Raw genomic sequence first — 60,948 nt, 5'->3', positions numbered from 1 at the left:
AATTAATTTGAAAATATTCAAAAGAACAATACGTAGACTCAATAACATGAAACTTAACTTTGAATAGAGTGGAATGGAGGAATAAAATTTATCTACCCATTCAGAACCTTTTGGATAAAGCTTTGTTGTTAGTGGTGTTGTTATTCCGATGATTTTTTAGTGTCCCTTTCCTACTACCAAAAAGAATTGAAGAAGTTTAAGTACTAGAGATTCTATTACCACACTAATTTTCATTTTGTGCATTGAAATAGGGAAATTTCAAGTTCGGTACACTGCTCATTTTTATTCTCAAAACATGTATTTCTTGTGAATTTGTCTATGAATTCATTGATAAAAAACCTATCAATTTTATCATATCAACGATCTCATTGATAATTTATCAACAGATTCGTTAATTATAAAAATAACAAATTCATCGAAAAAACATGTTTTGAGAATTAAATGGAATAGTGTAATAAAATCGGAATTTTGTCATAAATTGCACGTATTTGAGAAAATCTAATGATATGCATGCAGTTGATGGGGGCAAAGGCACAAGATTACAGATCTTTGTCTTTGCGTATCCCGAAGAAAATCAATGATTTTGTGCCTTGCTACGTCAACGGTGTACAGACGGCGTATGGTTTACGGCGTGCATTCATCACGAGTCTTTGGAAAATAAGGACACATCGTGGGTTGTCGTTAGTAAAAGTTGTTGTGGCAATAGAAGCTATCTTTCATTAAACGAAGGGAAAGTCCAGTAAACAGTTATTTTTTCAAAAAGGGTTGAATATGTTCAACGCTTGGTAAGTCGTTGCTTGGCCTTGTCCTTATTATCTGACACTGACAGGGACCAGCAACACAATCTGCAATGAAGAATGGGGGTTATTTTATAATAATTTTAGAAATATGGGTTTTATCTGTCATTTTCATAAATAAAAGGGACAAGTTCGTAACTCAAACCTAATAAAGAGGCCATGGGATTTTCGATTTGCGGGCAAAGACACTCTTTTGTAATTTATCGCACACTGTTCAGTTGCGAAGTACTCTTTTTTTTTTCTCTCTCTCTCTCTCTCTATGTTCTTCTGATCCCTTGAAAAGGTTATAAACAGTAGAGTAGAGTTCTTCGTCTCTTTCGCATTTTCTCTCTTTAAAGCTGGTTCTCTACAGATATGGTTAGGGTTTCGGCTTCTCTCAGCGAAACTTTCTTCATTTTCAGATTTTCTGTAGCTCTCTGATGCGAACTATAATAGGCTCTCTTCGTTGAGAGAGATAGAGAGCCATCATTACAAGTGAAAAACTGGAATTTTCGCGATCTTTTTCTTATGAAATTTGGTGTGATTGTATCAAAACGAGGATCTTAGGAGTTTTTCTCTGCCAATCGAAGCTCGAATCGTAGAAATCGAGGTAGGAACGAGAGTGGAGGATTGAAATAGGTTTTCCTGAGGTTTTTGTGGCTAATTGGAGTTGAAATTTCTGGATTTTAGTTGTAGTTTTGATAAACAAAGGATTTGCATGCGAAATCAGTAAGAAGCTTTGGAAAAAAACGTGTTTTCTCCATTAAAAAGCTCTTTTTGGAGCAGTTCAATTTTTTCTGTCGCAAAGAAGCCTCTCTCTCTACTTGGCAGAAACTTGTTCGATCTTTTTTACTGAATAAGGTCGAGGTGTTAATCTTCAAAAGGTGTTTTTAACGCCTGTTTTTCCCTTATCTTACAAAAAACGGAGTTTACGAGAGAGAATCTATGGGCGAAACAACCAGATAGAAAGTAGTTCATAATTTCTACTTCTGTCTCTTTCTTCTCCTCGTCAGAAGATTCCGAGTTTGTGTGTCAGAAATGGCGATGGCCGTCGCACCACACAGAGAGAGCAGCAGCGGAAGCATCAACAAGCATCTGTTAGACAGTGGGAAGTATGTTAGATACACGGCCGAGCAGGTCGAAGCTCTCGAACGCGTCTACGCAGAGTGTCCGAAGCCGAGTTCGATGCGTCGGCAGCAACTCGTCCGCGAGTGTCCAACTCTATCCAACATTGAACCCAAGCAGATCAAAGTCTGGTTTCAAAATCGCAGGTAGGAGTTTTCTTTCTTTCTTTTTTTCTAAATGGGCGATTTTTTTTTTTTTTTTTTTGGGGGGGGGGGGGGGGGTGGTTTGAGTGTTTTATTCACTGAGGAGCTCCGGATTCGTGTTCTTAGGGAAAAAATGTTTTTTCCCCCTTTGAATCGATCTGTTTTAGCTTCTTTGAAGAACCAACATAAGATTGAAATTTTTTATTTTATTTTCATGAGAATCAGTTTTTTTTTTTTTTTTTTCTCTTAAAAAATGAGAGATATTTCAGAGAAAAATAGAAACTATAACGAGAGCTCCTTCATACTTTTGGGCAAAATATCACTCTTGAAAATCAGAAGCGAATCCCAGTTCGAATCTGCTTTTACAGAAAACGAAATATAACTTGTTTTGGGATTCGGTTTGTTTTTTCCCCCTTCGATTCAGGCCTACTTAATGTCAGAAAGAAATCTGGGTTGGAAGATATGATGGTTGTTTTATTTTTCTTACAGATGCCGCGAGAAGCAGAGGAAAGAGGCTTCTCGACTTCAGACTGTAAACAGGAAGCTGACTGCAATGAACAAGCTGTTAATGGAAGAAAACGATCGTCTTCAAAAACAGGTGTCGCAGCTAGTTTACGACAATGGGTACATGCGGCAGCAATTGCAAAACGTAAATTGATTTCCTTCTTCATCAACAATTCCCTTCGTTTTTTCCTTTTTAATCTAGTAATTTTCTTCTTTTTAAAGTTCATTTACATCATTTACAAGGCCATTAAAGGTCTGGGTGGGAAGCTGTCGATGCATTTAAGAGGAATTTATGGGTTGATCCTTGCTGGGATTTGTTATATATTATAATTAGTGGTATTTAGTGCACACTTTTCAGCATCAGAGTGCCATCCTGTAGTTTGGTTTCTTGTGGAAAAAAAAAAGACATGATTTTTATGTTTTGCCCATCTTCACTCCTATATTTGTACTACATCCTTGAAAAAATTTATCCAAAGAGATTTAGAAATTATGAATAATTTTCAATTTGGGAGAAATTAGAATTTCACACCTTTACCTATTATGGGATTAAGGAACTAGATTGTCATGTTGGGTTTTCAAATTTATTGACAATTTGTTGCTGGTCTATTTTGTATGGACGATCCTCTCTTTCATTATAGTAGTTTATACTTTCTGTTAGGCTGTGGCTTCCTTTTCTAATAAATTTTTAATTCTTCTTTTGTAGGCTTCTGCAGCAACTACTGACGCAAGCTGTGAGTCCGTGGTTACCACTCCTCAGCATCCTCTAAGAGATGCAAATAATCCTGCTGGGTAATTTTCATACCATGAAACAAATCTTTTGAATGATAACATTCTCTATATTGCTTTTTTTTTTTTTTTTTTTCTGATATTTGTTTTGTTTACGTCTTTGACAGACTCCTCTCAATCGCAGAGGAAACCTTGGCAGAGTTCCTTTCTAAGGCTACAGGAACTGCTGTCGATTGGGTCCAGATGCCTGGGATGAAGGTTTTTTTGTCGTCACTCACTTCCTTCTTTTATTTCAATAACCATTTAATTTTTTTAATCCTCATAAATATATGTAAAAAATTGTTATATTTTGGTTTTACTTTTCTATTGTGTAATTTACCCCGCTTTGTAATTTAAGCTTTCTAATTGTTCGATTTTGTGATCAGCCTGGTCCAGATTCGGTTGGGATTGTTGCCATTTCACACAGTTGTAGTGGAGTAGCAGCACGAGCTTGCGGTCTAGTAAGTTTAGAACCTACAAAGGTAAGCTTTGGTATTTATCAAACTGAATCGATTTGTTCTTGATGGAGTTGAAAATATGCATTTGAGTATTGTTAATCGTCCATATATTAACATCAGTTTTCTAGAGCAAGGTTTAAAATATTGTATCAAATGAATGTTTCTTTAAACAACAAAACCGATACCATATTGGCATAATCCGATACATTCCCGAATCATTCAATGTTTTGTATTAGTCTTGGCTGATATATTCCAATATTTTGAACCATGTTCCAGTATTAATGTGCTTTTCCTAAGGGTTAACTGAAATCAGCTTAAACGAATTTCTTTCAATTTGAAAATTCCAAGGTTGTCTCCATCAATTCATTGTCGTTGTTTTGGTTTACTCTAGATAACTAGTACTTAATTGTCTTGACAGATTGCGGAGATCCTCAAAGATCGTCCATCTTGGTTCCGAGATTGCCGGAGCCTTCAAGTCTTTACTGTCTTTCCTGCTGGAAATGGAGGGACGATTGAACTGATATACATGCAGGTGAGTAAGAGAAGCTAATAATATTACTCGTTTTTCCGAGTTTTTTTGACTTACCATAGTACCATTTTAGAATCTTTGCGTTTTCATTCCCATCCACATGAATCACCTGACCCAATTTTACTTTCAGATGTATGCTCCAACGACACTAGCTCCTGCTCGTGACTTTTGGACTTTGAGATACACTACAACTTTAGAAGATGGCAGTCTTGTGGTATGTAATTATTTCTTGACTTATACTCTGCTGATTAGATGGGATCCATTAGCTGGTTCTTCAAGGAGGTCTTATATGCCAAAACAGACCAAATCGGGATTTTTCTGTTCATGCAAATATTTTTTTTTCCTAAAATGGTCTCATTGTTCCATTGGAGTTTTTTTATACCAAAACTGGTGCATGGTTCTATTGGGGTTTCTGAATGTTAACTTGGTATTCTACACCAATTCTAATCATTAACTTGTTTTTTACTTGTATCTCAAGGTCTGTGAGAGATCACTGTCTAGTTCCGGTGCAGGCCCGAATGCGTCTGCTGCTTCCCAATTCATAAGGGCTGAGGTACTGCCCAGTGGTTATTTAATTCGGCCGTGTGAGGGAGGGGGGTCAATCATTCACATTGTCGACCACTTGGATCTTGAGGTTTGACTTCTGCGGCTAGCTTTCTAAATCCACTTTCATTAATCAGCTACTGACCTCTCCCATTCTTTATTCAGGCATGGAGTGTGCCTGAGGTGTTGCGGCCACTTTATCAATCATCCAAAGTTGTAGCTCAGAAAATGACAATTGCGGTAAGCAGTGAAATTATTATGGTGTTGTGAACCTGGGAAATGTACTAGATTATGCTTCTGTCGTGAACTTGTACAATGGTTCCAAGGTTCAACATCCTCAAATGTACCCTTATCCGTACTATGCATGTGGCCACCAACTAATTGTTCTTTTTACACCCAAAGCACCAAAAAAAATTTAACTAAAAGGGAACTGACTAAATATTTTCTTCAAAGGCACTGTGCCACATCAGACAAATTGCTCAGGAGACGAGTGGTGAAGTGGTCTATAGTTTGGGTAGGCAGCCGGCTGTTCTGCGAACTTTTAGTCAAAGATTGAGCAGGTGATCTCCATAATTCATTTTGTTGTTCCTTCTCAATTACTCTTACGAATATTTACATAATACACACAAAAATATATACATTGACCGATCAAAAAATAAAAATAAATAAATATATATATATACATTTCTGCATGTGTATGTATGATATGTGTGTATGCTATGGATCTTATAAGTTTATCTTCATTTTTTTTTTTTTTGGTTAATTGTTATAGGGGATTCAATGCTGCAATCAATGGATTCAACGATGACGGATGGTCATTGATGAACTGTGATGGTGCTGAAGATGTAATCATTGCTGTTAACTCAAAGAACATGGGCGCCAGTGCCAATCCGAATAATGCACTCCCGTTGCCTGGAGGTGTCCTTTGTGTGAAGGCATCCATGCTACTCCAAGTGAGTAAACCTATCATTATAATGACCGAACTCTTTCATTGGTGAGAATGTACCATTTTTAATTGTGTTTATTGGATTACCTACTCTTTCAATGTTTCCTTGGACTATTGAATCTCTGAATAAATATGACTGAATAGAATATGAAAAGCCGTTTTCAGAAATATTTTAATGTGCTCAGAACCCAGCCAAATCACCCACTTCGGCTTGTATGTGCAATCATTTTTCAACTATATGAGTGGTTAATTTTTTGTAACCAGTTTAGTTATAATTGGTGAATGTCGCCTTGACTTGCCAATTCTGTACTCCAATGTAACAGTGACACGAACACACGTGGCAGTATCTATCACAGGTTTGTGATGTCTGATGCGATACCTTAAGGCACTGAATCTTTGTTCAGCCAACATTTTTGGACATTAATATAACTTCTCTTCTTGATTGTCACAGTCAAACCAGCATTGTGGATAACATTCTAGTGGGTCAACTTATTCTGAATGGGTTCCTGGAAATAAGTTCAAATTCTACTTTTCATAATGTTGTTGAAATTTATGTTCAATTTTCCAAGTCAAACTGGAATATCTAGTATGCAATTCTAGGTGACATCTTGTTAGTAATCACGAATTTCATATTGAATTTAAGTAAGTATGATCTGCTAGGTTATGAACTTACCATGGTGTTTTTTCCTGTCATCAGAATGTTCCTCCTGCATTGCTGGTGCGGTTCCTGAGGGAGCACCGGTCTGAATGGGCTGATTACAACGTGGATGCCTATTCTGCTGCATCGGTGAAAGCTGGCTCTTATGCCTTCCCAGGATTGAGGCCCACCAGGTTCTCTGGGAGCCAAATCATCATGCCACTTGGTCACACGGTGGAACACGAAGAGGTCTGCTAATGCTCCCTCTTTCTCTCTCTCTCTCTCTCTCCAGTCTACATGCATATTGATGGATGATAAGAATATTCTTCAATGGAAATATTGAGAATATTACCAGTCAAAAAGAATGGAGAATATCTAGGCTTACTAAACCATAGATGTTTCTATGGTACCAAAAGTTTTAAGAATTCTTCAATTCATTTTCATGGACGAAGAGCCCCCTCCTCCCCCTCCCCCAACCCCAACACATAATGTGCTTGAGAAAATCTTTGGAGTATCACTTTCACCATCAATTGATAGAAGATGTGATTAATGTTTTTTTCCAAAATTCTTCCATAAAAGGGCCTTTCTGTTCCTATTTTTGAAAAGAAAGACAGTTCTTTTTGTTTAGTTAGCGGGAAGTTTCAACAGATCTGAGAGGATAAAGGCTGTTAATGTTTTCATGTATTCATATTTGTCCTATATATTTATCCAGTTTGCACTTAATCTTCTTATTTCTTGTTGGTGAATATTCCAGCTTCTTGAAGTAATTCGACTCGAAGGCCACGCTCTAACTCAAGACGAGGCTGTTCTATCCAGGGATATTCATCTCTTGCAGGTTTCTCTTCAAAATCTCAGTGAATCTGTTATATTTATTAGCTTGAAAGTTTAAAAAAAGTTTTTTTGTTTTTACTGAAGACTTGGATCATTTGTCTTGCAATCATGACTCCGACTCATAAATCATGTACTTGGTTGAGTCATATGCTTGTGACTTGGTTATTTAAATTTTTTTTTTTAAATAGAGAAAATGTTATAAGGAGAGAAAAAAATGTATGAAAAATCTTAGCCACTATTTAATCTTTGCAGTTAGAAACAGACACCCGATATTGATTTCTTATACTTCTAATTGGTTTGATGTTGCAGATTTGTAGTGGAGTTGATGAAAATGCAGTGGGAGCCTGCTCCGAACTTGTTTTTGCTCCTATCGATGAAATGTTCCCAGATGATGCTCCACTGCTACCCTCTGGGTTTCGGATCATACCACTGGATTCAAAAACAGTTGAGTTTAAAACGTCTCAATCCACATTTTTCTTTCTCGTTGTTATGATTTCTTATTTCTTGAAGACAATCATTTCCCAATAATCTAAGACACGTGCGTTGACATAAGGTCCTCTAACTAGAGTTGGCAAAATAGAATCTGTCTTGCCTTCTCTATATTTAGGAGTTTGACTTGACTGAGCCAGCGATTCCTTTATTTAGTAGAAGTTTTTTACGAAGTTGGCCTTGGACTTTATAAAAGACCAGCATCATGACTGATTGTATAAAATGGCAATCTGGGCTTGGTCCAGCTAAACCAAGCAATTCAGCGTACTCAAGTCTCCTGTATGGGAAAATTGGCATTCTGATGACGGACCAGTTCTTAATGAGTAACAGACCTCATTAGCTTGGCTAATACCTGAAAAGGTATTTGGGTCCTGTCTGTATCCTTGCTGAATGACATTTCAAATGTTGAAAACTGCCATCCTAATGATAAACATATCTTTCGGGTAGCGGTTCTTTGAGGAAAAAAGAAGTTACTTTTATTCTTTTGTCCATATGACATGGGTTGTATTATAGAAGTCCTCCAACATTAACTATATAGCTGCTTCAAGTTTAATGAGTCGAAATGTAAATTTTGATTCTTTTGTCAACAAATTTGATTGGTTGATTTTGTAAACTGACAGACGGATCAATCCCTTTCCTTTATAAACACTTAAGACAGTTAACACCTTATCTGCTATTTTATCCATTTTAGACCTTCAGAATTTTTTAGCAAAGAGATTATGCAAATATTTTTGCCTCCAAAACTAATGCTTGTTTTTTACAGTGTGAAACATCCGCACATCGGACATTGGATCTAGCGTCCAGCCTTGAAGTCGGCCCAACCACAATTCGGGCTGCTGGAGACACATCTCCAAATAACTATAACATGCGCTCGGTGTTGACCATTGCCTTCCAATTTCCGTTCGAGCCCCATCTTCAGGACAGTGTTGCTTCCATGGCTCGACAGTATGTCCGCAGTGTAATTTCCTCCGTGCAGAGGGTTGCCATGGCCATATCTCCGTCTGGACTTGGCCCTCACGCAGGGCCAAAGCTCTCTGCAGGTTCTCCTGAAGCTCTTACGCTCGCTCACTGGATCTGCCAAAGCTATAGGCAAGTTGTACAAACCAGCCTAGTTGGCCTTGCTCACAATCCTCTCTTGCTACTAAAATTGACTTTTTTTTTCCGTTCCCCTATTTGTTCTCAGTTACCACATAGGGGCAGAATTGCTGAGATCTGATGGAGAAGGAGGTGACACGATGTTGAAAGAGCTCTGGCACCATCCAGATGCAATATTATGCTGCTCTTTGAAGGTCTGGTTTCTGCAAAACCTAACTGATTCTTATTAAAGAATTATTTAGCTAAACTCCTAGATCAGTGAGAGATAATATTGCGTTTTTGTTGATTTGCAGTCGTTACCAGTTTTTACATTTGCCAACCAAGCTGGACTAGACATGCTGGAGACCACTCTAGTGGCTCTACAGGACATTACACTAGACAAGATATTCGATGAATCCGGGAGGAAGTCATTGTGCTCCGACTTTGCCAAGATAATGCAACAGGTAATCTTATCAAGTAAAATGCTGAATCAACTTCCTTTGACATTGCGCAAAAATCCATTGACTTATCTCAAGGAAAAAAATCAATGATTTTTTGCACACTGCCATGTCAGCAGAGTGTTGTACACAATGTTTCTCCACGCCACGGATAATTGCTGGGTCATTTTTCTTTCCTGAATACAAATAACAATTGTTTTTGTTTGCAGGGATTTGCTTATCTACCAGCTGGAATTTGTGTGTCAACAATGGGGCGCCACATATCATTCGAACAGGCCGTTGCTTGGAAAGTCCTCGCAGAAGAGAGCACACTTCACTGCCTTGCCTTTACTTTCATCAACTGGTCTTTTGTGTAGTTATTAATTATCATTCCCAACCCCAAACAGAAAAATAGAAAGAAAAAAAAAGTTTTTCATTAAAATATTCATGTTTTCATATTGTTAATTTAGTTATAAAAATTAAAATGGGTTCAAATCTTTATTAGAAGAAAGTTGAGAGTTGGTATGTCAATGCGGCCTTGAAATTTTTTATTTTATTTCATTTCTACACAAGAAAGAGAAAAGAAAAGAAAAGAAAACAGGTGTTCAGTTCAGTGAGGACTTCAAGGTAGTACACTACTTTATACACGCTAGCGTATTCTGAAGGCAAAGAGATTTAGGTGGTGTTTACTTATGAAGGAAAGCTTACAAGAAGACAGTAGTGGCAAAGAGTGTCTGTACCTACATTACGTAATCTTCCTTGGAAGTAGCTTCCATTTATCAGTCTGTTTTGTTGTGTTCTTTGGTCAAACATTTCCCCTGACATACATACTGATACTTGTTGTAAATGGGAAGTGGATTGTACGGACAGTCGATCCTATATGCCTGACGCGCATGCAGGGGTGGATATGAAATTATGAATGGGTTGGGATCTTAACTTCTTTAACCTGAAACATTTTTTGACCAATTTTTCCTCTTCGAAATATCAGAAAAGAGGGGAGGGGGGGAATGGTGAGAACATATACGGATGGCTATGGTTTTACAAATGCTCCAATAATAGACCTTTATGGTGTGGAAAGTTAAAGTTTAGGAGGATCCAAACATATCCCCACCCTTCCGGATCTATGCTGGCCCTTTTTAGAACAATTTACTCATGTATCTTTTAGAATAATTTATAATTATATTATCAATGTTTTTATAGATGATATATTATTATTATTTTTTTTCCCACATAAGATAAAACACATTGTAGTTTTATGTGTATATGGATCCTGATCTTATATATATATATATATATTAAGAACCAAAAATGATGGGTACCCGCGGTTTTTGGTGATCCTAATTCCGGTTCCGCTAGTTTTAAAATCAAAATTGGAACCAAAAAAATTATTATGGTTCTAGTTCTAAAAATATTTGAAATTGAATCAAAACCAACCCATTGACACCCCTAATTTTGATAGTAGATTCTTTTTTTTTTTTTTTTAACTTTTTTGATAACCGGGTATCCTTGTAGACAGTGGACTGGATCCATATTTAGACTATACCCAATTCAGAGATTATGGTCTTGTCCAATGACTAGTCTCGAGGCACGTGTAATGCCCGCACATTCACACGTACCAGGTAAGTGAGGGTGTACTCTCGCGGGTGTCAGGGTGCCTCCTAAAGAATTAATGCTCACATTGGATATCAAACTCACGACCTACGGGCATTAACTGCCTTTCTCTTAGTATTTTTTATTTTTTTCATCATTTTGTCAGCACGAGCTTCAAAATTGATCCATGGATGCATTCCACATTCGTAATGAAACATATTCAAACCTAATACCTAGAAACGGCCGTTGTAGATGGTTTTGGAATTATTATTCACCATACGTGGGTAGGACCATAATTAACAATTCTTCGAATCATTCATGAATTACAGGCAAATTTTTTGAATAATATAAAAATCAATTAAATCTTTCATGCAATTCAACTCCGGAAAATTAACAAATTTTAATTCTTCATTGAATAATTTATGATTTATTTATTTTTCAATTAAATAATTCAAAAACAAACATTGTGCAAAGAAGGGTAAAAAAACACTAGACATGGTAATATTTTTTTTTACTCCCCCCACACTTAGAAGATTCACAATTAGACAATTATGAACCATCATCCAAGCCCAAGATGGAAAAGGTCAATTTTCCCCTCTTTTTTTTTTTTTTTTCTCTCTTGTTATGAAAGATTAATGCTAGAGTAACCTCAGTGAGGGACATCTTGATGGGGTGGCGTGCATGTCCGTAGATGTATTTTTGTTGAGATACACAAAAAATGCATCTATAGGCATACACACGTCATCACGTCTAGATGTCCCTGATGGGTCATTCCAACGCGTCTTAGAAATACCCCTCCACATTTTAATCAATATTAGAGATACTCATTTGTTTTCAAACTGATGACATGACTCTTTGACTTAGGTATTTTCTCATAGATTAACATAAAATGACCTAAATACCCTTCTATTAAAATCTGGGCTCATAGCTCGTGGTTACAATGCCCTTCTCTTCAAAACAAACTCTGGAGTTCTTCGTTTTCCTCTGCAACTTTGTACTGTTTCCTTCCCCATAAAATAAGAATCAGAAACAAAAAAATAATAATAATAATCCATGGGGGGTGTGAGTGGGAGAAGACCAATATTTATTGCGTTGGTGTTGTTTATGATTTTTGGATTCTCTGTCTACTTCAGACTATGGTCCATCGATTCTGACTTCTCTTCTGAAGAACGTGATCTCATCAGGTACCTCTCTCTAAAAATTCATTTTTTTTCTTGAATCCATAAAAAACTAATCAATAAAAAATCAATCTTGATTCCATCTACTCTTCCAATCTTGCAGAAGACAATTCGATCTTGCTAATAAAGAAGCTATGGATGAATCTGCAGAGTGGAGACTGAAATATGATGAAGAGTTAGAGAGAACTACTAAGTGTGTCAAGGAACTCAGTCAGGTTTCCTTTCTTGTCTTCCTTTTCTATTGTTAATTACTTATATTGTATTTCGGATTTCTTGTTTCTTTAGTTATAAAATTTTAGTTTCGATTCTAAAATTGGGTTTCCTTTATTCCTTTACAATTGCCCTACTTTACTGCCATAATTTAGAATACATGGGAATTGTTCTTGATTCTGCAAATTTTTTTAAGGTATTTCATTTGCTTCTCTTTGATGAAAAGTTTCTAGATTTGAAAATGGTTGTTGGTATGAATATGATCATTGGGTTGTACCCCATTGACGAAGAGGTCGCCCACTTATTTGAAAATCTGGGCTTCTAAGATGTTTTTAATTCAGCCACAAAACACTTGTGTACCAATACAAAGGGCACTCTAATTAAAAGATACCATGTCAGAGAATTTTTGTTTTTTTTTATATATTGCGGGTATCCCCACCCTTTGGGCGGGACTAATCCCAGTCACACGCACCGCCCCCTTGGAAAGTCATACGTGCAACAGGTTGAGTCACGGGTCAGCTGACCCAGGAGGGTGGCCCCAATGAATTCATAGCTTTGTGGGGTTTCGAACACTTGACCTACCCTTCCCGAGGAGCTTATCAAGGCTCAGCTTGCCACTAGTCCAACCCCTTGGGGTTTCCATGTCAGAGACATTTACACGGCTATAACAGGAAAAAAATCAAATGTAATTGTCATTTTTCTGGTAATATTTTCGTAAATATTTGTAGGGGTAGGGTGTATTTGGTTGAAATGATGTTTCTACGACAACGCCTTATCCCAAAGATTTGGGTGCAACGATAATTCTGCATGAATTGATTCAGCTGACATAAAGGTGAAAAACACTCGTTGCAATATAATGAGGTAAAAAAAATTGTAATTATTTGCTTTTTGGAGAACAAATAATCCACATCACATAATCTAATACCAAACAACAATATCCATTACATATGTTAGAATTAATGCATTCAGAGTTACTATTGCAGCATAACGTGCTTTTGCACTTCTATATATATATATTTCTGTTAATCTAGATATTTACCCTACATCTATATTTTTAATGAGGGGAAGGGATAACCAGAAACAAGAGGAGGTGAGCAGACCTACCAACTATAGGAGGAAAGATTGAAGGGAAAATAAAATTGAAATAGTCAAAGCTTTCTCTCGCACTCCTTACAAACCAACTCCCATCTGAACAGAATTTTTTTGAAGAAGACACTTTTAAACCCTTGAACAGTTGAATGTCTTAAACCCAAATAAAATAAATCTAGCGATTCAATTAATAACTTTCTGGATAGTTTGTTCCTTCTTGTCAAACACATGACTGGAAAATTCCAAAGTTCAGGACGTTACTGCCTATGTGCCACGCATACATCACAAGTATGTAGCCCAGCTTCACTTCTTTAGTGTTCCTCAATAACTTCATGGATTTATCAGTTTATTCTGGTTTGAATCATCATGCCTAAAAGTTCGGTGCTTACTAATCCACATTTTGATGCCAACGAACATGTTATGTTTAAGTTATAGTTGTTGTAGGGATGATTTCAGGTCTTCCTTGTTTCTGTATTATTTATTCCAAAAAAAAGAGGGTTAAATGCGTCGTTTTCCATAACAGGTTAAAGAAGCTCTTGAGAAAAAGATGAAGGAAGCTGATAGTATCAACAAGAAATTGTCCATGCTTCAAAAGGTGACTGGTTAATATCAATATACCTTGTGGTTCTCTTTGCTCTTTTTTTTTTTCTTCTCATTTTTGTTGTTTTACGGAGAGGTTATCCTTAAGCAAGGATGTAAGGTCTAGGTGTGTTTTACAGCTCTGCTTCCTCATAACCAATTCAACTTGGTACCGACTCAACCGGCGTTGCCATTATGTCTTCATGAAGTTTTGTACCTCTCTTGCTTCGCATACAAAAGTGGAATTTTTAGTTGCAATAAACTTCAAATAGTTATCCTTTTTCTTTATTCTTCCTGATTTCTTTGACAAGAGAACTTTTTTTTTTCCCACTTGTTTTTATTCGTATTAACTTACATCCAACTAGAAACTGTCTTTTTATTCTTATATTTACTGTATTACCATCAGGGGTGTCAATGGATACCTATTTAACAGAACCTATCCAGGAACTGATTGGATGGTTCTGGGTCCCTTTTATTTGAACCAATTAGAGTCGAATCTCTTGGAACCGAACCAATTGAGAACCAAAATCGATAGGAACTGATAAAACCCAAGAACTGGAACAGTTTAAAGAGAATTTTTTTTTACGGTTCCAGTTTTGGATCTGGTTCCATTGATTTGAGAACTGGAACTGAAACCGATAAGAACCAGAACCAACTTATTGACACCCCTAATTACTGTTACTCTAGGGAACAGAAATGAATTGGCTAATTTATACAGTATTTCGTTGGATTTTCCCGCCAGTCTACTAATCGTTCTTCTCATGTCATCAGGAAAACATTGATTTACTTGACCGGACAGAGTCCTTGACGCAGGAGCTCCAATCTGAGAAGTTGAAGTGCAGCCATTAATAGACTTAGATTATCATCAGATTTGATATTAGGTGAGCCCACAATACTATGACAGAAACACTTTCAGAACCAACTTTTAACGTGCCATCGGTAGGTTAGTGCTTCTTAAGCATGTTTTGTCAGGTTCACCCGAGACAAGTAATTCTGGATGGGGATGCATCCTTCCGTTTATGCTTCCACTATGAAATTGGATGTTAGCTCAAGAACAAGCATGTAAATCCTTTCAATTTTATGTGATAAATTTACGAAATTGGCATTGGAGTTACTTGATGTGAGAAAAGGATATGACCTTGGACAATCGGTTATATTTGAATTTCTTTGTTGAAATGACTGCTTATCATGCATGGAACTTAGGGCCTGTTTGGAAATAGAGTGGAGTTGCAACACCAATGAGTCATGGAATGTGAACTCCTAGTAGTTGCAGCTCGCAACACACCCAAGCAAGCCTAAAATTAGATACAGTTTTTATTTATTTATTTATGGACCATATAAGCCTCAGATGCAGATAAAGCGAGTTAATAACCGAGGAATGTTCGTGGGAAAATCGGGTATCATGTGAGGAGTAAACATGGTGCACCAATTCATCAAAATCCACGGGGCATCCTCCAATGCTTTTATGCACCTTATTTTTTCCTTCTCTTGGAAATTTTATGATGGACATGCTGGGTGTGGGCAGGTAAGTCCTACTCACTTATATCTGAGACAGACCACACATTTAGCTCTCCTATCGTGTCAACCTGATCATCGTTGCAAGTAAGCGATCTCTTCCTGGATGAATGCCATACTACCCTATATGCACTGTCTTGATTATGTGCTCAGGATGGCTTAAGAGAATTGAGGTTAATAATAGTTCACCCAATGACCATACAGCAAACACCAAAGGTTTGGATGAATAGATTGTCTGCTTTCTGAGGGACCATGCTGGAACCCTACCCAACTAGTTTTACGCCGAACCAAAGAAAAAAAAAAGTTAAGGTGTATTGTCATTTTTGAAAAGAGGAATGAGAAGTTGAGAAGATGATGAGGCTGCAAGGGAAGGGAGATTATAACAAATATTTTGGACACACTGTTTCAATAGTACTAGATGTGTCAAGAATTTGGAAGGTTTTTCTTCAAATATTTTCCACATTTAGGTGGGAGTCAAAAGAGTAAATACAGGGGAGGTATTTCAGCCTCCTCTTGTATGTTCAACCTTTCCATTTAGTGATGAAACTTTTTAGCAATTTGAAATATGGCAAAAATTTTGATACGTGAATGCTCGAGTTCTATTCGATTTCGAGTCGCAAAAATTCGATAAATGGAAAATATATGGTATATGCTTTATACATGTATTATTCGTCTCATTTTAAAATTTTGAAAACCAAAAATTCGATAATATGATAGTGGTGATGTTAATGGTGAAGGTGATACAGTGTTGGTAATGAGGGCATTGCAGTTATTCCTCCATTGATTTCTAAAGGAAGACCAAATTTAAGGGACAAAGCATTAGTTTGGACATTTGTCACCTAAGACAATGGATTCCTCCAAAGTTTTGAAGCATAGCGGCTTCAAAGTCGAATTTGTGTTCCACATTACAACTTACAAGTTTACACTTTACAACATACAAGTTTAGCATTTTTTTTACCGAGTTTTATAAAAAAAAGAAGTAAAAAAAATATAAAAAATAAGGTTTATATTCTCTATTTAATTTAAAATACTTAAATTATTCAAAATGATTCACTAATCAGGAGAATAATACTTTCATGTAAAAAAAAATTAGTGAATTAAACTGAGATTGCTAACAAGGGTCCAGCCATTAAATAACAGAGCTCCTATCGGCCCACCAACTTTTACTAAGAACAACCCAAGATGTGTGCTACTTATACATTGATATATACAGCCATCGCTTGCAAACTATTACGTCCTACCTCCCAGAGTCTACAAGGAAACATAAATATACTCACAAACGTATCTTTTGCCTGACTTATGTTACAAACACTGCTGTACCCATTCAGTCTTGATTCTTGTAGCTAAAACAGGAGAAAACAGTCTTCATGGAGAAGAGATTACATCTACTAAAGCAAAAACAGTTTAGTAAATAACAGCTTCTCTTTCACCGGTGGGATGCAAGAGACCAAAAATTTAAGAGAAAAGATGGTGCGGCGGTTAACCAGCTCATGAAGGCCAGGGCTGCGGCAGTCTCAAAACTCATACAGTGGTTCCCAGCACATTCATCGAGATCATTTCCTATGAGAACAGTAATGCCTGCAGATGCACACGCTGCCGCAAATGTTAACGTTGACGTGATCTGCAGTGGAAAAACACCCATTATGTAACCTTGTGGTGTTGGATTGCCAGTTTGATAATCCATGTGGGCCCAACGACCCTTAGAAAGATTTCATTTGAAATCTTACTAAGTTAGTCATGCTAGCTTGATTCATAAAGTAAGGTTTATTCAGTAACAAACTTGAAAAAGTAAGGGAGTTTTTGTAATAAAATTGCAACAGAGAGGTCCACCAGGTAAATCTCTCTACTAAGAATTGCCAACTATCTGTGCCGGTGTACAAGAACTCTATCAAAACTATTCAAACAATAGGTCAAAGGACGGGTTAAAAATCACAACTCTTGAAATCCAAAAGATGAAAAATGGACAAGTATATTTTGAGTTCTTGAATCTTGGCATATTGGAAGAAACTGGGCCAAGTTTAAAGTTTGTGAACCATGGTTTTTGCACAATTGCAAGGAATTCTGTATTAGGTTCTATAAATTCCCCAATGAGTAGCTGGACCACCCCATATCACCCTATATTTCTAAGAGGCATATTGAATATTTCTCTCTACAAAATGCTAGAACTAATCATAGTATTTCTTACCCCATCCCCAATGGTGAACAAAGTGACAACTCTGGAATTCCGCAAGCACCGACGCACTAGAAGAGCATATATACCAACAGTGGCTAGTGATAGACTCCACAAACTTTGCAAACCAACTGCTGCAACAAGGTAGCTGATACAACAAATACAAGGAAAACTTCTATGTTATGAAACAAGAAATACCATACAAGAAATTTTACTTCCAAATTCACAAACAAGATAACATATTACATCTCACAGTTCCAGAATCACAAAGGTATGTGCACTATTTGTGAAGGCTAAAGCCATTGTGTACGGTAGAATTTACCCTTTAGCTAAGGTAGTTGCGGAAATTTCCTTTTGATCGATCAAGAATGATAAACTATGAAGATTCAAATAGAGAAAACAAAATAGAACACGAGATTTACGTGGTTCGGCAAGATTGCCTACATTCACAGAGCAGTGATAATAATTCTTTACTGGTGACAACTACGAAAATGCAATACCATCTTAGGGTTTCTGAACTTGGAATATATACAGCGTCCTAGGGTGAAACACACGTTTTCTAAAGACGAAAATGCCCCCAGAAGTTGTACAGACGCCCAAAAATCCCAATCCTGGGTCCTCGCACCCCCGGCCCAAGATACACCCAAATATAACTCAAGTAAGGGCCATAAACCAGCAAAGGCATTGTAGGTCCTTAAAACTAGAGTATAGTCCTGATGGTGTGATCTCATAAAGATGACTAGTTGTGGCTGTGGGCACCATCTTGGCCGAGGCATGACACTTCCTTTGATGTTGGTGACGCTATACCCCTTTCTACAATCAAAACATCCAGGGAATTTCATATGTAGAAGCATTCATACCAACTACATTCTTTCTTTCCCTTTTTGATAAGTATGCCATTACAAGTGACTAGCTGTGTCTGTGAGCACCATCTTGCTCAAAGCATAACATTCCCTTTGAAGTTGGTGTCGCTGGATATGTCTATTTCTACCATCAAGACATACTGCAAATTTCAGGGGGAGCCCACATTCATATCAACTTACTTCATTCTTTTCATCATTATTTTCGGCGAGTATGGCCATTCCAAACTTCTACACTGTCATTTGCTCTGTCAACCCGTGTCCTAAACACAACCTCAACCGTAAATGGATTTTGATCACATGATATATCACTCACCATTTGCCAAAAGCTATAATATTGTATATCCACCACTTAAATCAGACAATTTCCATAATAACATAAAATCGGACTGCCAATATTGACAGTTCAATGGTTTCGACCATATATCCACAAACAATAACATATATTTACTTAACCTCAGTGTACAAACGAGATAATTCTAATGCTCGAGATAATTCTTATTGAACTTCATTTATTTTCTTTTTCTTTTTTTCGGTGAACAATCTCTTTCACTAAACCTAACTCAAAATTTCACCATACACTCTAGACCTAGGCTACCGGATTCGCTTTTGAAGAACCGAACCTCGAACCGGTTTGAGCCGAACAAGTTTGTGGTATGGCTCACTTTTGGTTCGTGAAAAAAAAAAGAAAGCAAATTTCAATGTTTTATCCTGTTTTTTTACACCCCTCCACATTTTAATAATATCTAAGACATCACCTAAATTTTCAAACTGATAGCATGCCCCCTTTGACCATAGTCTACACTAATTGACTGATGAAAATTGACCAAATACCCTCATCTTCAATCTGTAAATAAAAAAAATCAGAATTTTTCTTCCGAAGATCTACCATCTTTTTTACCCTACTCATCACTTCAACCTTCAAAGAACCTCATCTCTGTCTACCTGTCTGAACTGGGTTCATTCTTTATTGGCGAACCACAAATTGCAAACCAAACGAACACACAAATCAGGTAACATAGCTCTAGACCTTGATATTAGATTTTTGATCATCCAAGTGTAAATGCCTTCTGGATCAAAATGTAATGTACATGGTCAATCTCTGTGATATATAAGTCAATTAAATTGACATACAACATCAAGCTCAACGACAAAGAATCGAATTTAATAACGAGTCATCCATAACAGTTAAAGCCAATGTAGAAATGCTTAGAACATTAAAATATATATATTAAAAAATTATGAAATATAATAAGAGTAGAAAAGATTTTACCGAAAGGCCGTGACGGAGGAGAAATCGCTGGTGGAGACCATTACGCAAAGCGCTGCAATTGCAAATACAAATTGACTAAAACTTAAGGCAATGCCTACGGGAGTGCCGGGCAAGCCTTGCATGTCCTTCATCCTGACTATCAGAGCATTGACGGCACGATCAGTGAGAGGAGGAGCTTCTACTGGGTGCACCGAAGGATGACTCACATACATCGCTTTCGCAAAACTTCAATTTATAGCTCGATCATTTCTACAAATGTGGTTAACTGGTGATACTTAAAGGTTTATAATCTCGAGTGGGAATTATTCAAGTTGAAGTAATTTCCCCCAAATTCAGCTACCCAAAACGCTTTCTTTGATAATTTAACGAGTGAAAGAGGGGATTTGATCCTAGGTCTGTGGCATTACAGCCTCTTAGTCAAAGATACAAGCTTTGCATAGATTTGCAGCAAAAAGAGCCGCCCAAGTCCAAGATTAGGTGGAAATATAATAAACCCTAATTAAATTGATTTGGAGCAAAATGAAAAATAAAAATATCTTCGAAACTGAACACATATACGAGTATTGAACCCTAAGCTTACAGATTGTCGAGAGTGAGATGATCAACCCTCATTCAAAATCCTAAGTTCAGCAATTATCAGATAGATGAGAAACGAAACCGTAAACTTCGACTGATTTGGATATAATGAAGTAAAAAAATCTCCGACTCAGAACCTGACTTGATGAATTTTAAAGGAAAAAAAACAAGCTCAAATTCTCCTCATTTTTCTGAGATCTTCTCATCAATCGATCGACAGACCAAAAGAGATAAATCTCATCAAGAGAGAATACAGAGAGAAGAACAGTCTTGAGAGAGAGAAACAAACGGTCCTTTTTCGCAAATACGACTTGTCGCCCGAGTGCAGGAAAAAAGCGGATTCTGGGAAAGGCTTTGGTGGCAAGAATTGTTTCAAGATATTGATACCAGTCTCCTTGTTCAGCCACACGTGTCCTTTCGTTTAATTATAGTATTATTGTTTATGTTTGGTGACGTGTCATGATAGAAAGAGATTGTATCAACTCATACTGAAACAACTGCCCTTATCAAAGTTTCTTCTATTCACGACCAACTGTCAGTGAAATTAGTTTGTCATCTAACATGTCTCTTCTGTAGTTCTGGATGAAAACTCTCCGACATTAAACAAACCAATCAATCACGCATCTTGACGGTTGGGCCCATGGGATCTTTCTTGTATACAAGCAGGGTGGACGTAGATTGGTGCACCTTAAAATTATAAGAAAAATAATAGAAGAGTAGGACTAGCCGGACTAAGTTAGTAAGGAAAAAGGCCTTACTAAGATTCTTCAAAATGAAAACCTAGAGATTCGTAACAAATCTTGAGGTTTTTTCTTTTTTTTTTTTACTGTGGTTGAGCCTTAGCCTTTTTTTTTTTTTTGCCTTACTACCTTAGTCAGAAAGTGTTTGTGTAAGAAAAAATCGACACTAATGCTTGAGAGATTATATTGGCACACTAAGCCCAACAATTCTTTTGAAATTAAATGGTTGTTATAAGTAAAAATTGATGTGTTGATAGAATTATTATTATTTATTTTGTGGGTCCTATTAATATGACTCGTCATGTGGCATACTCAATCAACTCCCTGACGTGATAGATTCGGGAATCGTATATCTATATGCATCGGGATACACGATTGCACTTCCCCATACAATGTGTATCCCGAGGGTGTTGTATATCTTGAGATGTACAGATCGATAGTTCTTGAACTTGTCCACTTCAGGCATTTGATTGAGTGTGACACCTAGCAAGTCATATTATCACGATTCTTTATTTTTTTTGTGGGGGAACACACTACTTTGCAAGGCATACCTTTCACGTTCGTGACAAATTCTCGTTCATTTTTATCTCTACTTTAAAAATTGGTGAATGATCTCCAAGTAACTTACTCCACTCTTTTTGTCAATATCTTACTAGTCTTGGATGTTTTAAGTGCCGGACTTCATACCATATTTGAAGACTTAAACTTCAAGCTCATATGGAGTTGTATCGCTTTATGCTTAGATCTATATTACACGATTTATTGGTTAGTGGGGTGAGTGGGTGCACCATTCAATGTTTTATTCAACGTGTTTTGTAAATTGAGATTTGAAGTTTTAGAATGAGATGATTTTTTGTGAAGATGATCTCTATAGTAAGGAGATCATGCATCATCAAAAAAAGAAAAAAAAAAAAAAAAAGTAGCCCATTCGAAAACTTCTAATCCCAATTTATTAGTTGAAGAATGGTAGATTGTTCATTTTTTGTAAACCACTTTTGATAGTGTTAGAAGTTTTTGAATAAATTAATTTTTGGTGAGGGTAATCTCTACACCTCTTTGGCAATCAAAACTAAGGAGTCAAATTTTATCTAACATGGGTTAAAAAGTTTTTCACATAAGACAAATTTCGATTCCAAAAAGAGAGAGAGAGATGAAGAGAATGATGGAAGTTCAAGTGGCATAATTAATTATTTCATATAAAAAAATGTTGTATTTCCACTATTTGATTCATCAAATTCCAGGAAAAATTCAACATACATCCATGCCAGCAATGTGAGAATCGATGTCAATTTTAATATTACTTCAGCATTTTTTTACTTTTTGTCCTTGTAACTTTAACAAGCATTTTTTGGTATCCTTATTTATATTTTTAGAAGGGGGGGGGGGGGGGGTAAGTTTTTTTTTTATGTAGAAAGTAAAGTCATGAGTTCAACTCCACATGACCCCCAACATAATATCAGAATACTCATCGTGAGTCTTCCCGTCCGAAGGACTCTCACTGGAAACAAATAAAGAATTCTATAAAATCAAAATTCGAACCACGGTATAATGAACTCTAACATGGGAATTGTGGCACTAAACAATTTTTAACTCCCTTGAATCACATAAAAGATGATCAAGGGATTTGATTGCGATTCAGTTTGATTAGGAAATAAATCAATGAAAAGTCGATGAAAGAAACCAAAAAATAAAGGAGATCTTGAGGTAAAATTAGCGGCAACCTTGTTATTTTGAAGATTGATTGATTCTTGTTAAACTAACATTGTGAATCTATCCTTGGAGGTGGAGGTGTACACTTTCTTTCCTTTGGACTTAAACCCATGACTGCAGTGTCGAGATTGCTATATGTCAACCAACTGTGTTATTGGTCTAAGCCCAAGGTGTAAGATTTTCACACCACATTCTTTTTAATGGGTAAGATGGACTTGAACCGACGACCTCAAAGTCGCTTTGCAATGTGTCAAACCAATTGAACTATGGGTCTAAGCCCATTTTTAACACCGCATTATCCTATAACAAATAATCTTCGCTACTAGAATCTACTTGTAATATTACCATTGATAACAACTGTAAAGGCAAGATATAAAAATCCCATCAAGGGTAGAAGAAATTCCCTACTCAAATGGTCAAGGAAGGTACCCATACAAAGCAAGGGAAAAATCAAAAAATAAAAAATATTGACAAACCCGACCGTACACTTGCCTTTTTTAGGAAGTCATGGGGCGGATGTCCTAGAATCCTTGAGATTCTTTGACAAGATTATAAGCGTGCTAAAATGGTTAAGATCTACACGAAAAATATATAAGGGCCAATCTCAATAGAAAAGGAAGGTGAGGCCAAAAAAGAAATGACAAAGAGGGGAATAATTACCACTGCCCAAGGTATACTATATTCTCTACTCTAATTGTTACTATGTCAGATTGTTCACTGACTTGATCGTCAGAATGTGATCTTTGGAACACTGTGAATCACTCGCAAGGAGCTACAAATGAGTAGCTGTGTCACGTTTGAAATTATTAAAAAAAAAAAAAAAAAACTCACCTTAATAGGTTTAATTATCTGGATAAAATTATGACTTCCGATGAGTTTGGACGATGATTGCCCAATAAAAGATTGAGCATGTTGGTATCCAACAATGTTGGATTCAAAGTAATCAACATATGCTTGTTAATGGATTGAACCAGATCTGACATATGTCCCATTACTTTACGGTCCAATAACTTGGGATCTGGATTGATGAATTGGATTCCAATAAGGATCTGATTTGACAACCTATCAAATCAATTTTGGATCAACAATGTCTATATCAACCCTGAGGGCTTGGCTCAATGGCAATTTCGAACCGATAAGAGTCAATACTCGTAGGTCGTGAGTTCAATACACAATATGAGCATTACTTCCTCAAGGGCCACCCGCGAGGACGCACCCTCACTTACCTGGTATGTGTGATGTGCAAGCGTTGCATGTGCCCCAGGATTAGTCCTTGGACAAAATCATGATCTATGGATTGGGCAAAGCACAAAAACAAGTCCGATTCATTGTTTATAGGGACAGTTGGTTATCAAAAAAAAAAAGTATCGATCCAATAAAATATGAGAAATCATGTAAAGTAAGTTACATATGTTTGTTTAAAGACGTGAAGTTCATTTATAATGTATATATGAAAATGATTTGATCCAATTAAAGCCCAATCCAGTAAGGATCTGTGCATCACTGTTCGAACAATCGTTCTCTCAAAACTCAAAAGCAGCATGTGCGCATGAAAGACAAGGCGTATTTTAGAAGAAACCACGTGAAAAGAGTAAAAAAAGAGGGTTCAACTTTCAAATGATTTGTCGCGATTATTTTTTTTCAAAAGGAGCGATGCCATCCTCCTAAGGAGTACACTCTCTCTACCATCTTGACCGTTGGATAGTAATCATGATTTTTGTAGTATCAGGTGGACATTTGGCCAACAAATACGGTGGCGTACTTTAAGTCGTGTCACCCTGGCAGTGGATATTAGCTAAATCAAAATAACCTGCGCCTCCAACCCGTTTGGTTTTGTTTCCCCGATCGATTGCGATTTTGGGACTTTTCGATCTTCAAGTGTTGGGATTCTCTCTCCTATATCTCCCTCTCTCTAAAATTAGGGCTTTTTTAGGTTCAAATTTCAGGGGTCTTTACATATGATCTACTAGGGTTTCTCAAATCTACCGAGCATTTTTGTTTATCTCTCTTCCTGGCTTTTAGTTTTTTACAGATCTTCAAAGTTGCTGATTTGAGCTCGAATTTAAGATTAATTGCAATCTGTCAAGATGTTCTGGCGCATGACAGCTCTCTCTGCATCTTCTCCTGTAAGGGAAACATTGGTTAATTTCCTTCGTTCTTGGCGTTCTTTTGTTTTGTTGATGTAAATGCTTTTGGTTTGTTTGTTGTTACGTTCTGTAATTATGTAGAAGTAGTTTCTTGGATCATGGGATGTTCTTTTGTTTCGGGATTTGAATTAGGGTTTCGAATTCAATGGCAATTTGACAGTTCTATTTTCTAAATTTATTTATATTTAACAGATGGATCCTTTAGTACAGGGAGATTAGTTTGAGTCAGTGGGTTCACCGATCTGCAATTTGATTTGATGTTAACTCACTTCTTGTGAAAAAAATGTTGTGTATCTTCGGTGATTAATGGTTTAATAAATTCAGCTAATCTCGTAGCACTCTATATCTAGTTTAATTAAGAATTTTTAATCATTTTACCCACTTCTAAACATTTAAATTTCAATTTCGAGGGGATTTCATGTTTTGGAATATTTGATTACCCCTTTTTGTAGTTAGTAATTTTATGTGTTCTGTTAAGATGAGAAAATTTGAGATTTTCAGTAGATTTCTTGTCTTTATTTCTATGAATCCAATTTATGGGTTTTAATAGATTTTATGTTTTTTTATTGATTGCCTCTCATTAACATTGCGGACCCCTTCTCTTGTTCAAGGCGTTCTGATAATGTCATCCGTGTTGGACTATCTTCCCAAGGAACATTGGATGGCAATTAAGATACTGGTGAATCTTGAGACCATCCAATGATAGTGTCATCACTGATGGACTGTTTTCCCAAGGGTATATTTTGTTTGACAGCATTCTGGTTAATGCAAAGATTTGAAGTTAAATTTTTATTCCACCAGTTCTTTTTGTCCTATTTCAACTTGGGTTTGAAGTTGGATGTGGCACCCTCAATTGGAGTTCTCATATTTTTTTCTTTTTTAGTCCGCTTTCAGATTGATTTTTCTGTTATAGTTGTTAGATTTTATTCATGGGGACTGATGGTTAAAGCTTGGGGGATCAAATCACATTACGTTTATTATCTTGCGTTCTGTTCATATTCTTTCACATGTCTATAAACATGCTTCTTTTGGTAGGTTGAATCCATTTTAGACAAGGAAGGTTTCACTTTGGAGGAGCTTTTGGATGAGGAAGAAATAATTCAAGAATGCAAAGCTTTAAACAGTCGCCTCATAAATTTGTAATTTCCTCTTTCATTTGAGTGTTTCTTCATTTGCTTTTAAGGCATCAGCCATTCTCAATACCTATATTTGTTTTTGTTTTTAATTTTATTTTATTTTCGGTAACTACTGTCATTGCCTTGGTGAATGTGTTCTCACTTGCACAGTTTTTGGTTTAGCCAGCCAGTTGTCTCACATGAACTATTGTTTGCATCATTAACATTTAGCACTTGGGGTAAACTTGAAAATTTTCTTGTTGTCCTTTAAATTATTCTATAAAGATTTAAAATTGGTTGGAAATTGACATACAAAAAGGAAAATGGTTTCCTGGCACTATACTTTTGGAATCATTGCATCAGTGTTGGGTTTTCTCTACTACTGAAGTTCTGACGTGACTAATCCAAACTTTTCATCAAATAGCAGACCTTTTGGATTTGTGGATAGTGCACTTATTACAGGCCATGCTTCTACTCTATCATGCATGGTGTTTGTCCCGTATGAATAGCAGCCGTTTGCATTTTTTTTGTTTTTGTTTTTGTTTTTGTTTTTTGGAATAAAAAAGGCAATGAAACATGCCTCACATTTCCACATTGAAGAGTGTTACTGGGATGAAAATTGCCAACAAGAAGATGCTGGGATGGTTAAATGCACGGATCCTTAAGGCTTGCCAACAGAGTTCTCATGTAGGTGCAAAGGAAACTGCACCATGCCTGGGAAGATTTCTGTAGGAAACTTCTGTAAAACTTATCAACAATAAAAAGTTTCCCATAGTGATTTGGAGTTTAATACAAAATTGGAAATTGGCGTTATTTAAATAATTTAGACTCCATGCATTGATTCTTTGAAAGTGTATCCTGAAAGGAAGTTATTTTGTTTTTGTGCATTTTCAGTTTACGAGATAGAGCACAGGTAGAGCAGTTGCTGCACTATATTGTGGAGGAAGCTCCAGAGGAGGCTGAAAGTAAACGGGTCTTCAAGTACGTTACTCTAACTTGGTGGAAAATCAGTTTTCTTAATGCTCCTGCATGGGTTTTTTTTTTATTTTAATAATTTTAAAAAAGGGTTGTAATTGTTCAAAAAGTAGATTTTTGGGACAATTTAAAATTTCTGTTCTCATTTTTTTGCTTTCTGTGATCTTATTCATATTATGATTTAGGTTTTGTTACTTCCCAAAATAATTTGATTTAGGTTTCCGTTCATTGCCTGCGAGATATTTACTTGCGAAATTGATGTCATCTTTAAAACCTTAGTAGAGGAGGATGAGGTACATGCTTCGTTAACTTTCACTGTTCATACACCTTTTTATTTTTATTTTTATATATGGGTATTGTTCATATGGTTTACTATTAAGTTTGTATGCCTATTTTGCAATTGCAGCTGATGAACTTACTCTTCTCCTTCTTGGAACCAAACCGTCCCCATAGCGCTTTGCTAGCTGGGTACTTTAGCAAGGTATATTGTGATTTTCAATGATTTCACAGGGGACGTTGAGCTTTCTTCTCTTGGTCGGTAAATCCAGCTGATTAATGTATTTGGTATGGAATGTTAGGTTGTTATTTGCCTTATGTTACGGAAGACAGTCCCACTTATGAATTATGTTCAAGTAAGTAAATGCTTTTAACTTGTTTTCCATTTACTTTCACTTTTTGACTTGTCATAAACAACTCTTGAAACATTTTTTGAACACTGTATCCATTCATGACTTCTCTAATCAGCAATGGTATTAGTAGGATTTCCGTTCTATTCAAGGTTGAGAATACTATATCCATATTTGTCATTGTCCGCTACAATAGGCAATACTGTGATGACTTGGTGAACTTCTTGTGACTCAGTCAAGTGAAAAATCCGTTTTTTATGTATGGACAACATTTTTCTTAGTTATTATTGATCATAAATTACTTGGTTGTACATGATGTTCAATTATGGGTACATTTCCAGTTATTGTGGGGAACAAAAGCTGGGCTTTAGTTGATGCCCTGAGATTTCCCCCATCAATCACATATGTCAATAGCATCATTCACATGCATGCTAATCTAGAAAAGGAAGGAGAGGAATGAACAACAATATATTATCTAGGGGGCTCAGCGCTTAGACGGGTGATTACATTCTCAGGGCTCATGGGAGCCAATTCACGGGAACTTCTTCGTATGACAAGGCTTTCTCTGCAAGAAGAAAAATGTTCCTTTTATTAAGGGATTGATTTCCCTTCCAATTGCACTTCCTTCTATATTAGGATGGGTTCATTTTCTACCCATATATCCTTAGATAAAGGGGATATCAATTAGGCTGAGAGACCTGAGTGAGTTTGTTGAGTGCCCTTTTTTACCCGTCCACTGGTAGACCCCTCACCAAATGTAAAGAGCATGAGCAATGGTATGTAATCTCACCATCTTGTAGGCTGTTGATATGTTGACCTTGGGATACATGGCGTTCAACTATTGGAGTGCACTAATCTCAAGGTGCCACATATGCAGCCTAGATTGAGTGTAATTAGTTGCACCCCAATTACCATGCTTGTGCCTACAAAGGTGACCCACATGTCGGATGAGTTCCATTGTTTGATTGGCCAACATATGAGATCTTATATAAGGGAATACCGACCCCTAAAATTTGATTGTAACATTAAGATATGTTAAACTCTTCTATAAGGGAGTCACTTAACTTAAGAGGTCCCTACTTCATAGGTTGGTTACAAACTGCCCATCTCTCTATTCCATTTCTGGATCTTGTAAGATTGATACTTAATCCTTATAAAAAAGAAGAAAGATTGATACTTAATTGGTTTTATCCATGCAGAATTAGTTAATTACTTTCAATAAAATATGGATGGTTTGCCTGCCTATTTCTTTGCTCTTCTACTATGACAAGTTGTTTTACTCACTAGTTGAATCTTATCAGGTCCATCAAGATATTTTCCGCCAGCTAGTTGATTTGATAGGAATCACATCGATCATGGAGGTCAGTAACCAACACACACAATTAATGTCTTGCGTGCAACTTATTCAAGAGAATTTTGATGTTTGGATTCTACCTTTTTGTGAAGGATGGTTCCTCTGACAGAACTCTTTCTGAACAGGTTTTGATTCGACTCGTCGGTGCTGATGACCATATGTATTCCAATTTTATGGATGTGATGCAGTGGTTAGCTGATAGCAATTTGCTTGAAATGATTGTGGATAAATTGAGCCCATCTGTAAGTGTCAAAATTGTGTACTTCTTTTGAATATCCCAGATCTTTTCCTGTAAAATTGATGTGTGGCTTATAAGTTAAACCATTGTACTTGGTAATCTTCATGTATTGCATGGGCACCTGAGTTGTTGCAACTTGCAAGCTGTAGAAAGCTTTTATTATGGGTACAGTACTTGTTCATTGTTCAATGCTCCCATATGGGCAAAATTTTATGTGATTAATTATGGTACAAGAATTGGTCTTTGCCACTGGCAGAGAAATCACCGTGGATTTTAATCGATTTTACTATTTGACTTTTGCATTTTCCATCTGAACTTTGGTCAGGAAAAACAATAGACCTGTCTGTTTATTACTAGGGCTTATATTAAGTCTGATCTCCCTATCTGAAAGCTTGATTTTGCTGCTACAACCATGTTGCACCGTGTTTTTGTTGTCAATTCTTCATATTGTCACCTGTACCGTCTACCCTTTATCTATTTATTTGTTTTAGTCTGTGCTCTTGCCATAAAGTGTGGAATGAATCCCATATTTTTGAGGTTATTGGTTCTGGCTAATGTGGAGAATTGGCTTGGCTCTCCCTGATGGATTTTCTCTTGATTGATCAGAGTCCTTCAGAAGTTCATGCTAACGCTGCAGAAACACTATGTGCTATTACTCGAAATTCTTCTTCACCACTTGCTTCTAAACTCTCTAGCCCAAGGTTTGTGGTTTTTTGTTTATTTGATCCATTAAAGGAGGTTCTGTTCTCAGATTTGTTTTTACAGAAACTTATGTATTACCTGTTTTCTATTCATATGCAGCTTTGTTGCAAGGATATTCGCTCATGCACTTGAAGATTCACAATCAAAAACCGGCCTTGTTCATTCACTTTCTGTCTGCATCTCTTTGTTGGATCCCAAGAGATCAGCTTCTTTTCCTTTGATTCATTCTATACGAAGTCAATATTTATATGAGCCACCCATTCCTGTTAACCCCGAGACTGTTAATGCAATGCTACCAAAACTTGGTAAGTTTGGGAATAATTGTGCAATGGGTTTATCCAATCACCTGCAAGCAGCTCTTTTTCAATAAGATATTCTGCCTCATTTTGCATGTGATAATTATTTCATTGAAACAAATTGTTATGCTTGCTTCTTTTGGACTGTAGGATATTAATTTATATGTAAGATATAGAACATTGATTATGCATTATTGTATACACATGACTCATTTGGCTTTGGCCACCTGATCCAAAATGTTGGGTTGAGCCTGCCTTCAAAACTTAATACAGGTTTCTCTTAACGATCTTATTCTTTTAGATACATGTGCTTCACATGTTAAAACAACAAGAAACATGCTGAGGCAGGACTTTTGGCATCCGAGTTTAGTACAAGGTTCTTGGGTATGCCTTATTGATCTGTCACCTCAACAACCTCATGAAGCACAATGTCTTACGATAGTTATTTGTTTGATTTTTATTGATCTGTACGATTCATTTCTATACCCTGATGGGTTCCCATAGGGAGGCATTATCATAATAACCTTTCTTATCACGTCAACAGTCTCATGAAGCACTATGTCTTGCGATAGTTATTTATTTGATTTTTATTAATTCTGGTCTACTCATTTCCATACACGGATGTGCCCCGTAGGGAGGCATTATCAGAATTAGGGCACTTAAGACTGTTCTGTTAGTAATCTCTATCTTCCCATGCCAGGAATATGAGATTTAGATCAACATTAGGATTCCTTGTTTTAGGGATTTGGAATTCTTATATTGGATCTGCATCCCATTCCATCCATCCATCAATATGAGAAATCATGTTGGATATTCCATTCTTTTAATGTATTTATCTAGGAAATGTCAATCCTGTTCTTGTGTGTTGTGACATTGCCATTTGTTTAATACTTGGTGAGCTTATGACTATATAATATCCTATCATGGTGGATAGGAGACCTTTGGATGAGCTATTCCTATCTTCGAAGTAATTGGATTTTAGTTTCAGATTTTTAAAAAATTATCTCACAACATTAATTATCGCTCAATCATCTATCTTATGGTGCAGGTGACTTACTTATGCTTTTGAATGTATCTGTCGATGAGAAGGTATTGCCAACCACATACGGTGAACTAAGACCTCCTCTAGGCAAGCATCGCCTAAAGGTTTGTCTATATCTTGACTTGAGTGCAATGTTGCTACATGTTTAGGGGTGTTAGTTAATGGACCAGGCTGGACTGATGGATTTTGGGCCAGATTCGACTGAGCACAGGCTTGATATGTATTTTTAGGTCTGATGCGCCTGGAATCAGACCTATTTTTTTTATGCTCACTAGAAAAATAGGCCGGTCTTGGGCTTAATATTTAACAAAATATGCTGAACCTTTCATGTCCAATGCTCAGCCCAGCCAGAAATCAGCCCATTAACACCCTTATGCGTGTTATGTTGTTTTATTTTTCCTTGGTATATTTTATGGTTTTATAGCTTGTGAAAACATCCCCATCTTTGGAACTATCTAACAAGGACTCGAAAGATGTATCGTTGTTTGATATAGGTACTAGGTGTCCTGGTGCTTTCTAGAAGTCCAAGAGGACCGATATGTCTTTGAGCATAATATAATAATTTTTCTATATTTAACTCTAGAGTGTTTTTAAAACAAAAAACAAGGAAAGAGAGACGTGAAAAATTGAGGGAAACATCTTTGTTCACTAGAACTTAATAAAAGGTAAATTTCCAATATCAGACTTTGAGTGTTCTTAATAGCTTAGTAAAATTATTGTACGGATGATGGATTGCATCAACCCTCTTTTATGAGATTTTTTTAATGGTGGTACTACTTGTTGTCTCAGGATGTGTTTGGGGTGTGTCCATATGTTGGTATGTGTCAAACACGGAAAATATCCTAAAATTTTTGTGTCCTTGTTACATAGTTTTGAAACAAAATAAAACTGCTGAAACTTTGGTAGGTTCTTCTGGACAAGTTGACAATCGTAAGATTGTTCTACTTGATTTGGATTTTCCTAAACATTGTCTTCCAATTTTATTTTATTTTTTTTCAATTTTATTTCAAGAAGATTCATGGGTTAATGGTCCCAAGAGTTCAAATAGTCTATCTCATATGGAGCCAATAATAGAGTGTCCTTGATTTCAAACTTCAGATAATTTTAAGTTAGTCAAGTTTCCAAAGATACCTATAAAGAAAAGGTTTCCAAAGATTGCATAAACCGGTTGTAGGGTCGACGATGGTCATGGTTTACCTAGTGAAATGTTCCTTTAAAAGCAGATACTATCTCTAACATTCTTTCTAATTCCATTTTACTTTTGGATTTCAGATTATGGAGTTTATTGCGGTATTATTGAGGATCGGCAATGAAACTGCTGAGAAGGAATTGGTTAGCTCGGGTGCTATTCAGAGAATCATAGATCTCTTTTTTGAGTAAGATGCTACTTCATTTGTGATTTTGATAAAAAAAAAAAAAAAAACAAAACAATGGTAGTTTGATGTGTTGGTACAATGGATGCAGGTACCCATTCAATAACGCATTGCATCATCATGTAGAGAGTATCATAATATCGTGTTTGGAGAGCAAGAATGATACCATTGTTGATCATCTCTTTCGAGATTGTAATTTAGTTGGAAAAATCCTCCAAACAGATAGACACCCAATTATTTCTGGTGACTCAAATCAGGTATTTGTATGTTCATACAATGTTCAGTGCAACTCTTTTATAATTTTCAATCACAAATACCATTATATGATGTTCTTTTATCTCTGATCTCCCTTCCTCTCTCTTGCTCTGGTGGTGTGGGTTTGGTGGGGGGAGTTTTTAAGGATCAAAAACTGAACTAAGAAAATCTGAGCTTGAGATCAGTTGGGCGAAAAAAAGTTCATGCAAGAAATACTTGCATAAAAGAAAAAGTGATCCTTATTGATTCCCTATGAGCTCCCTAATTAGCAGGGGTATACACCTTTAGATTAGTTTCTCAAAATATGTGATACTTCCCTGTGAGCTTCCCATTGTAATTATTTTCCTGATTCTGCAGCCAACATTAGCCGCTGCTGGAAGACAGGCACCCCGGGCAGGCAATCTTGGACACATTACCCGAATTTCTAACAAACTCGTTCAACTGGGAAATGGGAACGGCCAAATTCAGTCCTATCTACAGGTTGGTATTGGGTCAGATTTATTATATACCTTTTAGTAAGGTACCTATCTATGTCCAAGCTCATAATACTTTACATTTGGATAGAAAATGATAAGAACTGGCTCTTTCTTTCTGCCTCTGGAGTATATCTTCCTTGGGGTTCATGCCGCACAAATCCCAATGGCCGTGGAACGGTGGGGTTAAAAGAAAAGAAAAGAAAACACTACTTGTAAATCATTCATACAAATTGCCAACATAATTGCTGTTTTCTGAATCTAGCTTTGATAACTACGATGGGTTAGTAATTCCGGTGTTTAAGTATTTCTGTGTCTAACCGTTTAATTATTTCTCATTTAAGCAACGTTGCATCTTGAGGAAATCCATTTAATTGGTCACATTTTCATCTCTAATAATTTGTTTCTTGATGAGAAACTGTTTCATTTGTTCTATCCAGGAAAATGGTGAATGGGTTGATTGGCAAGGTAATGTTCTACATGAGCGCAATACTCTGGAGAATGTCTACCGATGGGCTTGCGGGTATGGTTCTTATCTTGTGGTTCCATATGATGGTACCAAATATTGTAGAAGACTTGTTAAGATTAGGATACATAGCGGAGGTCTTTTTCTTTTTGTTTTTCTTGTTTTCTTTTTTGTTTCTTGTTGTTGTTTGGGGCCTATCTCAGCCTCCTTTTTTAATAAAATTTTATTTTTATCAAAAAAAAATAGCGGAGGTCAAACTCATAATTGAACTGGATGGCTTTGTCTTGCAACCTTGAGGTTGAGGTTTAATCCCGGATTACCATCAACCAAAAAGAAAAGAGAAATTGCGAGCATAAGTTCTGAATAAAAGAACAGAGATGGATGAGCTCATTTACTTGTTTGGTTGATTGCTATCAAGGCATTTGCATGCTTTGATGAAATGCTCTCTTTGTTTCCCACTTATTATTATAACCATTATTATTGCTATTGTTATTATTGAAAGGTATAACTATAATATAATTGTATAAAATATATTTGGTGGTTACAGCGACCAACTGATACAAAGAACCTTAAGGATCACGGCTACAAATAGATACCCATATCTATGCAAGAAATCTTGAAAGAACTCGCTCCTAAATTCTTTAAACAATTTGTACAAAGAAAAGAAGCCAATGATAATTTTCCCTTATTTTTTCCAAAGCTACTATGCTGTTTACATGAAGAATTGCTGCTTCTGTTAGCTTAACTCTTCCAAGTTATGGCATGAATCTTACTTTTTTAAATTGTGGTCTTGTACTGACATTTATCTGAATGTATAAACTTTGTTGTTCTCCTGTCTTGTGCAGCCGCCCAACTGCATTGCAGGACAGGGCACGGGATAGTGATGAGGACGAACTCCATGACAGAGATTATGATGTAGGAGCACTTGCAAATAACCTGAGTCAGTCCTTTAGATACAACATGTATGAAAATGATGATGCTGAAGAGGTATCTAACACCACATACACTTGAACTAGCTGATTTATTAAATGCATTCTTTTGGTTTGATAAATGTGTAGCTTATGTATTATTGTTCTGTGGACGTAATTTAGTTCTTCTTGTGCATGGCTGTAGGTTCATGGATCTCTTGAGCGAGATGATGAGGTAAAATTTCCAATTCTTTTTAGGGATTGTTAAACATTACCTTCCAAAAAATAAAATAAAAACTACGTCAAGTGAAGATGGAAAACAGATAAACAGAGGGGTTTGGGGTTTCAAAAATGTCAATTTCATTGATTATATTAATGATATATGGGGATTGGGGTTAAGAAAAATAGTTGTGGCAATCTTTGGAATTTTCAGTTTTTATTATGTAAATCGTTAGAATTGTCCCCTTTTTTTAGGTTGGTAAATCTTTGTAACTGTCTTATTGTTTTCAACTGAGCGTGAGCTGTATATTTTGATGAATGGAATAATGCAGGATGTTTACTTTGATGATGACTCAGCTGAAGTCGTGATCTCTTCATTGAGGCTTGGTGATGACCAGGAGAGGTAAGAGTTTCAAAGTCATTGGTACACTCACCTGCACTCATGTCCAAAGGAGACAAAATTTATGGTGTCAATTGAGTAGTTGACCAAAATAACACATAAGGATTACACGTAGTGCACAAGCTAAGTTAGGGAGTTAAATCTTCCACTCAACGGGTGCCAAAAATATATCCTAGGCTGAAAATGACCCAGCTCTAAGCTATCCTACCATCCAGTGGGGTTGATTGTTGGCCTAGAAGATCCAGTTGCGTTGCATGGATTGATGGCTCCTCTTCGTAGCCAAAATCTCAAGGTGTAAGCCTAAGGCCTCATAAACATGCACTTTAAATATAGAAATAAATGATTATAAAAAATTGAACAGGAGGAAATTTCAAAAAAGGAAAAAAAAATGGAAGTTTTACAAATTTACAATTTCACACTCCAAAGCTTAATATCCAGATTCTGATAACAAACTTAAAAAAATCAACACAAAAATGTATCACATCCATAGTTCCATGCTTCTAATTGTGTTTTAACCCCCCCCCCCCCCCCCCCCCCCCTACCAAAAAAAAAAAAAAAAACAAAAAACAAAAAAACAAAAAAACAAAAAGCATCACTTTAAAGAGTGTAATAACCGTGCTAAACTAAAAAAACTCAACACCACTTGTAGACTAGAAGAAGTGGAGAAGTAGGTCGCCATAGAGAGACAATAATGGGGAAAAACCAAAACTAAAGGGAAAAAAAAGAGCCAGAGATTGATGGAGACGCAAATTCGTTAGGGTCTATTATTATATGTAATGATAGTAAACAACAAAAAAGAAACACATGTCCCATGAGGTGGTTTAGTCAAAAGATGTCCAAGGGCATGTGCTTCTCCATATGTAAGCCTCATTGGCACTCGGAGACTAGTTTTGCTTACTCAAAAGATTTGTTACATTGCCTCTTTTGATTCATCCTTCCAATACCTAGAATTATGTTGATGTACTTGGGGAGCTTTGGTGGCTCGATATTCCAAGCTAAACTCTTGGAAGAGTTTAAGAGCTTTACATCAACTCATCTAGTTTTAGCTCAGAAACTGGAAGGCTCATTAGGGACACAAGTTGTTACATTTTAAACATGTTTTGTAGTTGATGCCACAACTAAAGCAAAGCCCCTATATCTCATCACAAATGGCTGAGACAAAATCTCTGTGTTTTATGTTGCAGCAGTTTGTTCACAAATTCCAACTGGTTTGCTTTCCAAGGTGACGGAATTGGTAATGAACCTCTGAGCACTTCTCCCTTAGAGAAGATGGATGAGATCAACTTGAACGGAATTTCAAATGGTGGCAGCAGCAGTAGTGATGATGAGGTGGTGCTTGGGGAGGACGAGGAGTTGGTTGACAGCACAACTTCTGTTAACGGGGCATCTGGATCCAGCACAAGTTTCTCAAATGAATTTATTACGAACAATCCCATGAGTGGGGAAGATATGAATCTTCGGGACGAGAAGGCAAGCGCTTCAGGTAATCTGGGTTTCTTTCAATATGAGACTACAGACAAGGATGATCCATTTGGTGATCGACCTTTACCTGATTGGGCCGGATGGCCAGGGTCATCGGATTCACAGGTTAGTGGGTCAAACTGGAACCCATTCACTGAGAATGGTAAAGCTGATGTAGATCTTTCTGCTTCCACGGAAGCTGTTGGGCCCAATTCTCTCTCTTTGTCAAATGGGGAGGTTGAAGGGTTGACCACTACCACAACTCCAACTCCTATGGATTCGAGTGATGGGCCCGTGGTGGTTGACACTAGTCATAGAGCTACTACGGTGCCATCATTGTTCGAAGAGGATGTAGAATTTGTGGGTGTGGAGTTAGAAGGAACAGAAAAGGCTATGGAACAGGCCCTAAAAGAGGGGATAGTTGGAGAAGCCGCACCTCTGAAGAGGAACGTCGTCGCACTAAAGGGACCCGAAAAGGAGAAGTCCGAGGAAGATGGATCTGGGATGATGGAATTCAATGATATGAACTACTGGAGAGTTGATCAAGAAGTTGCCGTTGTTCAGCAGTGAGGAGTGATTTTGTTAGGGTTATTCACTCACGGACTCCAGAAGCTTTGAACGAATATCATGCCCCCCCATCATTCTTGTTGGTGACCAAGGGTTGTTTCTGGCAGATGTGTACATGTATACTATTTCAGAAGATGGTCTCATGTATTTTTATTATTGTTGCTCAAGTTTTTTTTTTTTTTTGGGGGGGGGGGGGGGGGGGTGGGTTTTCTCTTTTAGGTTTCAAGCGCTGTCAGTGTAGGTGTGTTTCTTCAGGTTTGTGATAAAAATATTTGTCTGATTTGTAGTTTTTATCCTTCGTTGAATGAATGGTATATACTGACACCATCATGTTGAGTTTGTTCTCTTAAGTATTCCATTTCAGAGAAGTGTCATATAATTAATATAAGCTAAAAGACTACTTATGAGCAGTAGAATTTAAGTGCTGAATAGTATTAAACACTTAAACTTATTAGCGCAGAATTTAAGTGCTAAAAAAGTTGCTTGTTTAGATGTAGAATCATGTTTGTTACACATTGTTAAAATTGGTAAATTATCTTTTTTACCCTTATAATCATATTATACATTGTTTGTATGTTTTAAATGCCTATGTCTTATTAAATATAATAAAATATATTATTTTTTATAAAATTAAAATATAATTCATTTTTAAATAATAAGTAATACTCAAAATTTTAATTTATAAATAATAATTTTTATTTTTAAAAACTCACAAATTTCAAATTAAAAACAATAATATCATACAAGTCACCAAAATTTGAAATCAACATTGAAAGAACTTAATTTGGGGTGAATAATTTTCAATGAAAATAAATGATGTGTAATTATAAAAGCACTCCTCGAATTAATAAGGGCAATCCATACCATAGTCAATTTTTTTTGTCTTATATGGGTTAAAGTTTTTGGAATGAACCAATTTTTGGTGAGGATGATCTATATAGTCTAGAGATTATACTCACCAAAAATCAATCCATTCTGAAACTTTTAACCACGTCAAAACTTATTTTCAAAAAAAATAAAAATAAATGATTTACAATTCTTGAACTTGTTTTGATGGGGTTAGAAGTTTCGAGATGGGCTGATTTTTAATGAGGATGATCTCCTCATTGTAGAGATCATTCTCACCAAAAATCAATTCATTCCAAGACTTTTAACTCATATAAGACAAAACAATTTGGTCATGTTGTGGATTTATTAATTTCTGAGGTGCTTATATATTTATTTATTGGATATAAAAGGTATCCTTTTAAGTATAAGGGCATACTTGTTCGTGCCCAAAAAAATGAAGGGTATACTTGTTCGTACCGAAAAAAGCATAGTGTTTATCACTTCAGCACTTTTTTTCAGCATCAAAATAATGTTAAATTTTTTTCACTTATTTTCAACAATAAACATTGAAAAAATGGAATAAACAAACGCGCTATTTTGATAAAAATACTGATTTTTTTTTCCAGCAATAAGTACTGAAAAATAGAACAAACAAACACCACCTAATAGTACTTACGATAGGATGAAGCATAACGTATAACCTTCAATTTGCCCTTTATCTGATCTGTGCAGCTGGTTCGATTGGGTGGCACCTATTGGTCTGGTCTATCTTGCCTGGTTTGCAGTTTGAAGTCAGGGGTGGTTTGCCACTGTGGAGCCCACCTGGTTCGTTGGGGTAGACAGGTGATTATAAAGGCTCCACTTCTAATGGGTTTTATTATCTTAATTTAAATTAATCCTATTTAGGATGCTAATTCGTTGATAATATTTATTAATTAAATAGATAAATTGTGTTGGCCCTCCGCTACTAATGGCCAATGCATAGCTAATACATGGATAGTCACTTTGATAGGATGAAAGGGATACTTTAGGAACCAAATCCAATTATTATTTACATATTGTTCCCTAAAATTAAAATTAGAGAGCTACCATTGCCACATATGTAAATCATCAAAGAATTGTTCACAATTAGTGTGGTATTAGTAAAATTTGGTGTGGCAATAACAATTCTATAAAATCACTCAGCACCCTAAGCTTTACCCTACACTTTAACAAACGTGTTTTGTCTTACATGGATTAGAAGTTTTGGAATGGGCTGATTTTTGGTGAGGATGATCTCTATGATTAGAAGATCATCCCCACCAAAAATCAGCCCATTCTGAAATTTTTAGTCCCATGTTTACAAGTTGAAAAATTGTGGACTGTCTATTTTTTGTAAATCATTTTTGATGGGGTTAGAAGTTTTTGAATGAGCTGATTTTTTGTGAAGATGATCTCCTCACCATAAAGATCATCCTCACCAAAAATCAGTCCATTCCAAAACTTCTAACCCATGTAAGACAAAACACGTTTGTTAAAGTGTAGGGTAAAGCTTAGGGTGGGGAACGGGACCCTTAAAAGAACTCATCTTTTAACTTAGAGTGTCGATAATATGACAGCCTTTTGGATTTTTGGTGGGCAGATTTGACCAACGCTGACGTGAAAGCACATTATTTACTAAAAAAAGAAAAAGAGAGTTTCTCTTTCCTACTCATAGTCAGGAAAAAAAAAGAAATTTTAGATCTGATCACCTTGTGACATTCAAAATTATGATCCGATGAAATAGGATTGCAGAGGATAAAATTATATGAAAATTTTTATAAAAAAATGACAAAAGAAACGGTTATATTTCATTGTTGAATTTTATTTTTAAACGCGGGTGCTTGGTAGCCGTCCATGTTATACACCATGGATCAAGGTTGAAATATAATTGTTTTTAAATTTTTTATTTTTTCTTAATAGGAATATTTTAATGAAATCTATATGTATGTGTTGTTGGATTGTCAATGTGGGCAACCAATGGGCAAGATAATTTTTTTTTTTAATTTTATTTTAAATTTTGTGTTTCCACATTAACATGCGTCAAGCCCATCCATAAAAAATCCTTCGTATCATCAGCGCTCCCAAGCTTCAATTTCATTACACATTTTTCCTTTTAATTATTGGATGAATTATCTCTATTAAAGGAATTTACATGTTACGTTGCCGGCAAGTTCAAGAAAGGTGGTTAGCGAACTCCTTAGAACCATAAGGGAGGTAAGTGCAATTATCAAAATGTTAAGGGGTCAAATTGGAATTATGCCAAATTATAGAAGGCTAAAATGTAATTTACCATTTATTTTATTTTTTTGGGGGTAAAATTGTCAATTATTTCTTTATTTTCTTCTCGTGAAATTATATAAAAAAAAAAAGAGAAAAAAACTAAAAGCCAAAACCCATGGTTGACGGAGAAGGGTTTTTGAAAAAAAATTAAATAGATTTTTTAGACATAGTCATGAAAGTCTTTGAATTTTTCAAAATATTCATAAGATTCTTTAAATTATAAAACATCCAATTAATTCGACAAATTGACAAATTAATCAATGATCTCTAACTTAATCATGGAATATTTGTACTCTTCGTCTCCAAAATTTTAATTTTTTTCAACATTCAAATATCAAGAAGATTATAGGATTTAAAGCAGGGACGAAGTTAGTAAAGAGCTGGTGGGGCAATTGCCCCACTGAACTTTAAGACATCCTTATACTTTTAATTAATTATATGTCTTATTTGTCCCCACTCTCTCACATCTCTCTCCATTTGCCCCCACACCATCCCTCCCTCCCATCCCCCATCCCCGATTGTTGTTGATGATATTGCTTCTTGACCAGGCCTTCTCATATATTAATTGGATAAGATTTAAATACCATTTTCTTCAATTTTTAATTAAAAACTCCCTAAAATCATTCATCTTCAAATTCTTCAATTATATAACTTACCATAATTTGCCCCCCACTACAAGAAAATCCTGACTCTACCTGATTTAAAGAAAGGTTGAAGATGATATGTTTTGACAAGAAATCTAATAAAGTATTTTGTATAATCTTCAAAATTTTGTCTATTTATAATATTTTTCTGAATTTATCCAAATTAATCGAATTGAAACTTTACCGAATAATTATCGAATCTGAACTTTATTAGTATGTTCTTAGACAAAGTTTGAAAATAAGGGTATTTCAGATTATTTTTGTTAGTCTATCATAGAAGATAACGGTAAGGAGTCGTGACATTATTTTCTTAAAAACAGGGGTATCACAAATATTTACAGAACTGTAGAGGGGAATTTCTAAATTACCCAATAAATTAGGATCCTTATTTGGGGAGTGTGTGTTTGGAATCTCTCTCTGAAGTCTGAACTCCGAAGAAGAAAAAAAAAAGTCGGGAATGTCGACAGCACAGTTGGGTCTCTCTGCATCTCCTTCTCCCACCTTAATAAACTCAAACCCCATCTCTCTCCACTTCAAGAAATCCTTGCTCCCTTCTAGAGTTTCTCGCACTGGAGATGAATCCTCTCGATCTTCTTCTTCTTCTTCTCTCTGCAATTTTCCCAAATCAGGTAAAACTCTCAATCAAATTCTTCTCATTTTAATTTCAGAAAGTTGAAATTTTGGCGGTTATAGGGTTCTTATTTTCCGGAATTAAGTCTTAGAATTTCGAATTTGTCTTGAGATTTAAGTCGTTGATGCATGAATTTGTTAGTGTGTTTAGAATTTTTCTAACCTTTCTTTTTTCTCTTTTTAATTTTGGATTTTTTTTTTATGATTGTTGGCGCCTTGATTTTGAATTTCTCTTGAAGAAGCCGAATCTGCTTGTTTGTAGGGAGTTTTTAGGATAAAGTGGATCAAGTTTGAATTTTGCTTCTATGTCAGTAGGTTTGCTTCATTTCCCCGCGAGTTTAGGAAAAAAAACATTTTTTTTTGGGTTCCTGTGGCCAATTATTGTAATTCTGGCTAAGAAGCCGATTCTACTAATCTTTTAGAGAGTTGTTAGGATAAAGTGGAACAAGTTTGAATTTTTCAATTACTGTAATTCTGGTTCAGTCGCCCTTCAATGGTTCTGTTTTCCGGTGTAGGAGTTTGCAGAGCTAGTCAGGCGGTTGAATTATTTCCGTCTGTCTATCCTGAGATTGTCGTTCGGGAGGCAAGATTAGAGGACTGTTGGGAAGTGGCCGAGACTCACTGTAGTTCCTTCTTCCCCGACTACTCCTTCCCTTTAGATTTGGCACTGAGGATCGACCGATTGGTGGCATTGCTATCGGGATTCTCTGTACCGAATGGTTGCAGGAGGACATGTCTGGTTGCCGTCGTTGGTAGCTCAGTTGATGATAAATTCATCTTTGGAAATGAAGAATTGAAAGTCGGAGGGTTAGAAGCGAAATTTAGCTTCAATAGGGGATGTGTTGCCGGGATATTGACAATAGATACAGTAGCTGATTTTCTTCCCAGAAAAGGACCATTACGGCAAAGAAGGTGAGTTGAATTTTATTTCATTCATGTTTGAAAGATTAATGATCTTTCAAGTGTAAGTCGATGTTGGATGAAACATATTCCATCTAGATTGATAAGGCGAAGATTAATTCTTATCAAGATATTGTTGCGAACATTTATATACTTTACTCCATACACTATTATGAATCAATCTGCATTGTTCTATTGGTGGAAAAGTTTTGATTTATTATAGGGTCAAAACCTTTATGATTATGTGATTTCGATATCCTACTTATAGCTGAAACAAGGATGACTGAAGAAAAGTTAAGATTTATGTTTGAGAAATGGTTGATAAATGATTCACTAGTAGGTCGTCAACCAATTGAACAGTCCATATTTATGAATGATCATTGAATTATGTACTTTATCAGGTGAAGCACAAAAAGTGGTGTCTACTGATCGGGAACCCTTTGCCATGTTATTCTATTTTTGTATATATATATATATATATTAATTTGTTTTCTGATAGTTTGTATTTTATAATCTCTTTGTGTAAACACATCTAATACTTGTACTTATAAGAAATACAGATTTGAAGCGAATTGGCTCATAGAGTATTATGCTTAATTGTTCCAAGTTGTATAGTTGGCTCCGCCATCAGTAATTTCATGAGACATTAACTTGTAGTAGGTTGTTTGTATTCTTACAATTCCACAATTAAGCTCTTGGAATTGATAGTTCACACTATTGGTTTGTAATCCATTAAAAAGTGGCATCATACGTTAATTGTGAATCCCCAAGAAATATACTTATCCAAGGATTTAACCCAAGTAGGCAGTGGTCTCTGGGCATTGTATGACTTGAATTAAAGATCTAGGAATTGGGGGAGAATCAACATTTGTGAGTTGCCTGTAGATGTAAGTTCACAACATTTTTTTGTTGAAGTTACAACAACATGACTTCAATATCAGGAGTAAGCATGTATTCTAGAACCTCCTCCTACTCTAGGTTTGGCTATGATTGATGTCTTGTTGCATCGTGCATGTAACATTTCTTGAAAAGATTCATAAAATTATAATTCAATCTGAAAATTCAGCAATTCTTCAAGGTTATAGGTGGTTGAAGGCCCTTCTTTTGCTAAGCCCTGGAACCTCTGCATCTTCAATTGAAGACAGGGAGAGAATGGGTTTATACTCTTTGAGGAGGCAAATTTAGGAGTTATACAACTTCGTCATGAGCATGAAGTGTCAGGAATGGTGACCCTAAAAATCAGCAGACTTCAATTCCCATACAATCAAATGTAATACTCGAAGATACATATAAATATTAGTTCAGAAGGCATAGGATATATGTGCTATATATAAGTAATACCAATATATATATATATATATATATATATATATGGGAACGGATCAAGGGACATATGAAAAAACATATGTAAAAACAATGTAACATTAATAAATTTTCAAAATATGGGTTAGAAGTTTCGGATTGAGCTGATTTTTTGTGAGGATTATCTCTATGATGGGAAGATCATCCGAAAAAAAAAAAAATCAGTCCAATCTGAAACTTCTAACCCCATTAAAAGTGATTTAGAATGTGGACCGTCGATTTTTTGCCAATAATTTGTAAATCACTTTTGATGGATTTAGAAGTTTCAGATTGGACTGATTTTTTTTTTTTTTTCGGATGATCTTCCCATCATAGAGATAATCCTCACAAAAAATCAGCTCAATCCGAAACTTCTAACCCATATTTTGAAAAATCATTATTTTTACATATGTCCCATGATATGTATATATATATATAAATAATTGAAAATTTTCTTGTCAGAGCCATGTCGGATTTTCTGTAGGTGTCTAAGGCCGTGCATATTTCCTTGTAGGAAGTTTCTCGAAAACATTTCATATAGAATCTGAATTCTCATTTTGCTTTCCCCAAAAGGTGTTCCTGAATTGAAATTTTTTACTGCACTCAACTCTAGGTGCTTGAAACCAGTTTTTTTTGTGTTACTCTGTGTATAGGAGGGTGAGGGGAGAGGATATGATGTGGATAAAGTTTTGGCTGTCGTGGGAGGCCAAGTAAGAAATGGAGATACTGAGTTGGTGGTAGCTTGGATGAGGTTAGGGGCTTTTTGCCTAAACCAAGTCGATGACCTTTCGGATGCCATTACAAGGGGTGATAAAAAGAGCAAAGGCACTAGAGAAGGAGAGAGAAATAAGATAGAGGGCATGAAAGCACTTGGATTCTATGCGAGAGAGATCGTGGTCATCCATCCCTTTTCATCATGTATGGGATCTTCTTATATGTAGATCCAGTTTAAAAGAATGGTGGTGAGCCAAAATCTGTTAGTCAATATGCACGTGATGTGGATGCCTCTTTCTTAATACAAATCCGTAGTGGACATCAAGATTTGCTTTGATATTTGATATGCATGCTAGAAAATGCCTTGAAACATGCCAGAATGAGTTAGTTATCACACAACGTGCTCTCTACCAGGGGTCCTTGAGCTTATAGGGCGCATCCATGCCACAAAGGCATTCTTTGGGAAGGTGCCAACAAGGGCTTTCTTCTCTCCGTGGCCTCCATACGTTTGACCCTTGGTACTCCAAAAAAAGAAGTAAAATGGCATTCACTCCAACACTACTAGGTCTTTCAATCATACAGTTAAGCATTATATGTCCGTGCCAACATTCCCATTATGATAACATTTTGGTGTTAACCCATAAAAAAAACATTTTTGTGTTAACATGGCAATTGGTCAAGGTTTTACGGTTGTTTTGCCACATCTTTCCCCATCGATGCTTTCCACCTGGAGGCTCATCCGGTACCATCCACACTATGTTTGTTTGTTTATTCTCCTTTTCAGTGCCATCATTTTCTACATTGTAGTTTTGCAATTACGTGTATGTGGACTGATTTTAGTGCTCTCTATAGTTTTTAGTATGTGCCTAACAGTCAAGGACCTTCATGTCATGGAACAACAATAAACAGATCCCCTAAATTTCTGTGGCCACTCAAACACCAGGAAAACTTTCTGGCTATTATTCAGGTGACTGCCACAGCAATATAAAAGAAACGGCACTAGGTTCAAATTCCTCGATACACCGAAACTAACTGGTTTCACGTGTAAATTTAATCATCTGTCTTAGTTTATGCATCAGTGTTAAGCTACCTTGACCGTTTGTTTATTTGATGATTCCTTGTAATGGTCCTCAAACTACAATAGGGGAGCTAAACCATGGTCAAATGATATTTGGGTTCCTCATTCAGGTCATCTGTTCCTCATTCAGGTCATCCTGTTAACTCCATTCTTGAGTTAGAAATGGAACTAAAGCATGGTAGCAAGCAAGTTCTTATCTAATGTGTTAGCCTATATACGTGAACAGAAGGGATACAATGTTGTACCAACTATTGTTGGATCAGAGCTATGAGCCGCACATGAAAATATGGTAGACCGCAGATGGGAATGGAATAAGGATTGAGACAAACAGAGATTTTAGAGAACCAGTTCAGATTCATTCTAAGGAGATTAGTCATCGATGCTATTTTCTCACTTAGACAAATAATGAAGATATTTTGACAGAAAAAGGAAGAATCTGCACATGGTCTTCATTGACTGTGAGTAAGCATATGATAATCCCTAAAGAATTAATTGGTGGGTATTGGTGAAAAAGAATTTCGAGTTACAATGCAGCTCCACAAGTGCCAGCTTTGATTTTGTATCATGTTTTAGCGGTTATGGATGAATTGACTACCCATGTTAAGAAGAGTTCCATTTGTGGATGTTATCTGCAGATGCCATGGGTTTGGTTGATGAGACTAGTTATGAAGTAAATTCGAAACTAGAATTATGAAGGGGTGCCTTGGAAACCAAGGATTAAGTTGGATCAGTCTATAACCGCGAAACTAGGATTGTGAAGGGGTGCCTTGGAAACCAAGGATTAAGTTGGATCAAGATGGATTGTGTAGTGCGACTTCAATGAGGCACAGAAAGTGATGAGGTATTAGTTAAAATTGATGAGAGTAATGTATTTGTATTATAAAATATCAAACTTTTATCAATCATTAGTTCTTTCTCCTTTATCTGTCTTTTCGGTATCTGCCATTGGGGGTCATCATATACCTTCAAGGTGAGTTTTTTCATTTGGTTGGCATCTATAAATGGGATTCTTACTGCAGATCACACCATTGCTCGGGGAATTATAGTGGTTGATTTTTTGCACTATGTGCAAAGCTGACAACAAGTCAGTCAATCACCTTGTGATTCATTGTAATTTAGCTTGGGCCACTTGGTTTCGTTATATCTCCCTCTTTGGTGTGAACTGGCTCTTCACTTCTTTGAGGGGAGGGAGCTTGATCACCATGGGATCATAATTAGTATCCTTGGTCTCTTATTCTTCTGGTGCAAGCAGTTTGAAGAATTCAAGGGTGTCTTTTTTAAGATATTTTTTTTGAAGGTTGGGATCTTGTATATTCGAACGTGTGCTGCTTTATTTATTTATTTATTTTTGTTATTCTTCTCTTTGTAGGAGGTAGGTCCTCTCGACCTTCTCCGCCTTGTTTCTGTGTATATTCATCAAAAGTAGTTTTATTATTGGGTCTTTTTCTCACGAAGTATAAATGAACCATTTCAGGACTGGAATTGCATACATATCAAATGTCGCAGTTCGGGAGAGGAATCGACGCAAAGGGATTGCCAAGAGGCTTATAGCAAAGGCAGAAGCTCAAGCGAGAAGCTGGGATTGTCGTGCCATTGCATTGCACTGTGATGTGAACAACCCCGCAGCCACTCAGTTGTACAAAGGCCTGGGTTTCAAATGTATCAAGGTGCCGGAACGGGCAAACTGGCCTCAACCCAAGACCTCACCAAGTGGCCAATTCGATTTCATGATGAAGCTCTTAACCAGCCCAACTACATCTTAATTCTTCTTGAAAGATCAAAATGGGTCAAAAGAGAGAATTTGGATTAGTTTGTCTATACATGTACATGGTAAACCTTTGGGACAAGGCTTCAATGATTGATGATGATGATGATACTTGTACACATTAGGGATAGTGGCGATCCGTATTTAATGGGCCTGTAGTAATTATCCCAAGTGGAAAAATTTGTGTCACACGATTAAATGTATTCTGTCAAGGATCTCCACATTCTGCTTTGTCTAATCAACAATTTCGATTGAACTGGTCTAGGGTTTTCGCTGTTGCTCACAAATTGCAAGTTGATCCTTTAAGCCAGTTTCCCAAAATGTTGGGATCTAACAAAATGAAGAATCTTGTTTCATATTGATCACTCTTCTTTTGTTGACACATGAGGTATACATGTAATTATTGGATCCCAAAATTACATTAGTAGCAAAATTAAAAACGATTACCACCGCAGGGCTCATGCAACACAAGAAATTTATTGTTTGATGGCTGACTGGTTGGGGGGTTTTAGTACCCTTGGGTATTATTATGATTGCTGATATGGGTGGTTATAACAAGTATGAATGAAAATGCAATCAAAGAACATGGTTTAAGATAACGCTAATGAATTTCGGACTCGAAAATTTTCACTCAGTCTGTACTCGGCTGATGTGGCAATGGCACAGAACCGTTGATCGTTTTCCTTGTGTATCCCAAAGAAAAAGATCTGAAAATTTTCAAGTCTTGGGAAATGACAAGACTCTTAAGATAATGTGGGTAAGGGAGAGACGAGAAGAATGCCAGAATAGGCAAAACGAAGGGCAACTATTTATGGAGTATTGGACATGCAAGGACAGCTACTGATGTAGGTCATAATTAGAAGTTGCAATTATAGAATATCAAGAAAAAAAAATTACTTTTCAAGGAGCCGATCTCTTATGAAGATATGAGTACAATAATGAAATTGTAGCCAATGTAAAATAATGATGGGCTAAACTTCTTACGATCCGACTAGTTTTACTAAGTTGGTAAGGATTCTTCTCTTATTAAGGGTCCTTGGACTCACTTTTTGGCATATAAAAACATGATTCAATGCTTCAGGGCTGTAAGGGACAAAATTCTATCAACTTTCAAAAATTATATATATAAAAAATCACCCTTTATTTTAAATTTTAAGTTACTAGTTCAGTGGAAGTTCATTAACTGTTCATTTTCAAAATCTTAGATGAAGCCAAAAAAAATGATACTTTTTTCTTTTAATACGATTTTTTTCATGAAATCTAAAGGATTGTGATGTTGGATTGCCAATGTGTTAATCCATTTTAGCAAAATGACTCTTAGTAAGACTTAAAATCTTACTAAGTTAGTAAGGAAAGTGATTTTCAACTTCTTATTCAAAAATGTGGATTAGAAGTATAAAGATTTTAAAATATGAATTTCACCATAAGTTTTGAGTCAACATTTACTTGGATTAAAAGTTTCATGACCTATTTCGTCATGTCCATATTGGATAGATCATCCTCACTAGAAACCAAACTTTTTTATTTTTGAGAAAGACATCTTCCTCAATTAATCTTAAATCTTTAGATGAGATGAATGGGCGTAGCAGTTTGCAAAAACATTGTTTGTGTGATCGATTTTATTTTGCTTTTACTCATGGTGTTTTTAGAAACCAGTTAAAAACTATGTACAATGAAGTTGATTGACAGGTTTGTAAATTTAGACAACTTAAAAGATAACTACAAAGATGCATTTCTACACTAAAAAAACAACACTTATGTGGTATTCATGGTTTTAAGTCTCATCTGATACGTCTTGGTATCATCTACCAATGAGATGGATAGACGATACTGAGACCGATAGACAAGTCAAATGTATCGGACGAGATTTAAATCCACAGTTCATTTTTCTCATTATTGAACAAGACAACTCAAATGCATCGGAGAACTCGTCTGAGACAACTTGGTCTCGTTCATGGATGAGACAAGATGTCAAAATGAGTTTTAAAACCATGGTGGTATTACATCATATTATTGAGAGAATTGGGAAAGACAACCCAATTTGATGAGTTCACAATGTCCTAGAGGAAGAAGGTTATAAAAAGGACGTGTAATTTCATCATGTAATGTATTTGGCGTTGTATCTAAATTCTTTAAAAGTTTTGACTGAGCTATTATAGTTAAAATGAAAAATTATTTAAAGGACCTTTGAGGAGGGATTTCTTTTTAAATATTCTCTAAGTTTTGAGCGATATCAAAATAGTCAGTTTAGTTAATTTTTTCTTTCTAAATAGTCCTTGGACATCATCTCACTTTATAATATTTTTGAAATACCGAAACTACTCTTTTTCTCTTCTTCTTCACATAGTTAGGTTTTCCAATGACAATTGCAATTATTTTCGATGATCTTTGATTGTGAATGATGAACGAAGAATGATATACTCTTAATTTTGAACATTTTGATGTTTTCATTTTATTTTGATGATTTATTAAAAAAAATTGAAGAATGAAATTGAGATTCTAATTTTTTTTATGAGTATATCGTAACTTTTGATTTGCAACTATGATATATGCATTTTGGGTGTTTTGAGGAGATATACCAAGTATCAAAGTTGAAAAAACGAAAAATTTAGATTATATTATAATGTCGAATTCACCACTTTTTATTGTCTTGATCAACATTTTTATTGATGAATTCAAATTTTCTTTAATGAAAATATTGTTGAACTCTGTAGTTATTAAACATAACTTAAAAGAGTCAAGTTCATCAATAATTATTGTTGAACTTAAAATATTAATATTATTGAACTCGATGATATAGGTTATATTATTGATAAACTCGACGTTTTAAAGCCGCATTCAATTAATTAAGCCATCTTTAATCATTTTCAAGTTTGACAATATTTTCATAAAAAAAACCATTGAACTCTAGCAATAAAAATGTATAATTAGTTAATAAAAAGTGGTGAATTCAACAACAAATATGTTGAATTAGACAATAAGAAGTGGCGAACTCGACACTGTGATGTGATCTAGATTTTTTATTTTTTGTTTTGTTTTTTCGACTTCAATGCTTGGTAAATCTCTTCGAAATACTTAAAATGTATATATATTATAATTGCAAATCAAAAGTTATGATGTAATCATAAAAAAAAATTAGAATATCAACTTCATTATTCATTTTTTTTAATAAATCATCAAAATAAATAAAAAATACATATAAATGTTCAATTTAAAATTATATCATTCTCCATTCGTCATTCATGATCAAAGATCGTCGAAAATGATCTTAATCATCATTGGAAAACCTAACTATGTGAAAAAGATGAGAAAATGATAGTTTGGGTAATTAAAAAACATTATCACATGAGATGAGGTCCAGGGACCATTTAGAAAGAAAAAGTTTACTGCATAGACTAATTAGATATCGTCCAAAATTCAGAGACTATTTAGAAAAAAAACCCCTATCAAGGTTCTTTGAGTAATTTTTCCTAGCTAAAAAACTAGCTTGGTAAGAATAAAATGGGTAAAGAGTGCAACCCACATGACTTTTAAAAATATGGGTAAGCTAGACATCCATGTCCTCTAACTTGTTTTTGCAATGAATATTGTTGAAGTGACCTCTAAATTGGACCTCAATCACAAATCCTGATGTGAAAGTGTATGGGAACCATTTATGCTTTTCTCGACTCTTTTCCAATATGTCAAACCAATTGAACTATGGAAAGGCAGTAGATGAATAAGTAAGTCATGCTAATGAAGTGCAATTTTAATTATAAGAAATATCATAAATAAAAGAGTCATGATACACTACCGTCCTTGGACACATGTCAATGCACAAATAACTATAGATTTCTAAAAAATCAAAGGTTTGATAGCCCAACGCAATGTTTAACGCATGTTGTCCATCATTTTTCTGAGAAAAATGCTGAAGTGACATTAAAATTGACATCATTTGGAATAATTTTGATGTGGATGTGTGTACAAACCATAGACAATTTTCATTGAGATACGAGTGAGAAGTATCTATGGTTCTGTTCACACCAATGTCCCAAACGACGTAAATTTCAATGTTACTCTTAAAGCAATGTAGTTTTCTTTATTAAAAAAAAAAAAAAAAGCTGGCGGTGCAATCAGGCACTTATTGGTGTGCAACTAGCTGGTTCCTAAAGTTATTTGGAAATAAGTGACAATAACTTTCTTGTCAATCACGAAAGCAAATGACGCGGGTAACCCTACAAGTAAACGAGAATACGCGTGTGAATCTTAGGGCATTAATGTAATTTACATAGAAAATAAGTCTATATATACGTGGACGCGGAATGTAGCGCAAGTAAACGAGAGGGTTTACTGAGGTTGCTGATAGAAAGGCTGAGTCTAGGGTTTGGTTTAGGGTTCTTGAATTTGCTGTCTTTCAGACGATCAAGAAGGAGAAGATGATCGAGGTGGTGTTGAACGATCGATTGGGGAAGAAAGTGAGGGTGAAGTGCAACGACGATGACACCATAGGAGATTTGAAGAAGCTAGTTGCAGCCCAGACTGGGACGAGGGCGGAAAAGATCCGAATTCAGAAGTGGTACAACATCTACAAAGACCACATCACTCTCAAGGATTACGAGATCCACGATGGAATGGGTCTCGAACTCTACTACAATTAGGTTTGTAATTGTTTCCCCTTTTATGAATTTAGGTTTCTTTTGTATTGTACTGTCTTCAGTTTTTGAATCGGATTTAAATGTTTGTTCTTCTGTTATTTTGGAGTTCATGGTTAATTACACAGTTTCTATAAATAAAATCAAATATATTAATTAATCCCATTGAAGGTATTTTTTATTATTATCTAAATTCTTTATTGGTCAAATTACTATTATTTGTAGTAATCTTTGGGATAAGGCTTTGATGATGATGAGGTTTCATAAGCAAGATTTCATTGAAAAGTATTTTGACCACGCAAAGTGGAAGTTCTTGAGTTATTTGTTATGGAGATTGGGCTTTAGTAATGTTTGGAGAAGAGGGATTGTGAAATATATTTCATCTGTCATTTTGAATTTTTATTAATTGGAATCCGATCAGATTTATCAAAAGTTTTTGGTGTTTTGAGACTAGAGGATCACCACCTACACCCCTTTCCTATTGTTAGTGGGGGTGAAGGCCATGGATAACATGATTTCTATATGAATTTCTAGAAGCAATCAAGATGATTTTGAAGCAAAATTTGGTTAAAATTAGAATATACATCTCCATTCTGCAAGTGATAACATAAATTATTTTGAATGCATTCTTAAAGCAATTTATAGAAATGTGAGGGGTCTGTTATGCTATTTTGCAAGGGGTAATTTTATTTTGGGTGCATCCTTTGATTAATTTAGGTATAGGTATACTGATATGAGCTTAAAATGGGTTGGGTTCAGGCTGGATATGAGTATAGTCACGAAGTTGGGGTTTGGGAATAAGTTGGAAAGGGAAAAAATTGAAATAGTGTTCGGATAATGTATTTTTTTTCTACTTAGTGGTGTTATCATTTATATCATCAAATTTTACTTTAAACTATAAGAATAAATGGTCTGCGAAAAAACCCTTTAAAATGTGATGATGAAATCACGTTTTTTTGTTTAAATCACGACTTTTTCAAAAAGTTGTGATTTAATCACTAGTCTTTAAAATCGCTATTTAATCACGACTTTTTGAAAAAGTCGTTGACTATGGAAATGAGTATATCCATTTCCAATTTTTATCCTGATCCAAATCTGAAATTGAATCCAAATCTAATTTGGATCTCACTAGCTAAAATCATATCTGAACCATTTTGCTTTCACTAGACTCGTATTTGGATCCGATCTGATTGAATTAATTGATTTGTGTCGGTCAGGTTGGATAATTCCAAACCATTCAATGTAATTTCAAGGAAAATTGCTAAATGTGTGGATAAAATGTGACTTGAACTGAAGACCTCTTCCTTTTTGGAGGGAAGCTTTGGCCACCGTGCTCAACGCATGTTGGTTGAAGAAAGATACCTTGAAAAATGTAACTTAAGAAGTAATATATCATTCGGATATAGGTGGATATAGGGATGGATCTGTATCCGATTTGGATCCAACTTGGGTCAAGGGACATCAACCCATTTTCGACCTATTTTTTAATTCGGATATATACTTGAAGGAGCCAAACCCACTAAATTCGGATAAAGATCACTTAGATTTCGGATAAAATCCAACCCGTTTTAAGCATTATATACTCGAGATTTTTATGTTTTTTTTTTGAATGAGTGTTAAATTAGTAGTAATTAATTTGAAAAAGAGCAAACTTTTTTGGTGGATGAAATAGAAAACCAAAGTTTTGTCGAAACTTGAGGATGTAAAGTTTGCAATTTGTGGGCTCTCTTTTGGGGCCAATTATGGATCAAAATTGATTTGGGATCTAGTGGGTGGAGAAGATGGATACGAAATTGGTTTCGTGGAAGACTATATACCTATCGGAAGGGTGTGGAATAGTCTAGAGTAAGTTGTTTGGTTAGCCTCTATATTTTATACCCCTTTTTTGAATTTCAACTGTGGTGGTGAATATCATAACGACAATAAGGATTTTACTTGGTGGAACAATAGGGATGTGAAATCTAAGTTTAACTTGGTCAAATGGGAAAGTTTTTGGCCCCAAAAGGAATGACGAGTTAGGAACTCAAAGTGTAATATTAATGAACTTTATTTATTTATTTTGTTGTGAAAATGGTGGTGAAGATTTGGGTAAGAGTTATAGAGGAGAATGATTGTGAAAACAATTTGGCTGTGAATCATTAGGATGAAAAGATGTAGGCCTAGAGGTTTTTTTGAATGTGGGATTTGGAAAGGAAGGTCTTGACATAAGAGATTGTTTTAAGTCTTTGTCGGAGCCGTACAAATTCTTTGCCATATTCGTGGTTTGAGAACTTGTACCCTAATATGAACTTTGACTTGAATATAAAGATTATCTCGAGGAGGAAAGTTTGCACTCAAAAAGTCAAGAACGACAATACGTATATCCCAAGTAACTTGCATTTGATGATGTAGATTAAGTGCATGTGCTCAAAAAACCTGACGTAGAGGAGACGTCATTAGCGAATACCAACACGCGTGTCTCATACGAAAGACAATTCTAATGGAGTCAAATCTCATGGTGACAATGCATGATAATTATGATTTAATGAGTAAAAACAATTTCGAAAAGATTTGAGTTTAGTAAGATTAGAAACGATCAATCTTTATATAAATGGAGAGTTTTGAAGACAAATGTGCGCAATTTTTCATCTTAGACTTAATTATTTTGTTGAAATTTCTATTGATTTGATCATCGAAGTATGATCACATAGGTTATATGATGGAGAATGTTGGTGATTGCAAGATGAAGAAAAAAGATGATCAAGTCTTCCCTCTTTTTCTTCATCTTGTAATGTTGGGTGCAAATTTACGTAGGTTGTTACCCTAACCTCTTCTCTTTCTTCTTGCAATCATAGTTACCTAATTTGTCAACTTTTTGAAGAGTTACGATTAAATCACGATTTTTTTTTTCAATTTAATCATGACTTTTCTAATAAGTTAACACGGACTTTGTGATTAAATCATGAACTTCGTTATTAAATCGAGAAGAATGAACCAAAAGGTTATTTTGATATTTTATCGATGAAGAGTAAGAGAATGAGTATGGCATTGAATTTGTTGATTTTGGTCAGGGAACCATACAACCATTCCTTAACATGATTTTTTTTTTTTTTTCAATTTTTTTGTTGAAGTTTTTAAAAATCTCTTTTGTGGACTTATTCCTAAAATCCAACTTGGTGACTATGCTTACAATGTAAGGTACAATTCAACTTTAATTGTTACATTGTCACCTCTTTCTTATGCACTTATCAATTCTCGATTGTCCACCTTGTGATTACACTTCGACAATTAAGTCAATAGAAATTTTGGTAGAGTAACGGGGTTTTGGAAGAAAATTGCATACCTTTGCCTTCAAAACTCTCTTTTTATAATAGTATATAATTTTTTATCTCAATTGAATTCATTTTTTCAGAATATTTTTAATTGTTAAATCTATTACAATTGCTCTCCACGAGATTTGACTTCATTAGGATTGTTTTTTTACATGTGGGACACGTGTTGATATTCGTTAGTGACATCTCCTCTATGCCAAGTTTCTTGAGCATGTACTTTTCTATATCATCCGGCTTAAGTTGCTTGGGATGCACGTAATTGTTGCACTTGACTTTTTGATTATAGGCTCTTCTATGAATAATCTTAAGATTCACGATAAAGATATGGTCTAGATATTAGTTCTCTGAGAGGATATGACAGTAGTCCTTCTTTCTCCAATTAAAAGTCTTAAGCAAGGTGATTAGATTCAAGTTTGGCTGACGTGGTAAAGTTAATTTTTGGGATGTTGGTTGTTTCGTGTAGCCTTGGGATTGCAATTTTTTGTGGAAACATGCCTAAATTATACATGGTTAAACGGACCAAGGTGTTGAATTTTTCATTGTTGATTTTTTTTCTTTGACTGGTCGAAATCGCTAACTAATCTGGGGAACATAAAAAATTTCGATCCTGAGTCGTTGAAATTCGATTTTTAAAATTTGGGGGTTTTGGGCCGTCGAATTTCCCAGATTTCACGTAGTGAATAGGGTTGTTTTTGGAGAAAAATGATTTTGAATAAGTTTTGTAACAACTCATTTGGATGGGAAAGAGGTAGGTCTAAAGTTTCTTATGTATAAGTAGTAACCAAGTCGGAATACAACTTTAAAATGGCAAGTGAAAACTTTAGAAAATGGAATAGGAGCGGGAAATGAGAAAAAAATGGGAAAATGATAAATATTAAATATTAAATATTATGCAAATTTATAATATGTACACTTCTATTCTAATTCTAAGTTTCAAATATATTTTTGATGAAATAAATGCTATTGAATATCAATGTTTGATAATATGTTTCTACACATACTTATACATTTTATGATGCTAAAAGAAAGTCTACCTAACAACACATTTTTTGAGCAAAATAACATTATTGAAAAATTTAAAATAATCATAACATCAAGACATTATCATCAAAGTTCACATTAAACAACATTTATAAACCAAGACCACAAAAGTTAACCTGGGTCATTGTTACTACTACTACTACAATGGTTATTGTTGATTTTTTTTTTTTCGTGTTTAAAACATGAAAACTCATTTCTTTGAACAATTACATTTTTGTGTCGTTTTAATGATTATTATTATTAGAGGTACCAAACACATTTAAACAATACTTTTTTTAAAGAATAGTTTTGTGTCTATGCTTATATATATTGGGATATGTGTCCTTTGGTGAATACACAAGGTGAAGGAGAACTTCAACAAGAGGATTGAATTCGAGGTTGGTATAGGTGGTAGAATTGGTTTATGTGAAGATGTGTGGTGTGGTGTACCCTCTTCGAGGTTCTTGTTTCTCAATATAGTTTTTAATTTAATAATGAAAAAGAAGTAAAGATCATAAAGTTTTGTTAATTGTGTTGTAGAACTTGGGATTAGGAAGGAACATGAATGAATTAAAGCTCCAACGATGAGATTAGAAGTGTGGAACAAAAGTAGTATGGTAGAGGATAAAAAAAAGGGATAATTATCAAAAAAATACAAAAAAAAAAAGTATTTATCAAAACAAATCCAATTTTTAAAATATTTCAAAAAAGATACAAAATCGGTCTTTCAAAGACCGGTTTTTCTCTCTCCTCAAATTTTCTCAACACATTCTCTCTCCTCTAATATTAAAAAAAAAAAATGAAATTTTTTTAAAACCGGTCTTTCAAAGACCGGTTTTTATCTCTCTTCATTCATTTCTCTCACCATTTCTCTCTCTTCTATTATTTTAAAAAAAACAAATGAATTTTTTTAAAAAAAGTTTTTCTCTCTTCATTCATTTCTCACTCTTTTCTCTCTCCTTTAAAAAAAAAACGAATTTTTTTTATAAATTTTTTATCCCTCTTCTTTCATTTCTCTCACCCCTTTCTCTCTCCTATTATTTTAAAAAAAAAACGAATTTTTTTTTAAAATTTTTTCTCTCTTCATTCATTTCTCTCACTCCTTTCTCTCTCCTCTATTATTTTAAAAAAAATAATTTTTTTTTAAAGTAATTCTTTTGGAGAGAAGAGAAGAGAAGAGAAGGGTAAAAGAGATAAGTAAAGAGAGAAAATTTAAAAAAAAAATTTCGTTTTTAAAAAAAAAAAAAAATAATAGGAGAGAGAAAGGGGTGAGAGAAATGAATGAAGAGAGATAAAAAATTTAAAAAAAAAAATTCGTTTTTTTTTTAAGGAGAGAGGAGTGAGAGAAATGAATGAAGAGAGAGAAAAACTTTTAAAAAAAAATTCGTTTGTTTTTTTAAAATAATAGAAGAGAGAGAAATGGTGAGAGAAATGAATGAAGAGAGATAAAAACCGGTCTTTGAAAGACCGGTTTTAAAAAATTTTCATTTTTTTTTAAATATTAGAGGAGAGAGAATGTATTGAGAAAATTTGAGGAGAGAGAAAAATCGGTCTTTGAAAGACCGGTTTTGTATCTTTTTTGAAATATTTTAAAAATTAGATTTGTTTTGATAAATATTTTTTTTTGTTGTATTTTTTTGATAATTGTCCCTAAAAAAAATCAATGCAATTAGATTGCAAATTTCATGATTAAATTGAAAAAAAAAAGAGAGGAGGGAGATGACTAGTCCAAGATGATACACTAGTAAGAGGAGACTTTGATGAAGATGATGGTTATCATTTTATTGGTGAAGCATTAGAGAAAGATGATGACATTGGATGTGATAATTTTGATTGGTTGATGAATCATAACTTAAATCATAATTGTATTTAAAAAAAAATATTTGGACAATATAAACTTTGAATGTGTTGTGGACCTGATGGTTACTTTTGTGGATGTATGGATCATATCAAGATGGGTGGAGGGTTTGGTGGTTAATGTGGGTTTGATGATATGATATGGGAACACTACGTAGTAGGGAACAATTACACAGTTCTTAACTCTTGACCTTTTCTTTTTTGCAAATTTTTTTCCTCCGACTTATTTTTGAACGTAGAACTAATGACTATGGCAGGAATAAATGTGTTGGAAGAAAATTGTTGAGGTTCGACGGCTGAAAGGAGAAAATAATATTAAGTTATTGGGGAAATTATATAAAAAAATCTAATAAAAAAAATATTTTGCAAAAAAGTAATAACTTTTTAGAAATTACCAAAAGGAATCTAAATCAGTCCTTTAAAGGTTGAATTTTTTTTAAATTAAAAAATTAAAATTTCGGCTATTGAATAGTTTTAAATTTTTTTAATTAAAAAAATTTAAAATTTCAGCCCTTAAATGGTCAATTTTTTTAATTAATTTTTATATAAAAAAAAGTCAATAATTGCGGCTGTCACTTTTTAAAATTTTTTTTTTCTGGCACTTTAGGAACGGTTTTCAGTTGTTCCTAATGCTCTAGAATATTTTTGTTTTAACTTTTTGCAAAATATTTTTTTATTTATAATTTTCCCTTTGTTTAACCATGTGTTTGACCCCACATGTAGACGACAAAATGGCGGGATAAAATTTACATTTCGACCGTTGATCTCAACTACAAAATAGAGAATGAGTCTCAATAAAGATGGATCGTTGGATTAGATTGCGTGACTGAATATTGACCATGCAGTCGTCGGTGATCGAGTGTTTGTAACCCAAGGTTAAGGGGTTAGAAGAAATTGTGTTGTGGATAGGAGAGGATAAATGATTCAAGAAAGGTTCAAAGTGCTGAAAATATTCTGGAGGATTAGGAACAGTAAAAAATCGTTTTAAACGTGCTAGAAAAAAAATAATAAAAAAAAGTGGTGGCTGTAATTGATGACTTTTTCTTTAATAAAAAAATTTCAGCTCTAAAAGGGTCGATTTAGGTTCTTTTTGATAATTTCTACGAAGTTGTTACTTTTTTTCAAAATATTTTTTTATTAGATTTTTTTTTTTTTTTAATAATTTCCCCTAAGTTATTCCACCATATGGTTATGCGCATACAAGAACCGTATCTCTAGTATCAGAGTAAGTAGGAGTTGGTTGAAAGATGAAAGTCAACTTAGGATAAAATGATGGAGTATTATGACAATCTATATTGAGAGCAAGAAAAATTAGACCTTTTTTGGATGGTCTTGAATTTCAACAAATTAGTCAGATTTAAAGATGTAGCTAGAAAGACCTTTAGAGGAAGAGCAAGTATAGACCATTGTTATGTAAATTGATAGAAATGAAAACTGGGCCTATGTGGTTTCATCGTGACATTTTTCAAAGAATGTTCAGAGATAATTAAAGATGATCTTATGATGGCCATAATTGTTTTTTTTTTTTTTTTTTTGTGGAGGATGTATATTCTTAAATTGTGCCAAGTAGTACTTTTGTGATATTTGTCCAAAAAGAAAAGAGGAACCAAAAGATAATTTGGACCTTAGGATGATAAGTTTAGTGGAAAATTTCTATAAATTAATTGTAAAATTATTGGCCTGCATGTTTGAGTATGTCATTCCCTAAACTTTTAGTCGGAAGTAAGTTGTGTTCATAGGAGAAATGTAAATTCTAGATGGTGTTCTAATTGCAAATAAGTGCATCAATCTAAGGAGGAAAATGGGGAAAGGTCTCATCTATAAGATCGACATGGAAAATGTTTGTGACCATGTAGACTAGAAGTTTTTGGATTATCTACTTCGGAGGTTGTGCTTTTTTAATGTATGGAAAAGATGGTTATGAAATATTTCATCCATATTATTCTCACTTTTGATTAGTGTGAACCAATTGGATTTTTTAGAAGATTTCGGTGTTTGAGATAAAGAGACCCCTTTTCTTTTCTTGGTGGCGGCTAAGAACAAGAATAAAGTGATTTCTATACCAGTTTCTAGAAGCAACCGTGATAGTTTTGAGGTAAAAGTTGGTTGAACTAAAATTATTCATCTCTTTTTTGCAGAGGATACCATAAGAGTTTGGAAAATGTGTGCCCCCCCCCAAAAAAAAAAAAAAAAAGAAGAAGAATTGATTAGTGGACTTCTCTTTCCTATGTAAATTTTTTGGCAATTTGGGGAGGAGGGTGGTAGTTTTTGGAGGAGAATAATTCCAGAATAGTTTGGTTGCATTATTTATGGTAGACCTTTGTGTATTGTGTTGGGGATGAATTTTTTGTGCAATTTTGGATTAAGAAGGAACCTGAATGAAATAAAGTTACAAACCAATTCTTTGAACGATTGAAGTATTGGATATGGGGCAGGTTGTCCTTGGAACAATTTAATAAGAAAATTAATGCAAAAGGTGGATTTCTTACTATCTCTTGGCTGGATGAAATATGTCGGAGCAAAATGCCAAGGTTTGTGGTTTGGAAGCAAACAAAACATACTAA

The 60,948-nt window shown here is 35.1% G+C and overlaps 5 protein-coding genes across 7 annotated transcripts in view; 4 read left to right on the top strand and 1 right to left on the bottom strand.

Annotated features, from left to right (window-relative positions):
- The first annotated feature begins 978 nt into the window (after positions 1-978).
- On the top strand, positions 979-15,017 carry LOC147399805 (homeobox-leucine zipper protein REVOLUTA-like). The gene is made up of 21 exons (XM_086445315.1): positions 979-2,047; positions 2,534-2,693; positions 3,252-3,337; positions 3,442-3,532; positions 3,700-3,795; positions 4,190-4,303; positions 4,431-4,514; positions 4,779-4,934; positions 5,009-5,083; positions 5,297-5,403; positions 5,616-5,796; positions 6,487-6,675; positions 7,181-7,261; positions 7,567-7,701; positions 8,510-8,835; positions 8,930-9,035; positions 9,135-9,284; positions 9,488-12,031; positions 12,129-12,240; positions 13,848-13,919; positions 14,675-15,017. The coding sequence occupies exons 1-18, from the start codon at positions 1,815-1,817 to the stop codon at positions 9,632-9,634; spliced, it is 2,517 nt and encodes an 838-aa protein (XP_086301441.1). The 5' UTR covers positions 979-1,814; the 3' UTR covers positions 9,635-12,031; positions 12,129-12,240; positions 13,848-13,919; positions 14,675-15,017.
- Positions 15,018-16,472: 1,455 nt separating this feature from the next.
- Positions 16,473-20,610, bottom strand: LOC147399804 (CASP-like protein 5A2). Its single transcript, XM_086445316.1, has 3 exons — positions 19,722-20,610; positions 17,604-17,736; positions 16,473-17,039 (listed from the first exon to the last, which is right to left on the bottom strand). Exons 1-3 carry the CDS (start codon positions 19,931-19,933, stop codon positions 16,845-16,847), a joined length of 540 nt encoding a protein of 179 aa, XP_086301442.1. The 5' UTR covers positions 19,934-20,610; the 3' UTR covers positions 16,473-16,844.
- A 3,922-nt stretch (positions 20,611-24,532) lies between these two features.
- On the top strand, positions 24,533-37,780 carry LOC147399803 (uncharacterized). Of its 2 annotated transcripts, none has more exons than XM_086445313.1 (19): positions 24,533-24,873; positions 25,930-26,033; positions 26,904-26,990; positions 27,202-27,277; positions 27,391-27,465; positions 27,563-27,616; positions 28,912-28,971; positions 29,090-29,206; positions 29,809-29,903; positions 30,004-30,209; positions 31,249-31,346; positions 32,515-32,618; positions 32,707-32,872; positions 33,228-33,350; positions 33,784-33,866; positions 34,655-34,796; positions 34,923-34,952; positions 35,269-35,339; positions 36,521-37,780. In XM_086445313.1, exons 1-19 carry the CDS (start codon positions 24,835-24,837, stop codon positions 37,365-37,367), a joined length of 2,577 nt encoding a protein of 858 aa, XP_086301439.1. In that variant the 5' UTR covers positions 24,533-24,834; the 3' UTR covers positions 37,368-37,780. The 2 variants fall into 2 exon arrangements, with proteins under 2 accessions (XP_086301439.1, XP_086301440.1); XM_086445314.1 differs by having other exon boundaries at positions 24,534-24,873; positions 36,524-37,780.
- Positions 37,781-41,537: 3,757 nt separating this feature from the next.
- LOC147399802 (Acyl-CoA N-acyltransferases (NAT) superfamily protein) lies at positions 41,538-47,852 on the top strand. The gene is made up of 3 exons (XM_086445312.1): positions 41,538-41,766; positions 42,283-42,679; positions 47,275-47,852. Exons 1-3 carry the CDS (start codon positions 41,595-41,597, stop codon positions 47,561-47,563), a joined length of 858 nt encoding a protein of 285 aa, XP_086301438.1. The 5' UTR covers positions 41,538-41,594; the 3' UTR covers positions 47,564-47,852.
- A 4,008-nt stretch (positions 47,853-51,860) lies between these two features.
- LOC147399801 (ubiquitin-like protein 5) overlaps positions 51,861-60,948 on the top strand; it is a 14,541-nt gene continuing 5,453 nt past the window's right edge. Inside the window, exon 1 of one of the 2 annotated variants that reach the window (XM_086445311.1) lies at positions 51,861-52,202. In XM_086445311.1, the coding sequence (XP_086301437.1) occupies positions 51,981-52,202 (222 nt within the window). In that variant the 5' untranslated portion in view covers positions 51,861-51,980. The remainder of the gene's footprint in view (positions 52,203-60,948) is intronic. The other variant, XM_086445310.1, reaches the window with a different exon arrangement.

The sequence above is a fragment of the Akebia trifoliata genome, chromosome 6 (assembly GCF_017979445.1).
Source record: "Akebia trifoliata isolate Shusen 1 chromosome 6, ASM1797944v1, whole genome shotgun sequence".
NCBI classification, from domain to species: Eukaryota; Viridiplantae; Streptophyta; class Magnoliopsida; order Ranunculales; family Lardizabalaceae; genus Akebia; species Akebia trifoliata.
The sequence above is the reverse complement of the archived record's forward strand: the minus strand, read 5'-3'. Positions and strand labels throughout refer to the sequence as shown.

Coding starts and splice junctions, on each gene's coding strand:
- LOC147399805 (XM_086445315.1), top strand. CDS start 1,815: ATGGCGATGGCCGTCGCACCACACAGAGAGAGCAGCAGCGGAAGCATC. Junction 2,048..2,533: donor GTCTGGTTTCAAAATCGCAG/GTAGGAGTTTTC, acceptor TTTTTCTTACAG/ATGCCGCGAGAAGCAGAGGA. Junction 8,836..8,929: donor TGGATCTGCCAAAGCTATAG/GCAAGTTGTACA, acceptor ATTTGTTCTCAG/TTACCACATAGGGGCAGAAT.
- LOC147399804 (XM_086445316.1), bottom strand. CDS start 19,933: ATGTATGTGAGTCATCCTTCGGTGCACCCAGTAGAAGCTCCTCCTCTC. Junction 17,737..19,721: donor TCCTCCGTCACGGCCTTTCG/GTAAAATCTTTT, acceptor TTGTTGTATCAG/CTACCTTGTTGCAGCAGTTG. Junction 17,040..17,603: donor TGTTCACCATTGGGGATGGG/GTAAGAAATACT, acceptor TTTCCACTGCAG/ATCACGTCAACGTTAACATT.
- LOC147399803 (XM_086445313.1), top strand. CDS start 24,835: ATGTTCTGGCGCATGACAGCTCTCTCTGCATCTTCTCCT. Junction 27,278..27,390: donor CCTTAGTAGAGGAGGATGAG/GTACATGCTTCG, acceptor TTGCAATTGCAG/CTGATGAACTTACTCTTCTC. Junction 33,867..34,654: donor GTCTACCGATGGGCTTGCGG/GTATGGTTCTTA, acceptor TGTCTTGTGCAG/CCGCCCAACTGCATTGCAGG.
- LOC147399802 (XM_086445312.1), top strand. CDS start 41,595: ATGTCGACAGCACAGTTGGGTCTCTCTGCATCTCCTTCTCCCACCTTA. Junction 41,767..42,282: donor CTGCAATTTTCCCAAATCAG/GTAAAACTCTCA, acceptor TTTCCGGTGTAG/GAGTTTGCAGAGCTAGTCAG. Junction 42,680..47,274: donor GGACCATTACGGCAAAGAAG/GTGAGTTGAATT, acceptor GAACCATTTCAG/GACTGGAATTGCATACATAT.